This window comes from Podarcis erhardii, assembly GCF_964252035.2.
Source record: "Podarcis erhardii genome assembly, chromosome: 3".
In the NCBI taxonomy this organism is placed as follows: Eukaryota; Metazoa; Chordata; class Lepidosauria; order Squamata; family Lacertidae; genus Podarcis; species Podarcis erhardii.
The window spans coordinates 58,031,550-58,103,638 of NC_138507.1; the positions used below are offsets into that span (position 1 = coordinate 58,031,550).

The 72,089-nt window shown below is 42.5% G+C and overlaps 2 protein-coding genes across 2 annotated transcripts in view; both read left to right on the forward strand.

Moving 5' to 3' along the window:
• The first annotated feature begins 4,892 nt into the window (after positions 1-4,892).
• Positions 4,893-57,538, forward strand: RSPO3 (R-spondin 3). Its single transcript, XM_081856475.1, has 5 exons — positions 4,893-6,013; positions 29,082-29,270; positions 30,261-30,407; positions 32,887-33,084; positions 56,282-57,538. The coding sequence occupies exons 1-5, from the start codon at positions 5,917-5,919 to the stop codon at positions 56,470-56,472; spliced, it is 822 nt and encodes a 273-aa protein (XP_081712601.1). The 5' UTR covers positions 4,893-5,916; the 3' UTR covers positions 56,473-57,538.
• A 12,381-nt stretch (positions 57,539-69,919) lies between these two features.
• RNF146 (ring finger protein 146) overlaps positions 69,920-72,089 on the forward strand; it is a 15,219-nt gene continuing 13,049 nt past the window's right edge. Inside the window, exon 1 of the mRNA XM_081856222.1 lies at positions 69,920-70,277. The gene's annotated coding sequence lies outside the window, so the exon portion shown is untranslated. The remainder of the gene's footprint in view (positions 70,278-72,089) is intronic.

A 72,089-nucleotide genomic window follows, 5' to 3' on the forward strand; every position in this document is an offset into this window, starting at 1 on the left:
GTGACAACTATTTTAAATAGAACATTAAAAACAAATTTAAAACTTAGAATTACAAAAAAAAAATCACAAAAATTCTCAATATCAATTCTCATTATCAATATGCAACAAGCCTTCCCAATTACCCTCAATGAACTAGGGAATTATTTTGTTTTATTTATTATATTTATATGCCACTTACTACAAAAAGATTTCTCTGGGGGCAAATTAACTTAAAAAAAAAACACCCCACCATACTGTACCAAATTTGAAATACATCAGAAAATATTAACTATGAACTATGAATATTTTAAGATAGTGTTCAAGTTTTATTTTGCTTCTCGTTTTGGAAGAGCTTAGCAAATATTACTGCATTTCCCCTCCAATAAAATATCAGAAAGCGGGACGGGACCAAGAGTCTAGATAAAACCAAACGCATCAATTAAAATGGTTTTAAACAAAGTGTGTATTCTCCCTGAGATGGTGCAGTGAATACAGGGTATAACCCAGGCTGATGCTGAGAAGCCTTTTATGCGATCTGCCTAATAACTGGAAGCTGTGCATTAACAGCAATATAATGAATCTATGCAATGTGTCTGCATTGTGAAGCACTCTAGTGAAGGTTAGTCTGGAATACCTCATCCCTGGAGAGAATGTACTGTTTATGTAATGTTTTCCTTATGTTTCCTCAACATTCCCACCCGCTTTTAAAAAACATACTTTTAATGTTAACACTTCTCCAGCAGAGCTGTCCAACTTTGCTGTGGGTTAGTATTGAATGTATATTCCTTTAGTTTCTTCCTGTGATTGTTTATTAACACCATTCCTTCCTCTGGTTACAGCAGACATTTCAAAAGGCAAAAGAGAAAACTGCACCCCCCCCCCAAATAATGCAGACTCTGTCTGTGTATGGGTGTATTTCTGAAGTTGAAGGCTGAATTGTCTTTCATTTTTATGTCTGTGGGGCAGTTCTCATCCCATCTAGCTCAAGTATCCTGGATTTAAAAGATTTTCCCTGGATCCTTTTTCAAAGGGAACCTCCCATAGATCTTTAAATCCCCCATATTTTCTGATTCAGATATTTAACAATGCAGTGAGAAGGGGAAAACTACTCTGAAGAAGTATTTTTCAAAGGAAAGCTGCTTTATGATTTCTGGTACAATACAAGTGGTTGTAGGTATTTTCCTTCTCTTAAAATGTAGCTGTATGTTGATAATAGGTAAGAGAAAGTAGATAATGTCTCCCTCCCACAATTCCATTTTCTTACAAAAACATTCCTGTATAAATGACAGTCTTCTGCATAAAAAAGAGGTGAAAATCAGCATGACTTCTAAATAAATATGTTTGGGATTAAGGTGTGTATGTATTTGGGTAATCTTTAGGCTGAAGAAATGCAAATATCAATTATTTGCAAAGCAATCGCCTGCTGACTGTTCTGATCCTGTTGTGTTTTACAAGACTGAATCTCAGTGATGGCATGAATTTTTAATGGGCAGAAACTCTCTCCCAGATTTCTGGCACTGTTTCTGATTCACAAGGACCTGCATTTCTTTTCTTTTCTTTTTTTCTAGGAAAACAATGTTTCAGTGTATCGGGTACGGTAATAAAATCACTGGAAATTCTGTAGGAAAAAAATAAAACAGACAAGGAATATGATAATTTTTAATTTAAAATTCAGTATTCTTGGAAATGAAATGAATTAGATGGGGGCTAGCTAAACACATTTTTTCACAGTGCAGTTGACTGCAAAGGCACTGCAATGTAGCCTGTGCATTTGTGCCTTAATGCCATTAAAAGATGTACGCACATTTACATGGGAATTTCTTACATACTGAGCACATTTCCATGGGAACATTCTGCATACATTTATTTGGGAAAGGGAACAAGTCCCAGTGAACTCTGTGGGTCTTGCTGGTAAGTAAATATACATAGGATCAGGTTGCTAAGACTGTGCTCAGAACACCATATATTCCAAACATTTCATTTGATTTCAGCAGTACTACTTCTGAGTAAGTTGCTTAAGCCATAGTTAATGATCAAAGTTCATCAGCTTCATAGAAGACTTTGCATGCTATGTTGTGTGCAGTGGAGTACAGTATAGTAGATTTTATTTTTAAGGGGTACAGTGTGTTGAAACCCAAGTTCAAACTCTAATCTCAGGGTGAAGTCACTGTCTTTCAGTCCAATCTCCAATGTGGGGCTCCTGTAAGGAATTATGAATTATTTTGTACACTTGAAAACACTATACGTGTGTGTGTGTGTGTGTGTGTGTGTGTGTGTGTGTGTGTGGTTTTAGAAATTCCTGCAATGAAAACCTCACTAGGAGACCGCAGGATATTTAGGTTGACAGTAGGGCAAACATAACAGTTAATAACACAAAAAGTGTATAGGGTGGGGGAAGATCTGAATGATACTTTTCAATCAGGAACGGTGCCACAATACTGTTCTAGAACCCTAATATCACACAGCAGTAAGCTAGTTTTTTATAGTTTCATGGTACACTTTCTCACACACAATTTTAAAAGAGAAAAATGCAGAGAAAAGAAATGATGTGTGCTGGAAGCCCTGTAAGTATGCAATCCGTTATAGTTTTAAGATGATGATCAGGAAGCTGTAGCACTGCACTCCTGAAAGGACTACTGCATTTTTAAACCCTCTTCCCTCATAACCATAAGTTTTGATTAGCACTTCATTCACGTTTGAATAATTGTATTGTTTTTATACTTTCAGAGGAAAGGTGGCCATTGCCTCTTTCTCATACTTCGTTCCGGTGCAACCTGAAATCCTTTTGCACTAGGTACAACCAAAGCTACCAGTAAGTAGCCTAGCTTGGAATGTGTCCTTGATGTGTGATAATACCTCTCACATGCCAGGATGGAGAGCAATGAGTGCAGATGTAGAAATCTTTTGCACAGCTGGAATTTAGCCTCACAGCCACTGCACGGCCCAATTTTTTCTTCTGGCCCCATTCAGCAGTCACATGTGGCCCCCCAGGAGGTTATGAAAAGTTATCCTCTGTTGGAAAAAGATACCCAAATCCTGCTGTGACATATTGCAAACATAAGTTCCCCCTGGTCCTGTACCAATATACTTGGTGACGGATTAGTAGATGAACACATGATCTGCATATGGAAAGTCCAGGTAAGGCTAGGGTCAACTCTCTACCTGAAACCCTGAAGTGCTGCTGCCAGTCAGCATGCAGATAACACCAAACCAGAGGACCAGTAGTCTGATTCAGGGCACTTCCAGATGACCTGTTTAATGAGCATTCATTCTGACTTGTGTGCCAAGACATCAGATGGTGTGGGCTCCTGGATGTGCTCCTGGACTTAGTCCTGAGCCTGGATGCCCAGGTCTCTGCAGAGGCCAGGAGTGCATTTGCACAGTTATTGATTGATTGATTGATTGATTGATTGAATTTATATACCACCCTATACTCGGAGGTCTCAGGGTGTAAATGAGTACCTTGGGTCAGGGACTCAAGGTTTAGGAAGCATATATAAAAACAACAATTGCATTTAACAATATTCAAACTGCCTCTTCTCAAAGCTACTGCACCAGCTGCACCCATTTCTGGAAATGATTTGACCATAGTGACACAAATCATTCCATTTGGATTACTGTAATGTGCTCTATGTGGGGCTGCCTTTGAAAAGTGCTCAGAAGCTTCAACTGGCCCAAAGAGCCGCAGCCAGACAGTTGACCAGGGCTAGTTATGGGGAGCATATGATGCTTTTGTTCCAACAGCTCCACTGGCTACCGATCTGTTTCCAGGCACAATTCAAACTGCTGGTTATGACCTATTAAGCCCTATATGGCTTAGGTTCAAGATGAAAGACTGTATTCTCTCATTTGAACCTGTTTGGGCTCTGAGATCTTCATGGGAGGCCCTTCTCTGAGTTCTGCCACTCTCACAGGCATGCTTGGTACAGACACAGAGAGAACCTTTTCGGTGGCTGCTCCCAGACTTTGGAACTTCCCCACCCTGATAAGAAGTTAGACTAGCCTCTTCCTTGTTCTCCTTCTGCCAGCAGATGGATACCTTTTTATTCCAAAAGTAGGAACCGACTATTTTAAAGGAAAGGTCTACTGTGATGTTTTTATCATTATTATATCATTTTTAATAATTCTTATTATTGTCTATTATTATAAACAGATTATATTAGTGTTTAACTATTTTTAATGACTGTCTCTTCTATATTTTTAGCCTTTTCTATTTTATCTGTGTTTTGTCTTATCTGTAAGCCACACTGAGTCCTTTGTCTAGGGAAAAAAGTGGGATGATAATAAATATATTTAATGAGCATTTGCTAATTTGCTCTGATTTGCTAATGGGGAGACTAGAAGACAGTGCAGGTATTACCCCACACTTTTCCCAACCCAGTTTTCCCCACTTATTGGAGAAAGTCCAATCTTTGGGGGGGCAGGTTACGCAAGTCCTCCCTTTCGATTCTAACTGTGCAACATGAATCTGCCTATACTGTATGTGATTAAATCCCTCAAAAAAGTGACCGCCTGGGAGGGAGCGCCCTCAGTACAACGCAGCTTCTTATCTCTAATCATCAAAAGGGGGGGGGGGGCTGACCGACTTCTGTGAAATCTGAAATCTAGCTGCACTCGCTGTTTTGTCCTTGTTAGTTGGCCCCAAGAAATGTTTCATGAGGACACGCTCAGGCATCATGCAGACTAACTCCCCACCCCCACCCCCACCCCCGATACTGACAGAGAAAAGCGTGTGGCTCCTCGAATTGTGTGGGAAGCGAAGGCGACGGCGAGCGACGCCCCAGCATCAGCAAGAAGCGAGACTTCTGGGCGCGCTCTCGCACCCCCGCGCGCACGCGCGCTTCCCCGCTCCCGTCGCGCGCCGCGTCCCTCCCTCGGCAGCTAGAGCCAAAGCCGCCCGCCAGCGATTGGAAGTTCCTCGCCCAGGCGGCTGCGCGTCCGATTGGAGTTTTGCTTTCCACACTTCGACGCGGGCTTCAAAAATACCCCTGGACTCCCGGAGAGGGAGGAGTAAGTGGGAAGCGCTCTCTCTCGCTCGCTCGCAGGCAGAGTCCGCGAAGGCAGCGGAAAGAAGCTTTGCTCCGACTCCGGCTGTCGCCCAGCTGCGAGGGACGGTCTGAGGGGGCTGCTGCTGCTGCTGCCGTCCTTCGCCCCGCTGCCTTCCGAAGCCCTCGGCCGCTGGGAACGGAGCCGCTTCTCGCGCTCTGAGGCGCCTCACGCCTAGTGTAGCTGAGGCGGCGCTCCTACTACCCACGCCTTCCCTCAGAAAGATGCTGCTGGGCTTCGAGGCGTCTGAGGCGACAGCTCCCAGCCAGGTCCGAGGAGGGCGCGCTCAGCCCTGAAGCGGAGGGAGAGGGAGAAGCTCTGCCCCCGGCTCGCCGGCCCCACAACCACCATCACCACCAGCTGCCCGGGCTCCTTCCCCGCGCCTGCCCTTGCCCTTCTCTATGGGGTTCCTCAGCGAAGGTGAGCAGCGCCCAAGAGGAAGGCACACCTGCCCATGGAGTTTCTGACTGGGAGCGCCGACCTGTAGCCGGAGCCGGGTGGGAGCGCCCCGCGCCACGAGCAACCTTTGCCCAGCCCTCTTATTGCCCTCTTTCCCCCCCACCCCCACCCCCTCGCAACATGGTACCTGCCCTGCCATCGACCAGGCGCCTCGCTCCCGCGTTCCCGCCGTTCTCTTTCGCCGCCCTTCCGAGGAGGCTGCCCGGAGGCCACCGTCGGGGCGACTTGAAAGTGCAATAATTAAGAGCCCGCGCGCCGCCGCCAGTGACATTTGTTGGCTCGCTTGTTTGTAAACAAGAAGACGCTCGGGAGCCCTTGCCTCCCAGGCAGGTATTTCTGCCGCCCTCCCCCCTCCCTCCCTCTCCCCTCCGCCGCCTCCTCTTCCTTCCCCTCCGAAAAGGACGAGAGACGGGAACTTCTTACAGGGTTACTATGCAATTGCGACTGGTTTCTTGGGTCTTTATCACTTTGAACTTGATGGAATACGTCGGCAGCCAGCAGAACCCTTCCAGAGTCCGGCGGCAGGGAGGTAAGTGCGCCCTTTTTCCCGGGTCTCTTCTGAGGCAGGGCTGGGAAGGGGCTGGGGCTCAGGGGCTCGCTCACCTGTTGAGGATCTCTCGCTTCTCTCGTGGTGCCGGGGATGTCACGCTGAAGGGGGAAAAGGTATTTTGGTACGGCAGCAGCAGGTCTCGGGCAACCCGACCCTCTGCATATTGGCTCGCTTTAAGCCTCGGTGAACGACGCTGTTCCTTAGCCGCGCAGCGCTAAGAAGTAAGTGCCGCTGGCCTCTTCTCGATGAAGCGCCGCGCACAGGGCTGCGGAACTCAAGGAGACTTGTCTCCAAGGAACGTGGATAGGATCGCACTGCGCAGTTTTTTTTTGTTTTTTTTTTTAAAAAAAGCTTGCATAGAGGAGCAAAGGAGGATCACGCCCTTCTTGGGAAGCATTTTCCCAACCAACTTAGAAACACATCATTGATTCACTATCATAAAGATTGAACTATAGCTATTTTTCCTCATGTATTGTACGATGCATTCTACATACACGTGGTTCAGGATTAAGGAGGCATCTCGGTGTCCCTCCCTCGGTAATGCAGCAAAGGGTCGCGCAGGTTCCTTTGGGTGCCTCCTGATCTTTGCCCGGCGGTTTGAATGGGATCTGCCTCCCACATAAGTGCATAGGGGGCAAGTTGATACTGTCTTGGATGAGTGCTACTACGATGTACCTAATAAAAAAGGAAGAGTAACGTTGGCCCTAAGCATCTTTTCTCTTTCTCCCTGGTGGTTGCTCGGCTTTGTAATTTCTCTGAAATTTGGGGGTGAGAGAAGCATCCGGTGTACGCATCTCTGTAGGTAATTACGACATCATATTTTTACAATCAGAAGGCGGCAGAGAGGGCCAATCTGAAAAAGAGAAACACCAACAGAATGTTATACATCAAATAATGGTGACAATGTTCTACTAGCGAGCAGGAGTCGGCTAAAGTTAAGCACGTTGCATGCTTGCCTCGAAAGCTAAGTGCATCTGAGTTAAGTTGGACTTACAGGCCCCATTGATTTCAATAGGCGAGATGAAAGCACCGGACAGGAGCCCAGTTGAAGTTTGTGCTTCGAAAAGTGCCCCTGGATCGTGCCCCTGTTTAATTCACACGGGCATCGTCCTCGGAGGAGTTCGGAGACATCGTCGGAAGTGTGGGTGTTGGAAGCGTGGGGCTGTGGGTTGTGTGTGAGTTTCCCACCGAAGGAAGGCCAAAGCGACACTGTTTGAACCTTGGATTCCAGTAGATTGGCCTGGTCAGATAACGCAGGAGACACTGGTGAAGATTGTGGTGAATGGGGCCATTCTTTCCAGATTAGACAACACCTAGGTAGGACTTGCCCGTCAAGGGAGAAGGCAGGGCGAGTGGGTAGAGGGGTTGAATGAGATAAACCCAGATGAGCGGGTGCAAATTTGGTCTCTTCATTTCGTGCAAAGCCTACTAGGAATCTCTTTCTTCCATCGACCTCGATAGGGATCCGCCTCCCCTCCCCTATCTCCCCAAAGGCCCTTCCTAGAGAGCTGGGCGAGATGTTTCTGAGCTTCCTTTGGCGCTTTGTACTACTTGGTGAAAGGGGCTGTGTATTTCCCTCTTGCTTGACAGCTCTGCCCTGATAGGAAGAGGCCAACACACACAGCAGCCTGTTTTCATTCCGCCGCCCCCCCTCCAAAAGTACACAAGGTTATTTCCTAGGTTTTGCCCAGCCTTCCCTTTCCCCACCTTGGCACAAGTATCCCTTGAAAGCTTCCTTTGTGCATCGGCTTCTCGAAAACAAGGTCTGATTCACCGAAAGTGCCCTGGAAATATCGCTTTCGCGAGGGATCTCCCCGGGCACGCTCGTGTCCGCTTCGCCAGAATGAAAGGCTGACGACGGGACGCCCTCTTGTTGCCCCGGGGCCACGCAGCGGCTCGTTTCCTCCAGAGCTCCCCAGAGCCCCTTGAGCCCTGTGAGCTGTTGCGAGATCTGGACGTGGTTTCAGACTTGGCAAGTCGAGTTGGGGAGAGGGTACTGGGAGGCACAGCACACCTTTCAGAAAAGGAGGTGCTGAAGGTTCCTGGTTCAAACAGTGCTAAGCTAGATGGACCGATTCTCTGGTTCAGTATAAGGCAGCTTCCTCCGTAGAAGGGGGAACCTTCTTTCTCTCTTTCTCAGACAATAAGCATCTGACTAAAGACTGATCCGAGAAAGACGTTTCGGCATTTGGTTTGCTACACAGCTGGACTCCAGTAAATAGACTTATCCAGGAGAAGTAATGAAATCGTTCTGCAAGACCAAACTAGCCCCGATTCCCGCGCTCCTCTCTCATATATGAGGTGGGGCTGTGGGGCGAGCTGCTTCGCACAGACTTTAGGCTTGCACATCATGGAGCGGTGATCTGCACGCTTGTCTCCGTGGGGCACCACAGATCTAACGCGGAGGACTGGACTTTCGCTTCTCCTCCGACGCGGTGCTTACATCGGAGTCTTCGGCACGCAGATCAGCCCCATTAAGTTCAACTGGGTAGGATAGGGTTGCTGCCTCAGATAGCTGCCCCTCATTGAGTGCAGAGCGATTAAGTGTATGCCAGTGTATGCGAAATGTTCATTCATTTCGTATGTCAGGCAGCCGAAAGAGCGCGAGAGTATCTGATAATGTATTAGTTACTGAAGAAGTGTGCATGCACACGAAAGCTCATACCAAGAACTGACTTAGTTGGTCTTTAAGGTGCTACTGGAAGGAATTTTTTTGTTTTGATAATGTATTACTTACTCATGGAAAAGGAAAGCAACGCCCTGAGTTTTTCTTTTTCCTCTTCTTGGCATATGAGGATATATTGTTGTCTCTTTTAGTTCGAAAGGACTGAGGATAAATTTGTTAGATGATGATGGTGGCACGTTGTTTGGGCGTCATCTGCTCAGCCCAAGGTGGTTTGCTTTTCCAAAGCCCAAGGATCTCGCCCTCCTTCCCCCTTGCCCTGAATCTCCAGAGTTGTGAAAGGCGCGACCCCTGGCGTCCGCTGCAATAAGAGGGAGGGAGAGGGAGGGAGGGAGGGAGGGAGCGCTCTTTGCAGGTGCGGGCTCTTTTCATAGGGAGCTTGTCCCAAAGCTACGGAAAATTCAGGGATGCAGGGGTGTGGTGTGGCCGGCCGAGCTGCGAGCGCCAGTGTGTTGGTTTGACCCCCCACCCACCCACCTGGCTTCGTCCCCTACCGAAGCTTTTCCGTTGACTTCAAAGGCAACTATATCGGGCCTTAAACTTGGATTTGGAGACAATGAAACAACCTCCCCCGCACGCGCGCACACAACCAAAAAACGAGCGCGGGGATCAGATGACGATGACGAGATCAGAAGAACAGATGTTTAAACAGCACGGTAGAGAATAGCTTCTTATCGCTCTTACAAACTAATCAGGCAGTGCAAATCAGGCAGAAGATTTACTTCAAAGGCAGATACACCCCTTACTTGACTTCAGACCAGAGAGAGAGAGAGAGAGAGAGAAATATATTCAAGGAGAACCAACGGGTGCAATTTTAGAAGATGGCTGGGAAGGGGATTGCTACATCTGCCTTCTTTATGCATCTCAATGAATGGTGGGAGCCATATAAAAAGGAGCCTTGGGGCTGTAATAATATGTTGCTCATTACTCATCATGCTGCTGGTATTTTCCAAACTCCCCAGCCTCGTTGTCAATAATTAAACCCATCAATCCCAGCACATGCAAGTCCTGGAGGGGGGTGTCCAGTGCTTCTTCCTCTGCCCACAGAGCATCTGCAGCATGAGAGACAGAATGTTGTGGGGTTATTTGTTGATGGAGGAGAGGCAGGCAGCATGCTGTCTCCAAATGGGACTTAAGTAGAGGGTAAGACGTGAAGGGGACTGGTCCCTCCCCCCCCCCCCAATTCCCAACTTCAGTCCAGGAACTCGGGAAGCAGGCAAAGAACAACAGGGAATATGGGAAGGGGAAAAGTCCAATAAATTAGGAGGGAATTGGGGGTGGGGTGGGGGGTGTCCTGCTGCTTTCTGTTCACCCCTCCCATCCAACCCACCTCACCTGTGAAACGTTATGTTATGTCTGGGATCCAGACAATGAAGATTTTTTTGACATTTTCCTCCTTTGAGCCCCAGAACCTCAGGCTAAACCATAAACTGCTTTTGAAACTCTTTTAAGTTTTAGACTATAAGACTTTGACTTATGACTGAGAAAGCTAAGACAGTTAAACCACAACCAACAGAAGAACGGGGAAACTACTTCAACCACAATGCAATAAAATGGTGCTATGTGGTAAAAAAAGAACCCTCTTCTTTAGTGGGCAGCCAGTTCAAAAAGAACCTAAACATAATTGTGTCCTGTATTTGTAGGGGTTTGCAATTCTTTGGCTGTGTACACCATACATATAAAACACATTTTTCCACACCTGCCAAAGAATTCTGAGAACTCTTGTTTACAGCTCACAGAGCTACAGTTCCCAGCATCATTAACAAACTACAGCTCCCAGGATTCTTTGGGGTTTGTGCTTTAAATGCGCTCTAAATGCATAGTGTGTACACATACTATGTATAAACCAAAAATGGTCTTTCAGCATTAAGTTTTTAAAATGTTTTATAAGACATATAATGGTGAAAATAACATGCTATCAATACAACCAAACAAATATTCTTTACCACATTTCCACATATGAACCAACCTAGACCCTGTGATCATGATCTGAAGCCCTTCTTTGTGTGCCTCCTCCACAAAAGGTCTAGAGGGTGGGCCACATGAGAATGAGCCTGTTCTGTGATTCCACTTGTGGAATGCTTTCCCCAGGCAGGCTCACCTGGCACCTTCATTACATATGTTCAGGTCCCTCTTCTCCCAGGTCTTTGGATAATTAGACAATCTATTGTCTTTTAAAAGATCTATGGTCTTTTGAAGTTATTGTTTTTGTTTGTTCCTACGTTATGTATTTTTATATTGTAAACCACCCTGTAATTCTTGGATGAAGAGTGGCATAGAAAATTAATAAATAACGACAATAATGCTCATTTAATTAATCACAATGAAAAAGGGAAAATATTTGTACTCTTTCACAATACACAGATCTCCTGTGCTGTCAAACTTGCTCATAAATATAAATTGGACTTTTGAAAATTGTACTTTCAGAGAAAGAGAACAAATATTTTCTAATTTTCACTCTTTGGATCTGTCAAAATACTTTGGGGCTAAGCCTAAAGAAATTAGTAGCCTTACTGCATTGTCAATAGAGCTACTCACTCCCTTTTACCTACATCTCCTTTTCCACTGAAGTCAAACATCCATTTCAGTTATATATAACACAGTGAAAAACCATTGAAAAATATCAGCTGTATAGGTTTACATTATGAAGGACTCTGAAGGAGAGTCTGTATATGGAGAAATCACGTGTCTAAAGTTAAGTAAATACCTAGTTTGATGCAGTTAAAGCGCCAGCCAACTTCTCCTGATCCATTTTCTTAACATGTTACATGTATGCTCAAAGTAGATTCTGCCAACAAACAAACAAGCAAAATCTGTGAAACTGTTTACAATTACCAAGTAGAAATAGGAGTGCATATATATCATTTGGGAGAGAAATTGTTTGAAGTTGCGGACCCACTCACAGCGACCCCTTCCCATGGAGCAAGGCCTAAACTAAGGAAGGTGAAGAAACTGGACAAAACAACGTTCTGGGCTTTAAAAAGTTATGGGGTCAGGCGCAACAGGTTTTTATTGGCTGGGGGCAAACTAGAGTGAAGCCTGCTCCACTCTGGTCTGCTCTCAAACCATGCCCACCCAGCCTGGCTGGATTGGTCCAAATTCAAACACTGGCTGGTGGGAAAGTCTGCCCACTTAAGCAGCTGGCCAGGGGAAGCCCACAAATGCCAGCTGACTGTCCAGCAGTCACCCACCCCAGGATTGGGTAAGCAGTCATTTCTTTCCCCTCCTCTCTCTTTATGGCTATTCGCCCTTACAATCTGAAGGATGGGACAGAGGGCTATTTTGGAGAGGAAGGGAAGAAGTTCCACCTGCCTTTCATCCTATGGGATTCTGCTCATCCCATCTCCTTCACTTCTTCAATTCTTCCCTCTTCACTTCTCACCTCTCTTCTGCTACAGCCTTCCTTCTGTACAGTACCTATTTTGTTCAGCTGCTGCCACAGCCACTTCTGTTTCTAGGCACCAGGTGAAGTTATAGTAATTGTAACTAACTCCTGTTTACAGTCATACCTTGGATTGTGATCGCTGTGGGTTGCGCGTTTTCAGGTTACGGACGCACCCAACCTGGAAGTACCGGAACGGGTTACGGCACTCGCGCATGTGCAGAAGCGCTAAATCGTGCTTTGCACATGCGCAGATGCGCCAAATCGCGTCATGCACATGCACTGCGGGTTGCGAACACCACGGGTTGTGAACGTGCCTCCCACACGGATCATGTTCGCAACCCGAGGTTCCACTGTGTTTTAATCCCCGCTAACTGGCTATTTGGTATCTTAGTTCTCTGTTATTGTTATTTTGTTTAGGTTTACTTTTATGGCATTTGCATTTGTTTGCTACTTTGGAAAGAGTAAAAAAAGGGGGAGTTTTTAAAAAAAACCCTCTTCATATAACTAACTAATGTGCTAAATAATTACCACCTCCTTTCCTGATGCACATGAGAATTGCCTATGAGAACAAAGTACACACACTCAGGATGCTAGACAGTATGTCAGGACATAGTCTTCCTTCCCCAGATGCACGCAGTATGGAGATATAAGAAGGGTGTGTTCCTCCATCCACATGGCTCCCATGCTAGACCAAGAACTGGTTTCATGTATGGGAGAAATGAAGTGAGGCATCTCTGATCAGAGATGGTTTTACTCCCTGTCTCCTCCTCCTCCTGCAAGTCAGTTGTCTGACTTTTCTATCACACTCTAGTGCAGCCTTCCTCAATTTGGTGCACTCCTGGTGAAGTATGGCCCAGCCAGCATCACTGATGGTCCAAGATGGTGGGAGTTGCAATCCAGAAACATCTGGAGAGGACTAGTTTGGGGAAATCTGCTTGCTTTTGACAAAGAAGGGAATGTTGGGAAGTAGCTATAACAGATGCTTGTGTGTGCTAGGAATATAAGAAAGAACAGAATATTGGGAACTGGCTATTTAATACATGAGTGTGTGTGCGCACACACACATGTATGCTGACCTAGATACAAAGAATGGTGTCACATGGTATGGTTACATTGCTAGCAGATGTGAGCCTGGCTAGTGCCTGGTTTGGAAGCTAGGTGTCCCCATGTCTGCTGCTTAGAGTTCCATGAAGGGCAAATTTTACCTTTGCAAGGACCATTGTGGGTTTTCTTCTGAAGTAAGTTTGCTTCAAGTACTCCTTAAGGTACAGTGGTCCTAAGCCATATCATGCTTTAAAGGCCATAATCAGCACTTTGAATTGAGCCAGAAGTCCGGGCATTTGGCTCAAGACTGGCAATATGTTTTTTGAATGCCTGGCCCCGGTCGGCAACACAGCTGCAGTGTTGTGCACCAACCTAAGCTTGGGAATGATTTATTGAGTCAGCCAAATGTAAAACACATTGCTGTAATATAAGTGAAATGTCAACACGTGGATAAAAGTGACAAGGTTGTCTCTGATGAGGAAGGCTCATGGACTTGGGCTTCCCAGAACAAGCCTGTTACTAACAGCAGCTCCAAACTGTGCATGCTTCTTAAGGGATATGCAATCCCACCCAGTTCAGACTGAATTCCGCTTCCCTATTCTGATAATCTTCAGTTTATTGGCCTTTATCCAATTCACCACCCATCTCAGACACTAGTTCAGGACTTCACCTGAATAAGATAAAAATGAGTGGCAGAGTTGGCACTGCACACCAGGCCCCCCAATTTCAGAGAAATATCAAACAGCATGGGGGACAGAATAGTGTCCTGTGATGTATCCTGGGGCCCCAGGCTGGCCAGTGCTTCTACTGATCACTTTCCTCCTCCCTGTACTCCTCCTCCCATTGCTGTCTTACCTGGGCATCTTTCCATACTAATTGGCAGTGGAAGCAGTAGATCTGCAGGCTGACCACCACCACTTCTGGGTGTCTTCTTCCTCTCCACATTGCTCTTACCCAGACTGACTCTTCGTCCTAAATAGGCAGCAGCAGCAGCACTGGATCCCCAGTCCAACCACTGGTTCTGCTTACCCTTCTCTGACATTTGCGGGAATGAAGAGGAAAATGGGGAGGAAGAAGGCAGCTAAAATTCACAAAGTTTCCTGGGAAGAGGGATTGATTGTTATACCACTCTGGGAACCATAACTCTCTGAGTGAAGCAGGAGTCTTCTAACAATTCTCATCCTTAACAAATTTCACTTGCCAGGATTCTTTGAGGAAAGCTATGAATGTTTAAAGCGTTATGATACTGCTTTAAATGTATAATGCAGATGGGGCCTATGGCTGGTTACAGAATACTGTTTATACTGGTTCCAGTGTGCTCCCACTGCTGGTTTTTCAATCTCTGTTCACATAGTATTATCCAGGGGTAGGCAACCTAAGGTCCGTAGGCCAGATGCGGCCCAATCGCCTTCTCAATCCAGCCCGTGGTCGGTCCAGGAATCGGCATGTTTTTACATGAGTAGAATGTGCCCTTTTATTTAAAATGCATCTCTGGGTTATTTGTGGGGCCTGCCTGGTGTTTTTACATGAGCAGAATGTGCCCTTTTATTTAAAATGCATCTCTGGGTTATTTGTGGGGCATAGGAATTCGTTCATTCCCCCCCCCCCATATAGTCCAGCCCACCACATGGTCTGAGGGACAGTGGACCAGCCCATGGCTGAAAAAGGTTGCTGACCCCTGGTATTGTCAATGATCCAGATGTATTTTGCAGTTTTTGTGAAATACTGAGGTTTGATGCATATCCCACAAACCAGATTTGATCCCAGTTGGAAACTGTAGCCTTATTCAATTAACAGTGAAGCCCCAGTGTGTATACTTGAGACACTGACCTTTCCTTCTGGGTGTGGCTCTACATGTGTGGTGGCAGTATGGGCATGCATGCGCAGATGAAGATGGTGCCAGCAATATATCTGCTTCTGCTTAAGTTTAAATACTTTCCAACTGTTTTGTAGTGGACTTAAAGCTGTTCTCAAGAACCTGTAATATGAGGCTCTGGTTTCCTAGCTCCAAGTGTCTGCGCTTAGCTTTTCACAGGTTAGTTCCAGCAGGAGAGAAGGTAGGTGGAAGGGTGAGGACACCCACCAGGCAGTTTGCATTGGGATATCCCCACGCCATCTCCACTCAGTGGTGTGGGCAGGCTGTGGGTGATGTGGAAACATGTCAAAGCATAGGAATGCAAATGCAAATTGAAACACAATGGGGGGGAAAACACCTCATTGTGTTTTAAGATGGTAATGTGTACTCAGCCTATGGTAAGGATGTGTAGTTCTGGTAGGACTTGGATATGTTTACCTGCCTGGTATTACCCGGTAACGTCAGGCTCTGTTTTATGTTGGAGTGTTTTTGAACTGAGTCCCAATATAAATCACAAAATAGAAATGACTAGCTGATGTAGAAACACCTGCAGTGCATCCCCGGATCCTCATGCACAATTCCAACTGCAAAAAACATGGCACTTTAATGTATTTTATAGAATTTATGTTATGAGCACATCCAACAATACAACAGGATTTACTGAAGGTAACTTTGAGAACATGATATTTGATTCCTATCAGCTCTGTGGGTCAAAGAGAGGGAAACCACCCATGTTCCCTGCTGCAGGTCTCCCACAGACACGCTTAGCAACAGTAAACATTATTCCAGTGCTTCTTCTCCAAAGCTACAAATACCAGCATCTGCAAGTATTTTATGACTTTTACTACATCACCTTCTTGACATTGTCATAACTCACCCATAAACTTTCCTCCTATTCCTAAATAAGTGCTTCGAAAACTTACATACTTAGCTGAACACCAAATCAAGCCTAAAACTACTTACAAACAATTGGCTTCAGTGGGATGAATACAACAGGGGTGCAATCCTGTGCATGTATATTTGAATGTAAGTCCCATTATGTTAAATGGGCTTATTCTCAGGTAAGTGTGTTGGAATCCTAGGGAGAGGTTACTTCTTAATAAACATGCACAGAAGTGCAATGTGGAGTATATAAGAAGCAAAGAGCTGTACTATTATTTTATAATTAATATTGTATAAGACAGGGAAATATGATTGCACTACTTAAATGAAATCCACAACTGGAGTAAAAAAAGAGAGTAAAACAAAAAAGTACCGTTATTATTATTTTACTGGAGTAATGACTTTCAAGCTGCTGAGAGCAGAAAGCCCATAGGTTAAATTACTGTATAAGAATACATGTTAAGAGACTTTGTCTGGAATGAAAAATCTAAATAGGCAACAAAGGTTGGGAAAAGGAAGCACCTCAGGATTATCTTGAAATATTATTGGGCTTACCACTCCTTACGTTCTTCGCCCCAAGGCATTACACATAGAACAGACCATAAACCTTGACAAAAGTAACCTTGAACTGAAAAGATGATGACAACTAGGGATTGTTCAAACAAACATTCAACTCCTCAGTCAGAATTTTTAAAATTTCTTTTCTTCACAACTCTCAAATACCAACCACAAAGTAGTATATTGCATTATCGTCACCACCATCACCACCAGCTTGCCTTGATCCGTAATAGACTACTATCAGGGAGTGTCCAGCACTGCTTGGGAATTTAAATAACTCCCCTTTCAGAATTATGATTTTTAAATGGATTGTGTCATTTGTGAGTTTTGGGGTTATGTCTGTATATACAAACAAGCCAGGGTGCACACACATGCTACACAGGGCTCCAAACTAACCCGGAGAGCACCTGACCGAGTCCTGAATCATTTTGGTGTGTGGAGTTAAGGTGCATTTGGGGTTAATTTGGTCCACTATCTTCATTCAAAATGGCGCCTGGCACTCAAGCCATTGATGAAGACTGCTGCCTCTACCTTGGGAACTCTTGTGTCAAGTAGAGTGATGATATCTTGAGAGGCATCCAAATTGGTACAGGTGAGGATCAGCAAATTGGGCAACAATATCTTCAAAGGCATCCAAATCAGCAGAGTTTGGAACAGTCAAGCCAAAAGCCAGGTGAAGTCATGCCAAAGTTATGTTTTAGTCCACCATCTTGATTAAAAATGGTGCCCAGTGACCCAATGTCAACCATGCTTTGGTCTGCCATCTTGATTCAAAATGGCACCTGACATCCAAACATCAACAACAACCACTGAGCCCATCTCAGGAACCCTTGTGTAAAGTTTGGCAATGATATATCAAGAGGTGTCCAAACTCATAGAGAACAAATGGACAAACAGACAAACTACTTTTCAAAATATATACAGTGACCTCACTACGTGAGAGTTCAGTTCCAGGCATCCACATGCAAAGCCAAATTGTGTAAAGCTACCAGCATGCGTTTGACTAAACTGCGGGAGGCAGTGGAAGACAGAAGTGCCTGGCGTGCTCTGGTCCACAGGGTCACGAAGAGTCGGACACGGCTAAATGACTAAACAACAACAACAAAGGAAACCCTCAGAACCATGCCCCCCTCCTGTGCAACCATCCCTACCTGTCCGGAGCAAGCTTAGTCCTCTGCCTTGCTTACCAGGCCTCACACGACCTTCCCAGAGCCCAGTAGGCAAGATGTGGGGATTAAAAAGCTCTGTCCATGGTAAGTTTTCCCCACTCTCCATTTATTTATTTGGAGGCTGCAGTTGCATAAGTAAATTATGTGGAAGTGGCAGGCCCGGTGTAGTAGATAACAAAGCAGTTCCCTACCCTGAGGTGCTTTCAGACTAAAATTGACACAGGGAAACATTAGAGGAAGAGAGGGAAGTGGAGGCAGGGGTAGGCATTGGGAAGAATGTAGCTTTTTCAGTTGCACATTCTTAGACTTTGTTACAGGCTAAGTCAAAGTGGTACAGAATGGAAAGCTGGGAATTTCACCAAAGAGCACATGGAAAAGGTGAGTTTCCTTGGATATTTTATAGAAATGTGGGGCATGCGACCCCATATCTCTCCAAAATCTGCCCTGGAAGGCTCGACAGAAGAGAGCGTAGAAGCAAGGGAAAATGCTTCTATTGACAGAATGATATCCTTAGTGCTACAATTTTCTACCCATAGTTTGCAGATCTGCTTTAAGCCATGGTTTGCCAATTTGGATGTTGCAATTAACCACATCTAAGTATCGTAAACCATAATTTGGCATTTCAAGTGAAAGATATGTTCATATGTGAATAATTGTCAACCAATGGCTCCAGCGTTGTGATGACTTACATGTGTGACAGCACCATCACAAAACAAAAAATGAACAGAACTTAACCTGATTATTTTTGGGGAATGCATTCCTTTTCAGCAGAGGCAGTAATCTGTGCATTCAGCTGTGAGTTATTAAGTGTTAAGCATCTGAGTGATGAGATACCAAATGGTGTATGTGCATGTGTAAATCAGCCCCTAGTAGAGTTACCTTTTCTTTAAAATGGCATTGAAATCAAAACCAGCACTTGAAACAATGAGTATGATCTAATGAAAGTTAAGCTCTTTTAACTCTCATTGATTCTAATACGAGGGATGTAAACATGTGCTTAATACTCCCAGTGAAATTAATGTAAGTTCACTGAGCTTTATTTTGGCTGGACTGTGCCCAGCAAGAGTGTCTTGAGTGTGGAGGCGCTGCTGGACCTCTTGGTCTGCCTCTACACCAAGTGCAGCCACGACTCTCTGCTCCAGAGGGACAGGCTTGCCTTGGACTTTCTCAAGTAGGAATGGACCCTCTGATTACTATGCTGACTCAACATATCCTTTACCACTGGCGATAGGCCTGAGAGCCCCACTGCCTCCACCATGGCCCACTCACTACCTGAGGACCCCAGCTGGCACAGCATTTGGCTGAGCTGTCTTAACAACAGGCATTATGTGTGTTTTTATTTTATTCTTTAAATTCCATTTATTTCATTTCATTTGACACATTTTCCAGATTTTAAATATATACATCATACATTTCCCAAAACAAAATAATGCAGAACAAAAATCACTTCCCTCAGGACTTCCCAGTCCATTCCCTGTGTTTTAATGAACTGAACAGAATGAAATAAGACATGTGATCGTGAAGAGTGTGCACACAGACTTGACTGTGCATAGCTCTCTCTCTCTTTTTAGTTGCTATTTTGTTAACGTTGATATTGTTTTATGGATTATTGCGATGCTTGGCTTATTTTTCAGTTGCTGCTTTGTTAATGGTGTTTTAGAGATTGCAATTATTTCGTTGATGATTTGTTATTTATTTTCTATGATTCATGTTGTATTCATGATGTTCCATTCTGTAATTGTTATTTATTGTTTGTAAGCTTCTTTTAGATGATTTTGAATGGAAAGTGGCATAGAAATACAATGAATCAAAATCAAGTCAATCGGATCTGTGTTAGCGACTGATCGCAGCTTAAGGGAAAAAGCCTGTTTTATCTTGCACTTCAGCATATATTTGAATGTGCTGGAGCTTTTGGAACCGTCTAAGGTTGCTCTCCATCAAAATGACTTGAAATTGTTTAATGCTGATGCTGAAACAACAAAGGAAATACCCCAAGAGCCCGGGGGAAGCAGCTGTAGGGGCATCTGCTGTTTTCACTGTTACATGGGACTCTCCCTGACATTTTTTTTACTATTTTTTAAAGTACAATCTCTGTTTCTTATGCCATAAATATATTCCCCATGCTGTAAATAAATAGCTTGCAAGCATCATAAAGCTGATACAGAAGAATAAATCTTAACTACATAATGTCAGGTCATAAGTATAAATCTTATCTAATATGCCAGGTCAGAAGGAAAGAATACTTTCAGTGAAAAAAATAGCAAGCACCTTCCAGTAACAGAGCTCTGTGGGGTTTTTTTCTTCACTCCTCTAAAAATATGCTGCTGCCAATAAGATGATTTGAACGGTCTCATTTTAGAATTTCCAAAAGAAAAATAAACATGCGGACCAGAATTAATTTATAAAATGCTCCAAGGTTTATTTTGGCAGAACACTTTTCAGCAGTGAGATTTTTCTCTCCCCTGCTTTCTTCCAGACATGCACACATTTACTTTCCTCTACTTTTCTTATAAAATGGACAAGTTATTTAGCTGTAATATAAAAGAGCAAGACTGTGTATTCTATTTATAGCTAATACAGTGGTACCTTGGGTTAAGAACTTAATTTGTTCTGGAGGTCCGTTCTTAACCTGAAACTGTTCTTAACCTGAGGTACCACTTTAGCTAATGGGGCCTCCCACTGCCGCCGCCACACAATTTCTGTTCTCATCCTGAAGCAAAGTTCTTAACCAGAGGTACTATTTCTGGGTTAGCAGAGTCTGTAACCTGAAGTGTCTATAACCTGAATTGTCTGTAACCCAAGGTACCACTGTAGTAGAAGCCATGGTTTTTTCAACATAAGAGGGCTCTCATTTCAAATACAGTGGATTTTGTTGCAGCAGGGAACCCTACACCCTTGGTGCTTTAGCCCCAAACTTCATTACTTTCTGTGGGCCCTGCAATGGGATTCTTGCTCTCATCTTACCAAGAAGTAATTTATAAATTCATTTATTTTCCCTAAATAAATAGGAAATCATGATTTGCCATACCAAAAATATTTCTTTGCTGTTGTCCCTTGTTCTCTTTTCCATGGACAAAGCTATGCTAGGTTAATACAAATGCCTAAAACCAGTAAGCCATCTTTGAAAGACTTGGGGACAAAAGTAGTCCCTCCACCCAGTTCCCTCCTTCCTGTAAAAGGTTGGGGAGTTATAGCAGGATGCCATAAGTGAACAGCCAGCTACAAGATAGCATTGTTTCTTGGACCTGGTGGGAGATGGGATGTACCCCATTAGGACTGGGAAGAACGTGCTTTTCAGGAACCTTGTCAACATGATCAAGGAAACTTTTAAACTAAATCCTGTGAGGAATGGAGGGAAAAGCCCAGAGCTGTATACTGAGTCAAGTACTAGGAAGAAGGCAAAAAAGAAAGAAAGAAAGAAAGAAAGAAAGAAAGAAAGAAAGAAGAAAAAAGGAGGCAGTACAATGGAAGTGGGGCCTGGTAATTTTCAGGTAAATACAACAGCAGGGAATTTGGGAAGGTGCAATGGCCATGGTCTCTTACGACACAAAATATGGGAAACAAACAGGAAGGATCTGGCATCCTAACCAGGAAATTAAGGTATTACTGAGGTGCGATGAGGGGAGACTCATGATTGGAACATAGCAGCTGAAGGATATACCTTGTTCAAAGTGGGAGGGGGGACAGGGAGTCTTATTATATGTAAAGAATGTGTACACCGAGTTCAAATTCATAAATCTGAGAGTGCCTCCACTGGGATTCCGCCCCCCCCCCCCCAGTTCTTAGCAGCCCTTCCTTCCTTTCGATGGTGGGAAAAGCAAATGGAAGCTCAAAGATCTGTATGGAAGGTGACTTTGGATCCAGGAAGTCTATTTCTCTTATGACCTCTACACTTACAGATTTGAAAAGGTTATAGTAAGTAAGTGAGTGAGTAAATTTGAAACTTGATCCCAGGCTTGGCGTGCTACTTGTAAAATTACCAAAACATAGAGGCCCAATCTTAGTGGGAAGATGCCAGCCACTCCTAAATTGAAAATATTAGATAGTTTTACAAAGTATTCCTCTTGGCTCCTGTAGTTTGTATGGATCTTCCTCACTTCATTTTAAGTCATGCCTGGCTGCATTGCTTTCACAAAAATATCGCAGTTGAGTGCTGTTGTTGCTTCATAAAGGATGCAGAATTAATAGGCAAGGACTCTTTTAAAATGTTCAGGCAATGGAAAACTTTGGGCAGATTCACTGCACCTTAACAACCCTGACTGCATATATTGTACCTTGACCAAATTTGAACGGTAGCTTCTTGGTTCATGTTCTTGACTGATTACCTACCCTGTATATGTATTGACTATGTGTTGCTATCCTTGGCACTAATCTTTGCCTCACTAGTATCCTCCATCTGTATTTTTTCAGGTATTTTTTCCTACCCTTCCTCCTTTAGCTTAGATAAATTTACCCATGTTACAAATGCTTAATTCCTTGATAATACACAACATACATGCATCTTGTGTTTTGTGAGTTTATGTGTAATCTGCAGAGGAGATCATGTGCTTTAGTTAATTGGCTGTACAAATATTTCTAATTTTTTGTTTTGTGCATGTGTCACATTGTGCTACTTTGGATTATGGTCGATTGATAGTGGGACCTCATATATTTGGGGGTCAAGACCTTATTGTGTTAGAATTCCATCTCTGATTAATTGCTGGCAAATGGTGACATCTAGTGCTATGTACAGTGGTACCTCGGGTTAAGTACTTAATTCATTCTGGAGGTCCGTTCTTAACCTGAAACTGTTCTTAACCTGAAGCACCGCTTTAGCTAATGGGGCCTCCTGCTGCTGCTGTGCCGCCAGAGCACGATTTCTGTTCTCATCCTGAAGCAAAGTTCTTAACCCGAGGTACTATTTCTGGGTTAGCGGAGTCTGTAACCTGAAGCGTATGTAAGCTGAAGCGTATGTAACCCGAGGTACCACTGTATTTATTTGCCATTGGAATTAGAACAGTGATATTACCATACTTTTCTGTGTATTAGACAAGGTTTTTTTTACTCCAAAATAAAGTAAAAAATGGGGGGGAAGTCGTCTTATACATGGGTAGCGCAGAGGGGGGATGGACGATTGTTTGCATCCGTAAGCAGGATCTAGCGATTGGGTGGGTGAATGGTGTTTGCTGCAAGGGCTGCTTTGTATTGGTTGCTGCTTTGTCAATTGGGTGGGTTATTTGTTCTGGTGAATTCTAAAATGTGCTTGTCTGTCCCACATTTGCCTTTCTCAGTTCTGTGAAGGGTTTAGCATAAATAGTCTGAAGGAAGACCACTTAAAATTGATTTCTAGACTGTATTTCAATTCAATGTAGATGGCAGCAACCAGTTTACACACTCTCTCTCTCTCTCTCTCTCTCTCTCTCTCTCTCGGTTTTGGCATTTATATACTGCCAAGTTAACCATGTCCTCTGGGCACTTCACAACTTTTAAAAGCAATAAAATACAGCTGCAATAAAATAAAATAATTCCAATCAATATAAAGCCACTATGATGGTGGGTAAGATCAAGAATGATAAAAACAGCACTGAAGGGAGAAAACAAAATACCCTAGGTCAGAAACAAAAATGTTCTGGCAGAGCAACCCAGACTTTAGCCTGGCAGCAGAGGGTGTGACAGAGCTGTGTACTGCCACCATACCTGCAGTTATTGGTGCTCATGCAGGCTGGGATGGGAGTTGAAGATGGTGCAGGCAAAAGTCTGATCTGTAGCAAATGAACCCATATTGAGCCTGATGCCGTTAACTGATGGCAGTGGCACTGACTCAGGATCCAGCAGATCCTGGGCTCGCTCAGCCCATTTCCACCCCCAGAATGCTAGATTTTGGGCTTTCCATGGGCTACCATTTCCTGCCAGTAGTATTGCCCACCTGCACTCTCAGCACATGGAGTTGGGAGCTCTGCACCAACTGAGTGATTCTAGCAGAGAGTGTTGGAACTATTCTGAGCTTGGCAGATTGTGGGTTTGGACTGCAACCTAATTATTAAATGACCTGCATGAATAGAAGTGTTTTCACCTGGCACTGAAATGTCTTTATATAGGTTCTAGGCTGCCAGGCAAGCCTTTATGGAGAGAGGGCTTTATAATGGGGCACCACCACTGTAGAGGTCATTTCTCAGAACACCTTTAGTTCACTAAGGGTGGAAATTTGGAGAAAGTCCTCACCTAGTGATTGGAATTTTAAAGTCTGGACAGATTTATATAAGAGGAGGCGATCATTCAGGTATATGGGCCCCAATAAAATTAGGGCTTTAGAGGTTAATGCCAGCATTTTGAATTGCAACTGGGACTTAGGGTGCAAATGACAAAACACTGAAGTAATACACTGATAGTTGTCAATGCCCATCAATAATCTCACTACCCTGTGTTGAGCCAGACAGAGCTTCCAGGCAATTTTGAAAGGCAGCCCCACAGAGGAGTTTTTGTAGCCTACACCAACCTAGTACCTGATGGGAGTTGTAGTTCAGAACATCTGGAGGACACCAGGTTGTCGAAGACAGTTTTGCCGAATAACATTTCCACTTGTCAGGAGTGTGGTTTCAGTAATCCATACAGCTCCTTGTCTTTTTTCACGGTTAACAAAAGCAAAATAAACCATGAAAAGCTCCAGAAAACCATGCAAAATAATTCAGTTTGCATATTTTTCACAGATAAGGAGGCGCCTGGGAGGGAATTTTTTAGAGGGGATTTCTGCTAATGTGGCTTGCATAACAGTCTACAGCTGCCACATATTTTTTACTTGGTTTCCTTGTTGCAGAATTTGGGTTTCCTTGTTGCAGAATTTTGTTTTTCTGACTGCAATTTTATGCACCCTTGCCCAAGAGTAAGTCCCATTAGTGCAGAGCATTCACTGGCCTTCAGGAGACTGGGAAAATATATTGAAATCACAGTCAGTTGAGCTAAAGTCAAGATGGTAAACCATGCCTGTACTTGGACCCACCAAGTCAAACATAGCCATATATGGTGGGTCCCAGGGGCTTGCTGAAAGTTTCTTGTTTAGGTTGCCTGTCTGGGGCTTCAAAAACAAATGGGATGTCAACAAGCACCAAAAAGGCTGTAATACATGGCTGGTGAGCTGTGTTCAGTTTGGTGGGTCACAATTTGTGTAGGCATGCAATAAATTTGAGTGACTACATTAAGTCTTGTTTCTTAACAGTGCAGGCAGCGCTATAACTTCTAAGATGGAATTATGGGCTTTTTGTAGTTTATATTCTCTGGTATGGGGGAAAGGGGACTTTAAATATGCTCCTGCTGTTTTTCCCCTTGTGGTTTCTATTTCTTAAAAAACCTGTGTGACAAAAACGCTTGCCTCAAAAGGCTGTATGAGATACTTGCTACTGTAGTTGTGTAAAGCTGATGGTATGAACTGAATGATCTCTGTACTGTTTGAAAGCTGATGAGCAAATATGCAGCGTTACTAGCCAAATAGCTAAACTCAGCTTTTGGTTACATTAATACATACACAGTGACTTCTCAGTATTTCCTACAACTGCATTTTTTGGTATTGTGCAAATTATCAGTGGCAGCTGTAAAATCTGGCAAGATGCTAGGGTTAATTGTAACTATATATTTAGGCCTAAATAAAGTCTGTGGGAAAGTTCCATGCAATTTTCATTTGCATAAGGCCTATAGTTTGATTGCATAGTGGAGCCTTCCCAAACAGGAGCTTTCCATAACCTAACATTATAGTCCTGGTTCAAACCTAAGAGGAATCCATTGTTTGCCACTCTGTTACCTTAGGTGGGTACATTTCCTGTCCCGCCCCCCTCTTATTTTGGGCAGCAGAGGATGAGATCAGAATTTTCCATTTCCATTTTTAAACTTACCACAGTTCCTACACGGAAGTCACAATTTGAAGAACCATGATTTGATTAAACTCCAGTTTGTGAGAATCAGCCATGTTTAAACTGTGGCTGAACCACTACATCTGAACGAGACCAAACACTTTAGAGCATGACTGATGGGTTGTAGCTGTGCTTCCCTCTCACTGAAAAGGCATCACAGACAAGATCCGAATAATGTATTTGATCAGCTAGTTCCCTAGGCCAAAAGGCAATTTAGATGTTTTTCATGAGTAGCAGCAACTCTGCATTTCACATAACAAACTGCCTATAAACCTGGAATCTCAAAAGTAGGTTGTGATTTGTGTGTTGCCCAGTCAAAGGTTTCAATGTGTGCATGCAAGTCCACGGGACTCTTATGAATCCCAAACCATTTGTATAGGCATGAGTGACTAGATAATCATAGGAATCTGTTAGGGCAACAAAGGGTAGGTGTATTTTGCTTCGCATGTCAGAACAATTAAAGATCCCCACAATGCCATCTTGAATGTTCACATTCTTAAAGGGGTACCACCAGAAGAAGCTGGCAGTAAATAATAGGACCACCCTTGAAAACTGGATATTTTAACACAGCCGGTTTGTATGACGTGAGTTGAGCGAAAGGAATCACAGCCAGTTGCACCACCTGTCAGGAGCACAGTCCTGCCTTTGGGTGCATGTGCACAAATGGATCTCACATTTGAATAGTAGGTACGTGTAGGGAAAAACCACCAATGTTAATAGGGACAAAATGTGCAATTAATATTTTGTTCCTCCACAATGCATGGCTGGTCAGATTGTCTGAGCCTAGCCCATAGAAGTTAATAACTTCCACAGTCCTCACTGTAGTGACTTCATTATTTTATTCCATAGTCCCTTTATTATTGTAGGCTCTTTTTTCTCGCATGAAAGAAAGGTAATCATACAGTCTGCAGTCTTCAGTTATAAGAAGTATCAGATTTTATAGACCTCTTGTCTGAGTACAGGGTCAGATTGGATTGAGAGTGAAAAGTAAGTTGCCTTTGCCAGTAATAATGGTAATTATTTCTAGAAATTTCTGTTAGTGCCTTTCTTGGGGAGTATTGTTATGTCGTGCAGATTTTCCATTCAAATAAACCTCAAGGTACATTGACCCCTGTGGAATTATTTGTATTCTTTCCTGAACTGACCTATAAATATAGGAGAAACTAGATGGTATATTGGAGGAGAGGAAAAAATCTTTCATTCAATATGAAAATAATTATTATGTTTTTAATATTATATTATTATTACCATTATTTTTATTTATTTATTTATTTTAAACCAACTGGATTAAGCTCAAACCAGTTATCATTCCTGTGGCTAATCAAAGCTATTTCTATTGTGGTAAAGAAACTTAACAGACTGAATAAGTTTTGCATACTTCTCTGGTAGATTTTCTCTTGGAACATTTCTCAGCAAATTCAAGATCCCAGTTTTCATAGTGCAGGTTTAGGTGTTTGACCTGTTACTGAAGAACAGACACATTTTGCCTGATATATTATTTGGTCTTTAACATTTCGTACTCGGACTGCGGACACCTGCCCCAAAGCCACATCTGATTTAGCGCCTGATTTGGTGGTTCAGACCAGCCTGACCGAACCTGGAACAATCTGAACCTGACCCAACCCTTGGATCACGATCTGGAGAAAACAGATTGTCGGAAATCACACTTACTTGTATTGGGAAATCCAAAATGGTCACATCTTTGCAAGACTGGGAACCTGTATTAGAATCAGATATATTTAATTTTATAGCACAAGTTAAACCTGGAATACCTCCAGTTTAGTTTTTATTCCATTTGAATTACTCTACTCTTATGCTGATTGGTGTGTCACAACTCTCACCAGGCTATTTACCCACAATGCTAAATCTGGCCATGTCCCTCTTAGTGGGTTCAAAGCAGTGGTGGTGCCGGTTTGTTTAAATGGCTCCAAATTGCACCCAGTAAATTACAGACCAATAAGCATATTGTCAACCACTGGAAAACTGTATGCCATGCTGTGGTACCTCTGGATACGAACGGGATCCATTCCGGATCGCAACCCGCGTCTGTGGGTCGCAATTCGCTGCTTCCGCACATGTGTGTGACGTCATTTTGACCGTCTGCACATGCATGAACGGCGAAACCCGTTCCAGGTCACCATGGAGCGCAACCCGAAGCATATTTAACCCGAGGTATGACTGTACATTGAAATAGTATATTGCTGAAGTGGACCAATATCTTGGAAGCTGAACAAATTGCTTTTCAAAAATGCTGTTTTCAATATTAAACAGCAACGTTTGTAAGTTTAGTTTCAGTGATATTGTCTTCAGAATTGTTTAGGCTCAGAAGGACAGTGAAGAAAGTATACGTATTTGAACCTTCTCATTTTTAGGTCTCATTGGTGATGATTATGCATACATATGCAATGTGGAGAAGACAACAGGTTATTCTTATTGATTTTTCTTCTTTCATGGCTTGTGATGTTCTTCTTGGATTGGTTGAACCAAGTATTGTTTTAGAGCTGATTGCAAACTTAGTTCAAGGTTTGTTTTTAGTACATAGGCAATAACAAAAGCAAGATTGCAAAGACCAGGTGAACCAAACAATAAAATAAGTAAGCCAAAACACAACAAATTACAAAACAATTAAATTTAAAATTAAAATATTCTTAAAACAACATACAACCTTCACATCTGCATAATATTGCTTTGATTTCTCTGTTGCCAATGCAAATGAAGCTACTTTTTCTATACTGTGACTATTTTTGCTTTTCAAAATTACTCCTCTGCCAAGGAACTCTTCCGCATGTCTGTTATAAAACTCCAGCATGTTCTAGGTCACATGTTCAGTTTACATAAGGCATTGAATAGGCCTTTTGGGCTTCACCATTGCCTCAAATGAAGTAAGACTGCAATCTGAGCATCCCCATAGTTTGAGATATAGGAAAACAATAGGTAACACTGATGGTTTTAATAGTAGTATAATAATCTACTATTATTGTTCCTCTCAGTAGTAAGGTTTTGCAAAACACAGAATTCCCAAGAGCACAGTTTGGGGGAGGGGACAAACATACTGGATCAGTGGATAAAGATTAAGGCTGTATTAGTCTCTCTTTTTAAAATTTAAATATTTATTCAAAAGTTACAGTACAGCTTTGTCCACTTGCCATAATATCACAGAATGATCCAGTCCTCAATCTACTTACTTGGGAGTAAGGTCTAGTTAATTTATTGGAAGGAATATAATTTAGTAAGACTTATGAATAACATGCACATGTTCTTGAGGCTGCAATCCTACAGACACTTCCTTGAAAGTAAGCCCCATTGCGCACAACGTATTATTCCAAGTAAACATATATATGTTCGGGCCGCTGGTATATTTTGTTATTTCTCTCTCTTTTCATAAGGATTGCAGAGCTTTATTTTGCATGAGAGTGATACTATTAATCATAGTAAAGAAATAATGCCCCTTGTGAAATGTGGGGTTCCAAGCTGTAAAAACCCCAACCCCCCCCAAAAAACCCTAATGAGGTTTCAGCAGAAGATTTATGGATTACAGAGATGTCATCTAGCTAACTCCCCTTTGTTTGTTTGTGTTACTTTTCTTCTTAGTGAATCTTGATATGAGCCAAGATTGCCAAGGATGTGCAACATGTTCCCAGTTCAATGGATGCTTAACATGTAAACCTCGACTCTTTTTTTTCCTGATGAGGAGTCAAATTAGAGAGATAGGGATGTGTTTTTCATCCTGCCCCAATGGATATTATGGACAACGGTACCCAGAAAGAAATGAGTGTAAAAGTAAGTTGAAGGAAAAATTGCAGCTACTCTTTTTATGCTTTCTTGTGAACCCTTGTCATAGATATGAGCCACTATTCCAACGCTACCCAATCAGATAGTCCACTGGCAATGGGCCCCTTTGTTGTGTTGCTCTCTTCTTGACACCACCTGCTTCTCTGTCAAACCTGGGGGGGGGGCAGTGAGGCTCTCAGTGACTTACCATCCATTTACTTGGGAGTAGAGTGATGGCCAGCCAATTTCCCAGTCTCCACTAGGGAGCTCCAGTCCTTCACCTCTCCTTATCAACTTTTCACTTACAGTTAGTAATGTAACTAAGCATAACCCTCAATGTTAGAAGAAACTGATACAGCCTAGGAATCCAATTTATTCGAGTTTGGCTAAGGGAGAGAAAGCAGTGGCTATGCACAGTGAAAATAAAATGCTAAATATTGGTCTCTCCTAGGGTACAATCTGTTGGCTGGTTGTCTTGCTATTTAAAAAGTAAAATAAAATAAAGTAGCATAATATTTAAATGTTTGTTGTGTTGTTATTAATAATTATGGTAGGAATGATAAAAGTATTTTATCTAAGGCAAGCCTCATTTTAAAAGAGATGTAAAACTACTATGGTAGTATGTGGGTAATGGGTTTTGTGATGTTGCAAAGTGACAGAACCTGTTTCCTTGAACCTTGATCCTGGACAGAAAATTATACATTGGGACATAGTGTGATGAGTGTTGTTCCACAGAGGCTTAACCACTCAAAATGATTCTGTCTGGATGCACTAAGCTTTATAGCTAGCCACATTGAGAAGCAGATAGATCATGGGCCAGCCTAGTGCTATAACTGTCAGTCCTTCCAGCCAGATTCTTCTTGCAATGGGGTTGACCCAAGCATCTTCAGTTGCTGATCCCTAACAGATACAAAATCTGTCTTGCATATGGCATCACACTAACTTAAGTAGATCATGGTATACATGGAAGATAGTAATTGCTTATTTCTCGCCCTTCAGAATGTAAAGCTGACTGTGAAACCTGCTTCAATAGAAATTTCTGCACAAAGTGTAGAAATGGGTTTTACTTACACCTTGGAAAGTGCCTTGGAAACTGCCCTGACTGGCTGGAAACCAACAACCACACTATGGAGTGCAACAATATTGGTGAGTAAGCTGTCTGTCCCAAAAAGCTGTACTCAATACATCATTTCCATTTGTGGAATATAGTCTCTGTTGGTTTTTGCTTACCTGCAAAGACATGCAGTTTAAATCTTGCAAAGGGGAAATATTCACAAATAAAATGTTTGTACTTCAGAAAAGGGGTTTCTCCCCTTTGTAGACATTTGAAAGATTTTTTTTGGGGGGGGGGTGTTCTGTGGACTTATTTGTTATGATGGTTGTCATAACTTTTTCTGTGGTTGTATGAGTATGGTGGAGGCCTGCTGGTGTATGGTAGTATTCCTGCCAGCGGATCCTAGTTGAAATACAATAAACTGAGTGTTTCAAAAGCATGGTGGGATGGGATGCACTGGATCCCAAGCCAGTATTACAGACATTGATCACCAACATCAGACTTCAACAAGATCACTGTGCCAGCTTGGAACTCACAATGGGTGAAGCCTAGTTGTCCTGCCCCCTCCCTAGCTTTTCTGCTACTGCCACCATGAGCAGCTGGGCTGCAGCATTTGAGTTAAATCCTAAAATACCAATTCATTTCAAAACATAATATCACAACCCAAATAAATAATTCATTTTTTTTACAATTCTAACGGTTGTGCCATTTTTAATTCACTATATAATATATGTATATGCATATGTGGGGGGGGGACCAATGGCCCATCAGATGCTTTAATTTCATTTCACTTTGAATTTGCATACCACCTTTCTATACACAATGTGGTTTACAAGGCGGAAAAAAGCAGAATATAGAAGATCATACCTACTTATAACAATTCAGTACAAATGTTGTTGAACTCCCAACTTCCTTCAGCCTCAGCCAGCATGGCCAGTGGTCTGGCATGATGGGAAATGAGCAACATCTGGGGGAGGGTACCACATGTTCCTCACCCCTGTGTTAAAATACATAAACCAGAGTCAGGTATGACAAAACTTTCTGGCTCAGTTTATTATTACAACCAGCAACCAGTTCCTCAAAAGTGCCAAGTGCAGGAAGTGGCAATCAGATTTCTTAGACCCTGTAGTAGATGATCTGTCTCACATGCCCCACTGTGTATTATTTCCTGGTGCAGTTCTTAAAAGCAGTAACAGAGACAGGGTTGCTGTTCATTCTCTTCCCCTTTGCTCTGGATGCTCCCAGTGCTTCCATACAGTCCAAGTGTATCTATTTTTTATGTGTGCATTTATATTTTGACACATGAACTTATGTCTACATCCTCTATAAGGCATTGCAAGTGTTTAGTCAGAGATGACTGGTCACAACTTGGATCCATTCAATGGCCTCATTCTGCAAGAACCATGTTTATTTGACCAATGCCTAAATCTGTGCATAAGAAGCAATTCAGCCAATGCTGCTTTCCAAGGAAAGCCTATTCATTTAGTTAAAGCTTTTTCTTCTTAGGAGTTGTACTTACTAGATTACATGCTTAGCATATAGATTCAGGCTTTCTGTTGCAAGCAGGTGTGACTCTCACCAAATTAACAGAATCACACCTCCAAAAGCCCATGTTAATATGTCTCAAAGAGTACAGAACATATCAAGTTGTGTCTAATCACACTGATGTGCTAAAGCCATCACTATAAAGTTACCATTAGTAGTAGGACTTCTGCTGCTGAATCTTACATCTTACATTTATCTAAAATACTTGAATGATACAATACTTGTTTGGCAGCTAACTATTTACTAAGCTGTTCAAGTTGTCTCACTTAACAGCACTGAAAACCCAGTGTCATGCTAGGTGATGGTTTCCAACTGGCCCAAACAGATGATCTTGCATCAACCAATGAACTACCAGCCACAATGGCTACTACCCACAGTGCCTATGTTCTACCTCCATTGTGCAAGCCTCTGAATACTAGTTGCTGAGAATCACAGGTGGGGAGAGTGCTGTTGCGCTCAGGATCTGCTTGTGGGCTTCTCGTCGGCTTCTGGGTGACCACTGTGAGAATAGCATACTGGGGCGGATGGGCCTTTGGCTTGATCTAGCAGGGCTATCCTTATGTTAAGCTTTCTGCATCATGGAGACAAACATTACCACTTACTAATGTTTGTGGATCAGAATGCTGCTAATGGCACAGAAACAGACGAAAGTGAAAAAGTAGGCAGTGCTCCTCCATGAAATTGCCCTTAGCTTTTACACTCTGATTTGAGCAAGCACCTCATATGAAACAAACCTTTGAGAAAACATACATTCAAGATCATAAAGATTAATTTTCTGTAGACCTCTGACACACATGTAGATTAAATATGTGATGTGGAAAGTGTGAAAAGAATATATTGTGTAAGTTCTGCATAAATTTGGGGCTATTTGGCCATACATACTTGCTTTATTTATTTATTTTATTAAAGATGTGTGTGTGTGTGTGTGTGTGTGTGTGTGTGTGTGTGTAACAAAAAACTACATGTAGCGTCTCCACTTTAAATTTATAGAGGCCATACTTAATTTATGTCATATTTTTGTTGCAGTGCATTGTAAAGTTAGTGAATGGAGCCCATGGAGTCAATGCATGAAGAGAGGGAAAACGTGCGGTTTCAAAAGGGGGAATGAAACGAGGGAAAGAGAAATTTTACAACTTCCTACTACAAAGGGCAAACCATGCCCACATACAACTGAGACAAAAAAATGTATTGTGAAGAAAACGAGATGCCAGACAGGACAAACAGGTACTTGCGATCATTATTCTTTCATATTTTTGAACTGATGAATACCAATTCCTTATAAAGGCGTGATTTCATCAGAATTTTTGTTGGGACTTATTAGTACTTTGGTTTGAGAAAATCCTAAAACTTGGCATGTTGGGAATGTTGACTCATGATTTTCATTCCTTTAAACAAGGTTTGTTTAAACAAGGTATTATCCGGAAGCTGTAAGAGTCATTTATGACATTATGCCATTCCTCAGTTGTGACACTTGGAGTTAAGTCACTGTTTAAACAGTCTGGCAGAGGAAGACTAGAGAATAGCTAGATATTCTGAATGCAATATTAGCTACAGTGTTTACAAGTTGTGAGTAGCTGAATACGATGACTAACCAAGCAAGCCGTTACTCCAAGTATGGTCCAATTATGCCGGATGGCGTGGGGTGCAGGGAGGATATAAGCCGCTGCAGCAGCAGGACAGTGTCTGCCATACCCTTTCCTGATGCAGAACAGGAGGAAGAACACACACAAAAAGCACAGAACGACAACCACTATGTCCATAGGAGCACTACTTGCAACCCCCCCCCCAAAAAAAATATGGACTGGCGCATGGATGTTGCGGCAGTGTCATGGAGTGAATGTGACAACATTATGGCATTGCCTTCATGATGGCCAGATATACTGTAGATGGAAACAATTCATTCAGTCACAGGGACAGCTTGCCAGCCTCCCCTCTCCATGATGCCACAGCAACATCCCCACTCCTGCACTCCACAAGCTACACTGCTGAGTCAACAGCAGGACCCTTAGAACCCTGCAGGAAGGGGTTTGAGTCACCTTACACCACCCACATTTGAAGCTTTTCGACTGCATACCACAAAGGAAACAAAGTTGTATAGGACACAGCCTCCCTATACAGTAGATGTTTTGGATGGAGGCCTGCCTAAAGAGTTCAAAAGTCTTTCTGTATAAAGTGGGGAGAAAGAAACTTTTTGCCAGGCAGAAAACTGGGGCGTGCAAAGCCACAAACATACCCCCTGTGGGATAGCCTCCCCCAAACTCAGTGCATAGGGCATGGGGCAGGCAAACAGGTTAGATTTCAAGGCCCACCATAGGGAATGCCAAGAAGTCCCACTCAGCTTTGGCATTTCTAGCCGGCAGCAGTCATGTCAGAGACAAATGATAGGAAGCTGCCAGGACTTTGGGTCACATCACAAACTCCACAAAGAAGCACCCAACTTCTTCAGCTACAGCAGTCAACTAAGGCAGATACGTAATATGACATTCATGGAGAAATGTCTCAGCTGCAATATGACCAATACATAAACCAGGATGGCCATGGCTGCAGAAGGAGGCCTAGCCCTGTGGAACAGCTCAGATGTTACATGCAGGAGGTTCCTGGTTTAATCTGGGAGAGGAGCTCCTCCTGGAAGAGAGTTCCCAACACACAGTGTCCCAGAGAGAGTCATTTCTGTGCTAATCAAGGTGTGCTATGTGAGACAGTAGCCTAATTCATGTATAGACCAACCAGCCCTTTTGGCAACTATTGTGATCAACCCTCCCCTGCCATTTTGCCTGGTAGACTAGCCCCACTAGATAGCATGCCTAATCATTTATCACTTTCCCCTTGCCAAATAGTAGTGGCAGCCATCTATTTGTGTGTCATGAGAGGTCTAGCTGTTTGTGCCAAGGGCTCCCTTTGTATGTAAAGTGCCCTTTCTCTATGGATTCCATTGCCAGACGACTTCTTTGTGTGCTCTAAGTGTTCATGATATGTGAGGCCAGAGAGATATAGCTCCATGTCAAATGCTTTGTCATCTGAGTTATGGCCTCTGTTGGGGAGTTTATAGACAAGTCTTATGGGTTGTGATTGAGTGCATAGTTATGCCATATCCTAGATTCTGTTGTAACCCTGGGTGTAACCCTGAAATGAGTTTTATAGATGGAATTGTTGTTATCCCAACTCTGTGATCGCCTAAAGTTTCGCCATTGCTGAAAACATATTTGAGGTCTGAAGAAATATGGGATTTGGTGTAAGCATGGTTCTCTCCTGTCCTTCCCATGTATCCACCTGTTTTGGTTGCTACCCCTACTTTCCTAGGTCGTATGTAGAAAACTGTGATGTTGCTAACTATAGCCAATTGAATTGAATGCTGCATGTCCTATATAGTCGTTTGGTGTAACTCTTTTTTTCTTTAGAGTGGTGCTTTCATGAAAATATCCCTTTGTGTGTGATGTGTTTTAAAAAAAGGTGGGTTTTTTTGTCTTAGTAATTTTTAGAATTCTGTCTTGTGTTGTTTTGCATTTATTTATTTCATAAAATTTATTGTTTAAAAAACTTAAAGCAGTTTACAAAAAGAATAAAACAATAAAATTATTGGTAAAGATGGTTAAAAGCAACTATTTAAAACATTTTTTAAAAAAATCAAAATCAGGGATAAAATATGTTAAAACACACATCAACATTCTACATACAGTATATGGGGAGGTTTGCCTAAACAAAATGTCTTTAACAGGCACCCAAAAGAATACAGTGAAGGTGCCTCCCTGGTGTCAATATGTATTAATGTAGAAGACCATTAACAGCGAGCCAGGTCTCAGAAAAGTCAAAAGTTTAAGTCAGAGTGGGGACACAACCCAGCCCACAGCTATGATATAACAGAGCAGTTGTGGATCAGAAGATGGCCAGGCCTGCCAAGGGTCATTGCAACAGCTTCCACCACTCACAGTTAGTGTCGAAGGCTGTTTTATGAATGCTGGGCCATGTGGTATCTGGATCCTTGTTGTGCCTGGTTATAATAAGGGAGAAAAGGAAGAGTAATCAGCAGAACACAGTACTGTGTACTGCAGTGCTATACAGCACAGTTGATTTGTGGACCACACCCTGTAAAAGTTTTATATGCCTTCCTGTTTGTCTGATCTCTTTTCTACTAAACCAAAGTACCTTTTAGTTCTTTTTCATTGCTTTATCCTTCCTGCCCCACTTAGTGACTTGCATGCTGGAAACTGGTTTGATATGCACAATTCTAAAGGGATCCCAACAGCTCATTAATATAATGTGATTTCCAGAGGTATTCTAGATACGCTAAGGAAGTATTTGCTATTTAATGACTCCATTAACTTTCCATTGATTTTTCACTTCTAAAAATAAATGCACATTAGCAATTTTCACTTTTTGCAAATGGCCTTGGTTTCTACTGACTAGCATGTAAATTTCAAAGTTGTTTGCAAGAAACCAGTGTTACGTATTCACACATTTTATGATGTGTCTGTTCACCTGAATGAGCCAGGAATCTATTTTATGGGATATGCCTACACGTCCAATTATCAATACCCTTTTGTTAGGTACTATTGGGGAACTTTAAGAGAATATGAGATGATAAACTTCTAAAATATAATAAGCTGTAGTGAAATATTTCACTTGACATTAATGGCTATAGAATCCAGCACTTCAGGATAGTTCAGAGATGGTGTGAAAGGGTGGGCAAAAAGGGGCAGCCTAGTGCAAATGTGACTATTTTCCATTGGCCATGAGTGGTTATAGATATATAGCTGGATTGAGGTGTCAACATGCACCTGCTTCCTACATATGGTTCATCTTTTGCCCATATGTAGCCCACAGGGATTCAGTTGGAACACTTTTAATTGGAAGAGGCTTTATTCAAAGCCACAGACTTTTGAAATATCTTTGGGAAACTTTTCACATTTACTTGTCTGCCAAGGGTTCTTCATACATTGCAGATAGTTCTGGATCATATTTTAGGCCACATGCATTGTACTGGTCAGCCCTGCTAGGACTCATCCTTAACCTTATGTGAACTGAATCTGGGAGCAAAGTCTGGAACACACCCAGCCAAAGTGGAAAATCTTCAAAGGTGAACAAGATGTCTTTAATGAAAGCTTGCCTGCTATTCTTGCCTTTCCCACTGAGGAACTACAGATATATTTCCAAGCAATCCCGGGGACACAGTTTGCAAACCCACTTATCTAAGTGATCTGATGATGGAAGGCATACCCTCTGACATCTCTCTGCTGAAAATAGGGATATCCCATTCCATAATTATAATTTTATTATTTATACCCCACACATCTTACTGGTTTCCCCAGCCACTCTGGGCAGCTTCCAACTTATATAAAAGTATAATAAAACATTGAACATTAAAAAAAACCCCTTCACTATACAGGATTGCCTTCAGATGGCTCAGGGGTCAGATAACTCCATACCCTCCAACATTTCTCCAGTGAAAATAGGGATGTCCTAAGGAAAAGCAGGACAAACCGGGATGGCTTCTCTTAATCAGGGACGTCCCTGAAAAATAAGGACACTTGGAGGGTCTAGGAAGAGATTTTTTTTTTTTTAATGCCTTAAGCTATGTCAAACATCTGAATTCATATAAAGATTTCATTTGGTTTTTGAAGAGAGGAAGGCCAAAATTTTGGCCACATCTAATAGTTTTATTTATTTTTTCAGATCAGTTCATCCATCCCTAATTAGTATATGTGTCCATGTAGTGCATCCAACATATTTGTAGACCGGATCTGATAAATATGCAGTTGACTCTTGTATATACAGAGTCCAGTCGGACGTCCTGTTGGGCTTTCAATAGATTTCCTAGAACACTGTTTAGCTAAAATTCACAAAGCCATTCCTCAGTGTTAGTGTTGCTGTGGTTTTAGATGAAGACAATGTAACACAATGCCAGCAGGCTCAAAGAATTAAGCAATTAAATTCCTCTTATTTACGCCCACTCTCATACCACACAGATTCGGACATCAGTGAAATGCAATGAGTTGCAAAGAAAAGTGGGCTGCTCATTTAGCGTTCCTGTGGGACACGTTGTTGCAGAGTTCATCTCTGTTCACTTTTCTTTGTTTATGAGCAAAGATTCAATTAACATTCTGTGAAACTGCTCCAGAGAAAAACAACAGAAGCAGCATAATGCAGTTTATTAAAAGAGAAAGAGTTTTCAATTCTGTGCACATGTGCCGTGGAATGAGATGCCTTGCTCAGATGTCAGACAGACTTCTGAATAAATATCCTAACTAGGCATAGGTTAGGCTGAATATTAAAGAGGGTACAAAATAATTTACAGGCTGACATACATATGCAAAAAAGTTAAACCAGAGTACTACTGATAATAATCCAAAGCAATCAAGTCCCACTGACTTTGGCTTCAATCGAAGTATTTTGGTGTTACCACTGAACAGTCTTTTACCAACCAAAATTTATGTTGGCGGTATGATTTGAATTCATGAATTTATAGTGAGTTTCAGAAACATTCATAAATGTGTCTGAAAATTGCTGTTATATAGTTTTTAAGTATGTTTGCTGTGAGCATGCTACAATATTATTCTGGAAGCTCTTTCATTCCTACCTACCAGTATGATTACCACACTTTACCATGTGTAAGAGGAGGTGGGTTTTTTTACTCTAAAATAATGTTCAAAATCGGAGGTTGTCTTATACATGGATAGTGCTGAGGGGGGACAGGCGTTTGGTTGCAGCCGCAAGCAGGAGCTTGTCAGCAGCGATAGGGTGGGTGATTGGTGGCTGCATCAAGGGCTGCTTTGGATTGGCTGCTGATGTGGCAATTGGGTTGGTGACTTGGTGGCTGCGGCAATGGCTGCTGTGGATTGGCTGCTACTGCATCAATTGGGCGTATGCTTGCCAGCTGCTGGTTTATGGCTTCTGTGACGCGTGCAATTGGCAGCATTTGTCAGTCTGGTGAGTGATTTTTGGCACCCCCCAAAAAAGCTGAACAACTCTGGGCATCTCCCCCCATTTTCTTAAATTGGATTCCCCAAAAATAGGGGTCGTCTTATACATGAGGGCATGTTATACACGGAAAAATACGGTATGTCATGCCTGCAGGTTTGGAAATCTTTTGTAAATAAGAAATGCCTTTTCTTTTACAGAGGGTATTTTTGGCTTTTAGTATTATTTTACATTGTTTTATTATTAGTATAATCAAGGGGAACAAGTTAAGGTTACTTTTTTAAAAAGCTGAGGACTCACATAGGCGTTTTGGGAACCACTGACTAGAAACATTGCAAGAGGTTGCCCCAGGTTCAAGAAGAGAGCCTCATCAGAACCTAGGCATCTTCCTCTTGTAGTTTCCTATCAGATTCCATCACATTATAACTACGGTGGCCAGTGGCAAAAGAGGAGCACATTCATGCACCTTATATAGATTAAGTTAGAAGAAGGAATTTCAGCAGGATTCTACCCCCAGTCAGTCTCAAAGTGCCCTCTGACAGTTTACCAGGTAAATAAGGGCCTTCTGTGGGTGCCACCCTGTGAGGTGAGGTGGGTTGGTATCTGGAAGAGGACCTTCTCAGTGATGGCAACACAACTATGGTGTGCTTTCTTCAGGAAAGTATGCCTGGTGCCTACTTTGTTGTCCTTTTGGCACCAACCATTTTGCTCTGTGCTTGAGCCCCACACACATTGGCAGAGCATGCATAAGCCCATCCCATTGTGTTCCACCTTGTTCCGCCCCTGTTCCGCCCTCTTCCAAGTCCAAAAAGACCCATGCATCAGCAGCGCGTCAATTGGGCACGAGCAAAATGGTCACTGCACTCTTCTTTTAATGTAATCTGTCTTGGAAATTTCTTTGGAAGGGCAGTATAGGCATTTCTATACTTAAAGAATGTTCTGAATCGTATTCTCAGGATCAGCCTTCAGTTGTGGATTATGTGACAGTGTGTTTCTCTCTTTTGTAAATATATGCAGCCTTTATTGGGCACCTTTTACTAAACAAACAAGGGTCCATCTCTCTCTCTGCATTGAAGGATCTCAAGCAACTATGCCTGCTGCTCCTTTCTCTGCCCTTCCCTTCACAGCAGAATGTTGTACAAGGGTTCAGTATCTTTGGCAGCCTAGGCTGTTCTACTTCAAATATAGTTTTGCATGCAAGAGAGACCATGTTAGTCCCCAGCAACTCCAGAAGTGTTTGGGAAAGTCTCCTTGGCTGAACCCTCAGACAGCTGCTGCCAGACAGAGGAGACAATACCGAATTAGATGGGCTACTGATCTCAGTAGGGATAAGGTTGTTTCAACCCAAAGTGGCATAAGTTGAGTGAGTGAATAGCCAGAACTGGATATGACCCACAGCTGTCCAAGATTTTAAAACATAAAAGGGATTGTGCAAAACCTTTCATCAACACAACTCAGTTCATTTAACTAAGATGCACTTTCATTTGGCAGTATGATTTCAGCATGTTAATTATAACATCTCCATTTGGCATTTAGGGAAGATCCACATCATGCACTTGAAGTGCATTCAATGTATATTAAAAGCACAAGACATCCCCCCCACCCCCAAATCCTGGGAACTGCAGTTTACCCCTTATAGACCCACAATTCACAGGACCCTTAATAAACTACAGTTCCCAGAATTCTTTGTAGAAAATAATGAGCTTTAAATGTATGTTGGATGTGCTTCAAATGTATGCTGTGGTCCTGTCTTTATATACTTTATTTACTACTAGCACAAAATATTTTTGGCAATATTGTCTGCCACTGTTTTGCTCTAGTCCAGTATTCCCTGTATTGGAAAAGGGTGTGTGGACAGAACGCAGAATTTCCCTGGATTATTCTAGTGTGTCAGGAGTGTACAGTGCATAATGCAGCAGGAATCTTGGATGGCAAAGAGTTAGGTGCAGCTCAGAGCTACAAAGCCTCTTCCCATTCCTACGGGGTAGTAACAAAATTGTAACCTGCAGTGGAGGATAACCTGCCTCTAGTATTCAAAATATGAAACATGTGTATGGTGGAAGGCAAAGCATTTCACTCCCAGTCTACTTCTTTCCCTGTCCCCACATCAAAAAACATGCTGCCTTGAGGAACTTGGAGCAGATGCTGAGACTCTTCCAGCTGAGGCGTATCACGCCAGCATGATCCTCTAGCAACAGCATGTGAATGACACCAATGTGGTTACGGTTAATGCCCTTTCTTTGTGGTTATTCCCCAGGCTGCTGAGGCTTCAGAATTAACATGAAGCTAATTACCGTATCTCAGTGTTGACATTTTGCATACGCTGCTGGGTCATCATAACTTGGATTCTGTGACTCCAAGCTACTACTATAATTATGAAAATCCTGTGAAGGGTTTGGCTGTTTATTTTTAATGGTTTTTTTCTGCCAGCAAATCCTCTTTTATTTCCACCCCTTTCTTCCTTGCAGCAATTTCCCCCCCCTCCTAAGGTAGCACATTTCTGCTTCATTTTGAGTACTCCTGAGAGCTCACTTGCAGGCTCCCAGTTATAATCGTGTTGTGACAGATTGGCTTCAGCTATGATGACTTAAATACAACCAACAGAGGGGAAGCATGAGAGATAATCCTTACCATCCTTCTCCATTAGCATAAGCAGCTGCCTTAGGGACAAGCTAGACATGAAGTTAATTACGTGAATGTGGTTAAGGCAGGGATAGTGAATGTGGTCCCCCTCAAGATGTTGTTGGACTACAGCTCCCATCATCCTTGCCCATTAGCCATGTTGGCTGGATCTGATAGGAGACAGAGTCCGGAAACATCTGGAGGGCACCATGTTTGCTACCTCTGGGTTAAGATGCACACCTTAAAAAAGAGTAAATAGCAGTCACAGAGGGTTCTAGCAGAAGCAGAACTGTAGAGGTTGTGGAAGGAGTTTAACTCTTTTCCTCCCTCCATGTTCACCCCCGCCAAATCCCCCACAGCTGCTATTTGCATCAGGAGGGAATCTTTTTATTGGTGCCAACAGAGCCAGTACATTAGTTTGTTCACTCAAGGAGACAGTACTTTCCACATCCTTTTTATTTACCATTGGTGGCCAGTGAGGTGATTCATCAGTAACCATTCTGTGGCGACCAAGGAGTACCATGGGATTCATTTCCATGCTTTGTCATTACTGACTCATAAAAGAGATGGGACATAAATCTTTGTGTATAAGGTGCATCGCAGCACTGGGAGGTTGTGGAAGTGAAGAGGGAGGAGGCCATAGCCAAAGCCATCCGAGCACATGGTTGCTGATATGATATCCCAGCACAGATCCAGGCTGCTTCTGCCTCCACTACCACCTCCCATCTCTGAAGGTACAAGTGGGAATTCCTTTCCTCTCTTGATTGTCAGGCAGCGGCTGCAGGCATAGCAAAGCCACCTCACCAGCTGCCACTGCTTGCTACCTAAGATGCCAAGGATTGAACCTGGGACCTTCTTCATACAAAGCAGATGCTCTCTGTTGCTGAACCATGGTTCCTTCCCCAGCTAGCAGTATACTAAATGAAAAATGCCTGAGAAAATCTGCAACACAGACCATCTGTAACACAGAAAATCTGTAACACACTTGAGTCACCTGTACACAAACAGTGGATTGGGATTTGCAGTGTGCTGCAACAGGGTTTTTGTGGGGTGTAGTTAGCTAGTTTGCACAACACGATAAACCAAACCATGGCTTAGTAAGAATGCATGGGCTCCAAGAGAGAGGTTTACAGCTGCTTTCCTCCTTTTGACTGTTGTGGTTTATTGGGCTAAGCCAAGACTTGGTTTAGCATGTCCAAACTGGGACTCATGGTTAAGCTTTATCCTCACTAACCACAAACTGTAGCCAGGACCAAACCTTGACTATTGCTCATGGTTAGTGAGGTCGGAGCTTAACCACAGACTACATGTTAAGCCAAGCCATGGCTTACTTTAGCATAGCAGGCCAGCAAGAGAAATGGGCAGGAGGAGCAACGTAGCTGCAAGCTTCTCTTCAGGAGCCCACACATTCGCATCGTTTTGGTAAGCCATAGTTTGGCTTAACATGTCGTATGAACAAGGAGGATGAATACTGGAGCCCAAGTTGAAGAAAGAGCCGAATATCTCCTTTCTAGCATTTCTGTACCAGTTCTATCACACATTCTGCATCTGATCCATATATGGACAAAAGAGAATTGCCCCCGGGTCTCAGAATGGTGCTGGGCTGCTCATTGCATTAGCAGAAAGCTCACCTCTTTCTCCCCCCAGTTGTTCTCTCTGCTTCTTAACTCCTCAAACAGGCAAAGATGCAGCAGAGGGGTCACTTGGCAGCCTTCCCCCCCTCCTCTGAAGCTTGTGCTGAAAATGTGTTGGACTTAATGCAAGTAAACAACTTTATTAACCAGATTATAAATCATTTTGAAACTTTAAAGCATATGTTGAACACTCTTGTACTCTGCAACCAGAGAAAACATTTTTTAAAAGAATAAAGAATAAAGAATTGACCATATAATAGCTACTTTTTCTCAAACTGCTAAGCAAAGCAAATTAATCAATGTACACTTTTATGAACTTTTTATTATTCAGAGCTCTGCTTTCAACATTCTAAACACTGCCCTTCATCAGTGGCTGGCAGCTTATTAAATGCTGAGGGCCACGTAGGCAAAATGTAATGAGCTGGATCACTGTAGTTAATTTAAGGTGTTTTTAATTGCTAATTTACATAATTATCACATCAAATTCTAATTGATGGGTATGTTAACCTCCCCCCACACTCACCTTTGCAATACTTTTATAGTGATAAGCTTGATATTTGGAGATAGACCTAATCCTCAAGTTGTGTGAATGGTATGGGAAATAGCTGTCTTGTGGTTTAGTACATTCCTGTTAGTGGAACTGCTCATTTTCAGGTGGTTCTATTTATGTGGTTTAAATTTATACCAAACCATATGGGAAATGCTTCACTCAAGCAGCTTCTGACATGGCTTGGGACCTCAGTTCCACTCTAGTAATGTGGAAATAGAGCCTTGCAAACCAAGAAACCCCAAATGTGTAATACTGTGGACAGCATTCAAGACAGAGAAAAAATAAGAAAGGACTGCATAAGACAACTTTCAAGGGTTTCATATATTTTATTTTATTTTACTCTTATGTTTGACTGACTGCCGCATTTCAGGATTCTCATAATACACATTTTTTTTCCCCTTCAGGAGTTGATGAATGCATTAGATTTCATAAATAAGTATTTTAACCAACTTTTAGTAGTAAAAAACTAGTTGACTGATTCAGGATACTCATCTAGAAATTCACAATTCAAGGCGTGAAACTCAGATGGTAAATAGTACCACTTTCTGACACTCATATGTCTGGCAAAAGGCTTATCCACACTTCCTATTATTATTATTATTATTATTATTATTATTATTATTATTACCCCTCCCCCCACCATTCATCCAAAGGTCCCAGGGTAGGTCACAACAATTAAAACACAACATGGATATTAAAAGCACAATATTACTCAATACTGAAAAGAGTTTAAAACAACTTAAAAGTATGCCTTTGTCTCTGTTTACACAGAAGTTCACTGCTTGTTTGCAGCATCTTATCTTATTTTTTAAAAAAATTATTTGTAATTTTCATTTACTGTATTTTCCCTCTATAAGACACATCAGACCACAAGACGCACCTAGTTTTGGGAGGAGGAAAACAAGAAAAAAAAATTATGAATCTCAGTAGTCAGAACAGCAAGAGGGATCGCTGCGCAGCGAAAGCAGCAATCCCTCTTGCTGTTCTGGCTCCTGGGATAGCTGCGCAGCCTGCATTTGCTCCATGACACACACACACATTTCCCCTTACTTTTTAGGAGGGAAAAAGTGAGTATTATAGAGCAAAAAATATGGTATATACATTACAACAATTATTTTGCCAAGTTTTAACATTTTCAATTTTGACCCCCTTTCCCCTTTTTGCAGTTCTTTACATTTATTTTCGTCCTTTCCTGCATACTCTAAATTGTCTTAACTTATTCTTTTATTCACACACACACACACACACACACACACCCCACTTCCATTCTTTTCTAAAAAGTTTTTTTCTTGATTTCTTATTCTTCCAGTAAGTTTTTCCATTTCTGCATACTCCATCAGTTTCTGTATCCACTGTTAGCATCTTTTCTTCAGAAAGAATATGAACAAATGGTTATGGATATGGAGGAATATGGAAGAACAATATATTAACTATTAATTATGTTTCATCTACTTTTAGAACAATTGAGTGAGGAATAAGATTTTCTTTTTTTGGGGGGGTGGGAAGCTCTGTTGATGATCCAACGTCATGTTGATCATGCCAGGCAACTTGGCTTTAAGCCAGTTTAGTGTCACATAGAGGAGACTGCGTGGGTTTTAGTCACTTGAGGCAAAACAAAACCATACATTCGCACATCATGTTTGCACCAAGAACCAGTCTGCTCCACCAGACCCTTCCATGCACCCAGATCTCCTTCGCCTGGCATCTTTCCCAGGACTATTCTAAACAAGCAGTTCGCCCTGCTGCTGCAACAGAAACAAGCAGCTTACTTTCGCTCCCTGAATGACTGCTGTTTATCTAGAGAATACTGACACATAGTGGAAAGGCCAGGAGTTGCTCGTGGCGCCTTCTCTTCTTGGATCTGGCATTTCATCCTTTGAATGTTGAAAATATCGTGAGTGGAGGGGAAAGGAAGGGCAAGGAGGAGAAGGAGAAATAATTTATAAGTACCTCCAATAAAACACGGCCAAAGTATGCAAAACATTTTGGAAATGCCAGCCGCAGAGGAGGAAACATTTTTAAATGTAATGAAAGCAAAATTTAGTACTGTTTAATTATTTTTCCATGGAATATTTCCATGTATAGCAACGCTGTTACGATGCTGCTAACCACAGAATTCAGTAGTATTTACTTACTATTACTAGCCGGAGTCTTTATGGGCCGATTTCAAAGTGGAACAAAATCACTGGCATCTATTTCCCTCAGACAAACTATTCCAAGCATCACCTTTACCAACGTTTTTACAAAGAGAAGGCCTGCAAGGCACAGTCAGTTCCACTTATTAGGAAGTGGTCTAGAAAGTGTCCAAGTCAGCGTAGGCATTAGAAAAATGGTTACTGTTTGAGAAATGGACTGACATCAGGCCCAAAAGGGACTGGTAAATCATCATCTAGTCTAGACTCTTGCCTAATACAAACCACATTTATCAAGCTACAGTATTGTGGTAGTACGTGCAGCTAAACTAAAGCACATATTAGAGGGGGTGGGGGGAAAGACATCCAGGATTGAAGTAAATAGCAGTTTTGGTTTGGGTTTGTGTATCGTCTCGGACTGAATTAAAATGGAAGTAACTCTTCATTTTATGTGCATTTCTTTAAAAACGTGAGTTTTATGTTCCTGTGCCTATGCGCCTATAAGTGGTGAGGGACTCTGCTTCTACAGATGCACAAAAACATATTTCAAATATAAAATTATCCTTTTGAAAACATTCTTTTCAAGCAGGTGGGGTGGTGGGAGAGTGGACAGAGAATATTTTTTATTACCAGTAACGAAACAGGAACCAGTTCAGATGTGTCTAAGATGGCTACATAACCACAGCCCAAGAAAAGCAGTAGAATAATCAGCTTTGGGAGAAATGGCATACTTCTACTAGACGTATGTAATGATAGATAATGTAGTTTTTCTCAATAGACAGACTGGAGTGTGCATGTGTGTCCCTGCAGGATCTGACTAAGAAATGTGCATTCAGTTGTATGCAATACACATTTGTCTCAAGGCAGATTTAGCCCTGAGCTGGGCTGAATATTCATAATCACTCAAAACAGGAGTTTTTTTTTGGGGGGGGATATACATTGTGAAGTGTTAGAAAACTAGCAGAACAACTGGGACTGAGAAGCAGGCATCTGTAGAACTGAACAGCATTTAAGAGAAGGAAACCTTCTTTGGTACTGAAATGCAGTCACATCTCTGCTCATAAAGTTTTATTTAGATTCATCTGTTTTTCCATTGTTTTATTTAGACTCATCTATTTTTTCTATTGTGGCATATCTGCTTAGGTTAGCTGGCACTCACCTATGCATCTGTACAGGTGTATGTGTAAATAAAAGATAGATAAGGTGAGTGGATAAATTTTATATACACACACAAACACACACAAACACACACTGCCCAAAAGTTTTTGTCTATGGACATAAGTAGCCTCAGTATAAAGATATTCAGGTATATCAATGCCTTGACTTAGAATTTCTTCAGATGGTTTGCTTTCTATTTGTCATCATCTGAGGGATTCGGTTTAAAACAAAAACAGGCTTCCAGCATAAAATACAATGCTACATTCCTGAAACATGAGATGAACAACCTTTAATTTGCACAAGCTTTCATTCGCAGGAACATGAAATGGATGGCGCACCATCATTATGGACAATGTCTCTTTTTGCTTTTAAGCCAACACAAAAGGCTAAGTAAGATGCTTAAACATTTAAAGAAATCTCCTGGTGGTCTCTCCTATTCTTTCTGTCTCCCCTTCATTTCTACTGATTACATGGATTGCATGCTGTGTTCTTCAACCTCTACTTACTGTTGGCTTGGAGTATAAGGCTCCCTCTTAGCAGAACCCTTTCAAAACTCTTAAGGTCAGATTGCGGAAAAATCTCAGCTGCTGGACTTGGATCCTCTGAGCTAGTAACCATTTATAATTAATATTAATGAATGGCAGATGACAGCTGTTTATTGCTTAAGTAGAAATGTGCATTGCAAAACCAGAAGGATTTAGTTTAAACTCCAAGGAATTGACTTCATTAGTGGGACAGATGACTGGAGAAGAGAGAAATTGCCAGTGTGGGATCCAAGTGCTGGAATACCAAAATCTGTACAATGCAGTGCAATCCAGAAAAGGTGCTCTGCTTGTTCTTTATTATGAGTTCATCATACAGGGCACTGTCTGAAGAATTTACCAAAATATTCCAAGGTTTAGCTTTATTACATTTATATATTGCTGTCCACTGCGAAAAGTTCCAGAGTGATTTACAATAATAAAAATACATAAACATATTAAAAGCATCAAATCATTGATGCAGTGCATATGCCTGAGAAAACAAGAATGCATTTGGCTAAGGTCGAAACAATGAGAAAGTTGGCACCAGACTGGCCTCCTTGGCGCCATAGACAGGAACGTACAACAGAAAAGGCCCGTTCTACTGACTTACCCATGCACTGAAGAATTCAAACTTTTGCCAAAGCAGCTATAGTAATGGTAGTTTTTAATACTCAAAAGTTACCCCTGCTTTGCAGATGTGGTACACACACAGTCAGGGCAGTGATAGAAAATACAGCATTGGAATTTAGGTCTCTTGGTTTTTCAGTCCAATGCCTGATTGACTGATTTATTACATTTGTTGATTACATTTGTATCCTGCCTTCCTTCAAGAAACTCAAGATGGTGGACACTGTCCTCCCACCACGGCCACCCAATTTTATCTTTATAGCAACCCTCTAAGGTAGGTCATGCTAAAATATAGTGAATAGTCCAATATTACCCATTGCGCTTCATTGCTGAGTAGGGTTTTGAACAGGGGTTCCCTAGTCTAATACTCTAACCACTGCACTACAAAGCTCTGGTTCAATCAATCCCTTATTAACTACCCTTCAACTGAACTTGGTTCCAGTTCTGATAAAATGTTCCAGTCTCAAGAACAGACTGGCATGTCAATCAATCTGCAGTGATCATACCAATGAATCCCTCTTTGCCTGAACCTTTGGATTCTCCTACCCTGCCAAAGATCAGCCCAACTGCAGTTGAGTTCTCTTTTCATCAAATTAACCCTCAAGACCACAAACCATCAGGGGGTTGTGAATGAATTATTTATTACGATCACAGGCCAATATTATCAGACACGCAAATAAATCATATGGGGGGTTGTCATATTGCCTGGGTGACTAATTGGCCCCAGTAGTGGCTTAAAAAACACACCACACACTAGTTTTTACATCCAAATCCTCAACCACCAATGTCCTGTCCCCTCTGCCACCCAAAATAAAGCATTTTCAGATACATTTACAGTTGCATTTGTGGAATGGTTGTTTTCATGTGGGAGCTGTGATTCCCCCCCCCCCCCCCCCTGGGCATTAGTGTGAGAAGAACCAATTCAGGTTCTTGACTAAATGGTACTAGTGGAAAGAACAAAATAATTGTCTTGTTAGGTCAAGTCATAATGCTAGTCTGGCATTCTGTCTCCAGCAATGGCTAGCCAGGCTGTGTAGGAAGCTTATTAGTAGGACTTAATAAAGGTGTTGCTTGTCCCTTACATTTGTAATCTAGGGCATACTTCCTGTGAACACAAAGATTTCACTTTAGATACCATAGCTAATAGCCATTGATCATTTTATCCTTTGTGAATCTTCTTCTTCTTCTTCTTCTTCTTCTTCTTCTTCTTCTTCTTCTTCTTCTTCTTCAAAAAGGCTATATAAAGTCCAGTCATACATTGTGGTGTGATTTCTGCTTGTATAACACCACAGCGGTTACATCTGAAACTGGCAACTGTGTGATCCAGAGATCTCATGGAAGGCATTCTTCCAGGGGGTCTGTCCCTCAGAAGAGTAAGGGTACCTAACCCTCTCCCACCCTAGTAACCCAGCAACTGGGATTCAGAGACACAATGCTCCTCCTGCTCCAGACACCCTATAGCTGTAATGATTAATATCCAATGACAGCCCTATCATCCTATGAATTTTTAACCCTCCTTCAAAACCATCTAAGTTGGTTGGCAGCATTACATATTGTGCCAAGGAATCACATAGTTTATGCTTCGTGAATAAGTGTTTTAAAAAACAACAACAAACCTGTCCTAAATAGCTAATCACCAAGTGATGAACTTCCCAGCCCATAATATGCTACACAAGCAGAGTGACTTGAGATCAAATGCACTATTAAAATACGAAAATGTTAAAGAGTCATTGTGATGTTTTGGGGGTCTTGTAAGAGCACGACTGGATAACAAACTGGTAAACATATTGTTAAAAACCCCACAGCAGCGTCTATTGAATAAAATGAAGATGCAGCCTCTGTCTCCACATGAATGAATCAGAGCATTAATCCTTCACATTTTCTCTGTCTCTTTATAAACAGTTGGCTGCTAATTTCAGTTTCTGTAAAAGCTATGGCACTACAAACAGCCATAAATTCACTGCTCATTCTTTTGGGGGATTTGGAAAAGAATAAACTTGCTACATTCTTGCAAAAGTGAAACTGGATAGAACCTATATGTAGAAGTTTGTAGTTTGCATTTATATTCCCATCAGAGGAAACAACCCTAATTCACAGTATCATGATTTTTATTGCTAAGGGGCTGCTGGCACAGTGCAGAGTGAAATCAATATAGAACACGGATCTCACATGGTTTTGCTCATGTTTAAAACCAACTTCAGTTTAAGGAGCAGTAGAAAGGGGGTATACTGTGCAGGAGATTCACGCAGTTGCCAGGTTTATGAATGAAACAAATGAACAGCAGCTAGTGAGAAAATTGATGAAGCATAAATAGTTAAATACCACTTCACATATTACAGACAACTGTGGAATAGAGGGCCGTAGTGATGGCTGCTTCTCTGCACAAGATTTTAGCTCAGAAAGGATGCAACCTATTTCCTTTTTCAGTTCTGCTTTCACTCCAGGAGCTAAGGTGGAAACTCCACTCCAATACATAGGATCAAACTCATTATGTTTGAGAAATGCCAAAAAAGTATACTGACTTTTTCTCTGGTAACCAGAACAAATCTATGTAGGTTACACCATATCTTACCTTAACCATGGTACCTGGCTGCCCTTTTATTTCTGAAACTGAACATCTAAATGTTCCTGCCAACTATGCTTTGTATTCAGTTCAGCATATGCTGTCTCATTCCATCACTACACGGCAGCATTTGGTAGTCTACTACCTTTTGAAGCCTAAGCACAAACTGAATAATAATGTGAATTAATTCCACTATATCGAGTCCTGCAACAAATCCCATTAATGTCCCCAGTGATTCTCTCTGCTAGCATTTTTGGTGTCAGCCGTAGCAACCAATCGCTTCAAAGCAGTTTCGCTAAATAAGACCTACAGTTTATATACAGCTAAAGGGTAGTGATGGTTGGGGAGATTCAGAGCCCATTCAAACAGAAAAAAACCCTCTTCTCCACATCAGAGATGCGCAGATCTACATGTGCTAATGGACTCAAGGAAGTGTGGCAATTGCTTGGAGTTCTGCAATTTGATTTGATTTGATTACAGCCCCCTTCACAGGATAAAGGGGCTACAGGATTGCACCTTTTAGGCCCATTCCTGGTGTCACTTGGCTTCTTCTCTGATGCTGTCCATAGCTGGGGAAAGTTCAGAAAGAGGTATGCCTGTCAAGTGCAAGCAGGCTACCCCTGTGGGTTGGAACCCTGACTATTTAGGGCTACAGTGTATGAAGACAGCTTGCACATCTTCAGCAGACTTCCATCCTTCCCCCAGTGCATGAATAGCATGGGGTCAAAACCAGAAAGGGGTGCACCACTACAGGAATTCATTTATTTTTCAGCTATATTGTTTCATTCATCTCATAGTGACATTCTGTTGGCAGGTAATACAGTATGAAACTGAGTCAATAAATGCTCCTGGGCAGAGAAATGGAAGCTTTCAGAAACTACTCTTTCCACATATCACCATACATTTAAAGCACATAGCCTCCCCCCCACCACAAGGAATTGAGGGGGCTGTAGTTTACCCCTAACATAACTGAAATTTCTGTCACCCTTCAGGAACGACAGTTCTCAGGATTCTTCGGGGGAAGATGTGCTTTAAACATATGGTATGGCTGTGAGTGCTTATGTGGGCTAATGCTATTCAAACCTGATCTAAAAGGGTGCATTCGGTTCCCCACACTGGTTTTGCTTCTATATTTGGTATCAGGAAGTAGTTTAGAAAATATTTAACTCTCTCTGCCCCCTCTTCCTTGTAGCATATGGTTTGGCCTGAGTCGGATGGAACCATCTGTTCTACAAGTCTCTTGCTATGTTGCAGTCCATTTGCTTCTGTTCTCTGCTTGTGGTATATGGTATTCCACGTTATGTGTTAAGTGGTGGGGAGGAGAATGCAACAGGACAAATGGCAAACGGTGTGTGGATTGATTCTCTCTTGAAGCAAGGTCATTGGACTTTACAATCATCTAGCCCTGATTTTGGAACTAAGGAAATAGATGGCCAATGGCATAAGAAAAGTGTTGCACATATTTCAAATAGTGCACAATGTATTTACACATTGGTTTATTTCAGTTATTTTTAAGTGTGAGTTCAAAGAGAAGCAGTATCATTGTTCATTACAAAGTGGTCGGATTGCAAATCCTTTTAACGTGAAATCAAATTATTCCTTTGGGTGCTCTCTCCCATTGCAATATTGTTCTAGAATGAGTTCAGATTATCTGCCAGGATAGAAGCATCTGTCTCTTATCATGTATAACTTTTCCTGATTATTTCTCAAAGGGCAGACTAAACATGCAGTTCTGACATAATACAGCATCAGATCTGTGTTTCTGGTTTGCTCAAATGCCTCCACTAGCTGAACTAAAATCTCAAAAAAAGAAAAGAGCAATAGCTGTGACCTCAGGCAAATCTAATGGGAGAGGTTAGAGTGCTGGAAGACCAATAACAAACATCACACTCACCTTATGTGGAAATGCTGCTGCTGAATGCATACCTGTAGCTTTTTCAGAACAATTCAAACTGTGTACCACCTGTTCAGTTCCTGTCCTAAGTGGTGGGAATTACTACAAAACTTTGTTGGTTATTCTCTTCATGGTATGTCTGAAACAAGATTGTCAGATCATGTTGAATGTGTAAAGTCATTTGCAGCTCCCTTGCCTAGCATTAAATTAGCATTGGAAGACTTCCTAGGACTAAATTTGACGGCCCAAACGAGAAATGAATTCCATGGAGATTTAATATGTGACATCTTTTGCTTGTGTGTTACTGCCAGTCATGTGGTACAACATATTAGCTGGCATTGATATATGCAACAAAGTCATCCAAGATAAGAGATGCCACACTGGATATTGAAGTAGCAAACATAGAAACTCTCTTCACAGAGCTGACAAAACTTCAAAACAACTGGAAATGCCTGTTGAATGAAGCCAAACTGGTTGCATCAGACTTAAATACAGAAATAAAACTCTCCCATAGATGTGATGGAGTCAGGCTCAAGAGGGCAAGGGTGCATAATGACAGCACACCAACTGCTAACGTGGAGGAAATGAATGGCATAGATGATATTCCAGAAGAGGCCTGCTTCAGGAAGTGTGTGTTTTACATTTTGGTAGCAGGATTAACTGTCCGCTTCAATGCTTTTAGGCACTTAGCAGAAAATTTTGATTTCTTATAGAAATATTTCACCATGTCCAAAAGCGATGTGGAGAGGAAAGCCTTATCTTTATCAGAACAATATCCTGCTGACCTTAATGGTGAAGATTTTGGAAAGGAAATGCAACATTTACCCACAGTATATAAAGCAAATTTTGTAAACGCACAGTTAAAGCCATTAGATCTGTTGAACTTGTTAACAGACTACAAAGTACAGATTTTCAAATGTTTGTGTTAGTTTAAGAATACTATTAACAATAGTAAGCAACAGTAGCTTCTGGAGGGAGGTCATTTAGCAAACTTCAGCTAATTAAAAAATATTTAAGGTCCACAGTGTCTCAGGAACATCTTGTGGATTTGGCCAGGCTAAGTATTGAATCAAACATTGCCAGAGCAAGTAATTTCCATGCTGTCATTCAAAATTTTTCACAAAAAGGCCAGGAAATATCTTTTTAAAAAGTAAATATTAAGTTTATCTGCCCTTTTAAAAACTAATATGAATACTTTTGCATTGCAATGTAAAATGATGTTCTGATGTGAATTCTTTCTCCTTATCTGCATTACAGCATAAACAAAGTTATTCAAATCAAATTTGCTTTATTATCTCTGATCTTCCTTGATTTTATTTATATTTGTCTAAATTTATTGTGGAAGGAGTATACTAGCATAAGGCCTTAAATGCAGAAAATTGACAGAGCTCCCCTCTCCACTCCTTTCTCCTCTTCCATATCCCTTTTGACCTTACAGGCTGCAGCTCATGGCCTAAAGCTGTAATGGATAAAAACAGAACGACTAAGAGGCCATGTATGCTTCATAAATTGTGTTTGTGCAAATAATCTGGCTGCAAGGATGCTTTGCCATAAGGTGGGCCAATGGAATACCCTGTTGCTGCTCAAACCTCTCTCTTTAAGTGATACGGCTGTGTGCTTGAGCCCAAGGGAAGAGTGGAAGTGTGTGGCTGCTGACAGACAGCATGATGTAGTGCTTGGACTAGGACCAAGGGAGGCCTGAATTCAAATCCCCATTTGGCCATGAAACTCACCTGGGTGACCTTGGGCCAGACTCTCACTCGCTCAGCCTAACCTAAAAATGTCATTAGTAATAATAACTTGGAAGCCACATGTTCTAATGCCAGCATCCATAAAGCTCTTCATTCTGCTTCCAGTGCCAGCGAGACTGTGCTAGTAGATAATTTCATCCCAGCCTATAACCAGGGTAAAGCTTCTTGGAGGTTGGGGGCAGGCTTGGCCTTTACTCTCTTCCTTTAGAAATGGCACAAGTCGTTGAGTACCTGAAATACTGGGGAATCGTGCTGTTCCTTGAATGAATTTAAAAAAGGCTGGCAAATGAAAATGCAATCACTTTCGTGCTGGATGGGAGCCTTGGGAGAAGGGGTCCTTAAAATTATGTTTTTGGCAGACATCTGTGGAGTTCAGTCTGAGTGTATTTGAAAGTTGGCCCTTCTCCAAAAAATTGGTCATGCTTCTTGGAAATGAGAAAGGAGCTAGGAATTTACGTAACGTTGCATTAATGGACTATAGGTGACTTGAAGTTGACCCAGGAGTAAACAAAAATTGCATCAGTGGTTTTGGAGACACTGGCTCTTCCAGAGCATTTTCCCAATCGGGGATTGTTAATTGGAGTTATATATCTGTATGCTTTCCTTTTTAAGCCATATTGAATTGATTTATGGAAAGAGGCAACAAAAGCACTGCTAGCTGGGTGCACCTTAACAAAGCTTTCCCCACATAGCCTTGCACTATTGACATTGTCCTCCTACCATGGTGGACTTGCAGGCTAGTAATTCCAGGTGGGACAAGCTCATGGAGCTTTAAATTATACACCTTTCACTTTATTGGGTCCCCTACCGCCTTTGCATTCCATGCATAATTCAGTGTGCAAGGTTCAGCAGGTGAAAGAGTAGACTTCATTTATACAAACATTCAGCACATTCTTGCAATTGTTAATAAGAATCTGCATCTCTGGTTCACAGTTTTTGATTACAATTCTCACTCTTGTTTCTTTCTGTGGGTTAAGCCGTAATACCACAGCACATTGGACTGGGAGTAATTCCCATTGAAGTCAATGGGGCCTGCTTCTGAAAAGTCAAATACAGGGTTGCACTGTTAGTTGTTTTATATTGACATTTCTGCAGCTGAATACCACAGCTGACTGTGTGAGTGATATCTTCTTGTATCCTCTCAGTGTGGTAAACCAGATTGATTCACAATGTGGTTGAAAGAAAAAGAACATATATAATGTATACACCCAGGATAATAGTGCTCTTCACTCTCCTTCCTGTTTTAACCCCAGACTTCTGCACAAGAGGATGAGTTTTTTTCTTTTCATATTGGAAAGAATCCTATTCTCTCTGAACAGACTGCAAAAGATGGGTTCAGAAAGCTCAATGGTGCCCCTTAGTGGAGTTTTATTGCTACTTCACCTAAACCAATGCAGTTTGTGACATTCAGAACTACAGGAATTGTTCGTTATCCATCCTTAATTGTTGCATTACAAATAATACTTCCAACACTGAAATCCAACTTAGTTTCATTTACATATTTCTTTCCCCACATATTTGTAGATGCAGGTGTCTCAAACCTACAAATGGGCACACACTTTTGAAATCCAGTTGCCACCAGCTGATTTATATTTCTTCCTAGCAGAATATATACAAATACTTTATGGAAAATATATTGCTATAGAACATTACTAATGGTTAAAATGTATGCAGCAAAGCCATGTTACTTATATTGAATTCTAGCACATTGCCATTTATTATGTCTAATTTATTTTTACTGATATGGCGGCTGCAGGCTATAGAATAACTCCTATTGAAGAGCAACTGGAGCAATCCTAGAAGGAATTTTTTACAAGAATGATTACCAAAATGTCTATGAAGTGTGAAATACTTAAAAAAGAAATGGGTGCATTTTGTGTATTGGAGTAATGTGTCATGATTAAGACAAGAGTTTGAAGTGGTGTGTGCTTCCAGTTACTGTTCACATGTGTAGAAATGCAGAGTTAAAGGGTGGGGGAGGGAATAACAACAACCTCTGAAGAAAAGTGAATATACGTTTTAAGGAACGGTCTTGTTGCTTTTTGCTGTAGGAAGAAGAAGCAGAGAGGAAAGAAGAAAAAACCAAAAGACAGAAGAAAACAAGGAAAACAGGCAGGAAAACAGTGGCCGAGAATCTAGGAGACAAAACCGAGAACGGGACAACAAAAGTAAAACACAGTTGAAGAAAAGAAGAGCACAGGATAAACAGCAGAAACCAGTAGCCACCAGCACTGTACACTAAATCGCCTTTACACCACTGTTTAAGACTTTTGCTGCTGCTATTTCCACCAGTTCTCTGAGGCTGGTGCTCCCCAATTAAGCCACAAATGGACAATATTTCCAGTTACTCTTAAATCTTAAATGACATTCCAAATAATTCCTATTATATTCTTCATGCAGTCATAGTTTATTCAAGAGACTGACATGAGCCAAGATTCTTTTTAAGTAAAAGAAAAACCCTTTAAATGGGATACTTTCAAACTGTTATATTATATGCTTCCATGCATCTCTAAGAGGCAATTTAAAAGTTTTGTATATAATTATCAATATGGTATAAGGTATAGCAATATATTGAATGACATCTGCGGGGGGAAAGTCTTTTTCCTTTGTAAAATATTTTTTCAATCTATTGTTTATGAAGCAAGAGATATCTAAGTAAAATATACAGTATCCCTTTGTGCATAATTATATATGCTACATAAGAGTCTGGAGAAAGAGGAAATCTGTTAAGAGGTGTTGGGAATCTAAGCTTTGATGCTGCACATTCTTATCAGAACTCAGATACCTGGTGGTTCCCTGGTTTTCATCCCAGACTCATATGAGAAACTCCCGGCTGAACAGTTACAGGGCTCTGAAAGCCAAGGGGGTAAAGTAGGGGAGGCAGAAGCCACATTAGACACACCAGAGACTCTTTTTCTGAAGAACAAGCAATAGCGCTTAGCTATACAGCGCTCCTATCCGCAGGACAGCACAATAGTTTCTGGTCTAAACCATGATTATACAAGGTGTGCCGTTCTATCCTTCTTCTTTTTTTTGTAACTCTGTGTAACTTAAATCAGCATTTCAAACCTTCCAGTGACTGACACACCATATTTGTAGGAAAACAAATGAACGAACAAAACACGGAGCGAATAAAGAACAGAGAAGACAGACCACGTAAATATAATGTCATTTTGCACTGTTGATTTTTTCCCCTTTCATTTTTTTTTTTTTAAAATAAACACCTATCACACAATCTGCTTTGTAAACAGAGAAAAAGATGTTCTTTAGAAATGTGCTATCTAATAAACTAAGGCCACTTTACTGAATCATGTATATTTGTGAGTGGAATACATGAAAATTCATTAGAAAAAGAATACTTCCAGACAAAGGTCTTTAAGGGTGACAAGCATCCTTATTCAAGATAGATTGTGAACTAACCAGCTGTTTGGGGAGATGTGCAGGGGGAAGTTGCTAGCAGCACAAGACAACTTTCAAACCAGCCCTGCAGCTGTGCCTCGAACAGGCTCCTGATCTGTAGTAATTAGCAGGCAAAGCTTTTGACAGCATGGAGGTTAATGTCGCTACCTGCTAATTCCTGCAGATCAAATTGCTTTTAAAGGCATAGCTAGAGGTGCAGTTCATAAGTGGGCGACTCTAGCACAAACTAAGAGTCCAATCCTTCCTGTACACAGTCTGGTGTAACGGGGGTGTTTGCACAGTACAGTTTACATTACAGTGGTACCTCTAGTTACGAACTTAATTTGTAACCAGAGGTCTGTTCTTAACCTGAAACCGTTCTTAACCTGAGGGGCGCTTTCGCTAATGGGGCCTCCTGCTGCCGCCGCTGTGAGATTTCTGTTCTCATCCTGGGGCAAAGTTCTTACCCCGAGGTACTACTTTTGGGTTAGCGGAGTCTAACCCGAAGTGTTTGTAACCCAAGGTGTTTGTATCCCGAGGTATCACGGTATTCACAAAAACAACAAGCACAGGAGAAAAACTGTTTCCCTCACTTGCTGTGATTCAAAATATGATTTAAGTGACCTTTGGGTGGTGGTGGGGAACCTGAAGTAAGGCTGCCACAAACTGGAAAAATCAGTTTTAGCATTTGTTTCACAGAAAGCTGAGCAGATGCTACACCTTAACTCTAGTTCCACATTGTGAGGGGCAGCTGTATATTCATTTGTCATCTAGAGCAAAATCGGAACTTTGACGAAGGGCCCTCTCTACCCAGATTGGTTTGTGTGTGTGTTCTGCAAAATATCATTGAAGCAATCATGCTGCATTAGTGATACACTTATGCTAGACTGCCCACACATCAATCTACTTCACTAGTTGTTCAGAGATGCTCCCTCAATGTTAGTGCATTATTGCCATCTCGAGGGGCACTCATGTTCTATAGTGCAACAAAAGTGGGATGAAAAACAAATAAATAAAATATTTTTATTTATAAATAAATAAAAGATTTTAGCAAAAAGTTATGGGATGTGCCCTGATCAGAAATTAAACAGTATTCATTCTTTAAAAAATTACAGTACTGAAAACGGTATAATATATATCTGCTCCAATGCTGTCCATATTCACATCTTTTTCTTTCTCAATTTTAGCAAAACATTTGCCCCTCTCTCGGGTAGGTCAGCATAGCCTCTAAAACAAAGGTCAGCAACCTAAGGCCCATGAGCCAGAAGCGGCCCATGAGGGTCGCTTAACTGGCCCATGAGCAGCCCCTGAACCGAGCTGCCTGCCCGCCCGGCGAGGCCCCGCCCACTGCACTAAACCAGCGCAGTGCAGTGCAGGAACTCTCTTCCATGGCTCCACAAATCGTTTCTGTGCATGCCCAGTTGCCGGAAATCACGTCTGCACATGTCCGCAGTGCCGGAAATCGCTTCTGTGCATGCCCAGACGCTGAAAATGGCTTTTTCGGCGTCTAGGCATGCGCAGAAGCGGTTTCCGGTGCCGCGGACATGTGCAGGCGCGATTTCCAGCATCGCTCTGAGGCCCACAGAGGATCTCCACGGGAGTGATCCAGCCCATGCCCAGTAAGCCTTGCCAACCCCTGCTTTAAAACCACCAGCTCTGCAGAACCGTATAACAAGACAGGTCATTACTGACATTGAGTGAACTCAGTATGAAAACAAATATTTGGCCTTCTCCTGCCCTCTGCCCCTAAAATGGGAGCTTAATCAAGTGGGCATAGAAATGACTATACAGTTGCTCACGTCCATACTTCTCTTTAAGTATGTGATTTATGCTGCTCACATTTGTAGTGGTAGGTAGGTGAAGAAGTAGTCACTTCTGTGTGAAGCTATAATGAGTAACATTAACAATTTTTGAAATAAAGTGCAAAAACATGCCAATGTCGACTGTCACATTGTCATTGCCCCTGGCTGCCAGCTCTCCTCACTGCATTTGTTAATTAAGCAGTAAGATATAACAGAAGGTGGAACACTGCTGATTAATGCATGCCTGGGGAGCGTAGAAAAAATCCTGTTATCATGAAGCTGGTGTCACCCAAAGAGTTCATCATTCTGCACCTCAGAATAGCACCATCTGGAGTGCCTGTGCTTTGAACATGGACATAGAGTCTTTTATTATATTCATAGGATGCCAATAAGAAGAACAATTATTACTAACAATGGACAGATCATCCTATTTCCATTCCAGGTCAGCTTCCTATGTGTTCAATTATAGGTCTGTTCTGCTGACCCATATCTGTGGATTTATTTATTTTTTAAATGAAGCACTATTTTGTATGCATTCTTTCCCTAAAACATCATGCATTTCTCCATGCTTTTCCATGTATGTTCCCTTAATATACACATTTTTGTGCAGATTTTTGAACCTAAACTGCGCTGCAAAAATTGGAGAAGTGAGAAATCCGATGCAGATTGGAAACTCGGCTAATAATGAGTCCAGTTCACTTTAAAATATGGACTGAACAAAATCTCCATCTCTATTATGGTCTCCTGTTTCAACTGGAAAATGTCACTTTTCATAGGACTTAGCAAGTGTTTATCAATGTTAGACATGATTATGGCAGCTGTTGTAACTAATTGGAATGGCCTGTTTGTGTAAGCAGTGCAATGCATGAGCTTAGATGCTAGTGGATCTCAACTGTGGGCAGGTAAAGTGGCTGGTATCTATCTCTAGTTCTGAAATACTACAAAAATGATCAGGGCCATCATAAGCATATCCGGTGCCGTGGTGCAAAGATCCCTCCGGCGACCTTTTTTAAGGGGGGGGGGTGACAAAGTTGTTGACCTTTTTTAGGAAAGGTTCCCCAGAACCTTTGTTGACCTTTTTTTAGGGAGCTGATACCACGCTTACACATTATCTCTGCTTGGGAAAAGAAAACAAGAAACATAAACAAAGAACCAGTAAACAGTTAGGATGCAGCTTTGCAGCTTAACTGTATCAGAAAGGCACCAAGCCAATTTGGTTGCCAATAAATATTCCTGCAGACATTTCAGAGATCATGGTCTTTCCAACTAGTGGCTTTGTTAATTGTCTTACTTTAAATGTTGTGATGATCCTATGACCTTTTAAAATGTGGTTTTGGGGAGTGGGGGTTATTGGGGTTGTTGTCTTTATTTTGATTATGTATTTTGTGGTTTTATATTTTGATTTTATTCAGTGAAGCGCCCCTAGACCTTGGGGTATAGGGAGGTATGTAAATTCAATTAATAATAATAATAATAATCCCACTTCCCACCATCCACATGCCCCTTTTTGTCCCTTTACAATGATATGTTTTGCACCAGCTTTCTTTCAGCTGGCATAAATAGATAAAAATGGAAGTCGGGGGGGGGGTAGCAGTGAGAGAAGAGAGACAGACATTCCCTCCCATATCCTATGCCTTCCTGCAGCACTACTCAGAAGTAAATCTGACTCTGTATACTATGGGGCTTACTCTCAGGTGCATTTACATAGGATTATCCTTGCTGTATAAATTATACCTTTATACTGCTTTTAATTATCACCTGCCCCAGGAAGGTGACCTTTGCAAAATGAAATCGCAAGGCTGGGCTGCAAGATCAGAAATACCGAATATAAAAGTGGTAGGCAAGGGGTGAAGGGTGGAGACAGACGGCTGGTGACGCACAAACTACCGATGCTTCATCCAGCCCACATCATAGAAACGGCTCCCCCCGCTTTAAATTTCATGGTGGGGGGGGGGAGAGCAGGGGACCCTTATCAGCCGCACTCAATAGAAATCATAACCATAGGTAAAGGTAAAGGGACCCTGACCATTAGGTCCAGTTGTGGCCGGCTCTGGGGTTGCGGTGCTCATCTCGCTTTATTGGCCGAGGGAGCCAGCATACAGCTTCTGGGTCATGTGGGCAGCATGACTAAGCCACTTCTGGCGAACCAGAGCAGCGGACAGAAATGCTGTTTACCTTCCTGCTGGAGCGGTACCTATTTATCTACTTGCACTTTGACATGCTTTCGAACTGCTAGGTTGGAAGAAGCTGAGACCGAACAACAGGAGCTCACCCCGTGGTGGGGATTCGAACCGCCGAACTTCTGATCGGCAAGTCCTAGGCTCTGTGGTTTAACCCACAGTGCCACCACATACCCAACTATTAAAACTCTCTCTTGCCAAGCGGCACATTGGGGGCAGGCGCAGCGGCGGAGGAAGCCTCTCGGCAACACCCACAGAGCGGGGCACACACATGGCGCCCATAGGGATGGCGTGCGTGGCACAGCAGAGGGTGCGATCGGCGGTGATCCCCACCCAGGCAAGAGGAGCTGCCCAGGAGGCAGCAAAGGGGGACGTGGGGCTGGAAGGGATGCAGTCCTTGGCTCCCCCTCACCCACAGCCACCTACGTCTCGTCCTTCTCCTCCTCCTTTCAGGGCAGGGCAGGGACTTGGAGCCTTGCTGGAAGCCTGAGGAAGCCGGACAAAACCTCTCTCAGCATGAGGAAGCCACTGAGTGGGCCCCTTGACAGCCCAACGCCAATCCCAGGCGTGCAGGGAGGAGCCGGGTGGCCACCTCAGTGCCTCGCTTGGCCCTGAACTCACGCAGAGCCCACAGCAAAAGAGCCCACTCAGCGCCCTTGGGAGCCCAGCGCTGTGCACCACTAGAGACAACGATTAAGACGTCCCTGCAGATGATTGTGGGGGAGGCAGGATGATGTAATTATTCATGAAGTCAGATACACATCCATGCCTCTGTACAGATGCCAAGCATACTGAAACAATCCCAGGTTAATATGGAGATACAGATAACCTAATCAACCAATTGCAAATTCTCCATGTGAGCATTTTCGAATCAAATGAGCTCAGTCCTCCAGGGAAATCCAGTTCTGGTAGGTTTTAACAAAAAAGATACACCTCTAAATTACAATTCTCAAGGCAAATTTCATCGCTGAGGTCATGCTGAACTATCATCCAGTGATCCAAATTAGTGTCAAGTATTTTTCTTAGTTATGTAGCAACCTCAGTATATATGGCACTTTGCTGAATATCATAAGCAAAAAAACAATGGTCCCAAGAAGCTTACAATCTAAATTTTGACAAAGATAAAGGTAAGGTAAAGGTACCCCTGCCCGTACGGGCCAGTCTTGCCAGACTCTAGGGTTGTGCGCTCATCTCACTCTATAGGCCGGGAGCCAGCGCTGTCCGCAGACACTTCTGGGTCACGTGGCCAGCGTGACAAGCTGCATCTGGCAAGCCAGCGCAGCACACGGAACGCCGTTTACCTTCCTGCTAGTAAGTGGTCCCTATTTATCTACTTGCACCCAGGGGTGCTTTCGAACTGCTAGGTTGGCAGGCACTGGGACCGAGCAACAGGAGCGCACCCCGCCGCGGGGATTCGAACTGCCGACCTGATGATCGGCAAGTCCTAGATGCTGAGGCTTTTACCCACAGCGCCACCCGCGTCCCCTTGACAAAGATAGAGGAACAAAAAGGGAGGTAAAGAAAGGGGGGTATTCAGAGAGACCAGAGTATCAAAGGAAGATTGGGGATGGGGTATAAAAGCAACAGGCATAGTTACATCAGATAAAGTGGAAACAAAAGACTTCTAAGTATCGTATTTTTCGCTCCATAAGACGTACTTTTTTCCTCTTTAAATTTTTGGGGAAATGTCTGTGCGTCTTATGGAGCGAATGTGTGATCCCTGGGGCTGGGGTGGGGGAGGGCAGGGGTTTCCCTTGTCAGCCCCGACCTGCTCTTTGGGGCTGTGGGTGGGGGAAAGCCGGGCTTCCCCCACCGCCAGCCCCACAAGCTCAGGGAGCAGCGGGAAGGCTGCACGCAGCCTTTCTGCTGCCCTCCGACCTGCTTTTTGGGGCTGGGGGTGGGGAAAACCTGAGCTCCTGAACAGCTCTGGGGTAGCCCATGAAGCCTCCGCAGGGCAGCGGGGAGCCTTCATCCCGCCACCCTGGGGAGGCTTCGCGCGGCTATCACTGGCTTTTGCGGGAGGTGGGGGAAGGGACAGAGTGAGGCTCTCTCACTTCTCCCACCTCCTGCAAAAGCTCCCAAGAACCGCATATTTTTTTTCTTGAATTCCCCCCTCCCAAAAAAAAGTAGGTGTGCCTTATGGTCAGGTGCGCCTTAAGGAATGAAAAATATGGTAACTTACAAATGGAAGTCGATTAGAATAAAAGGTTGATTCGCATGTTAATTCCTATGTAGCAATTTTATCACATCATTTACACATGGGGAGTTGTTGGTGTGAGCCAGCAGTCCCTTGAAATACTGTGTTGCAGTTCTTTGACATCCCTAGTCAGAAGTGACCCTTCTCCCGTGAGCACTAAGACTGGTCCATTCACCATGGTTTGAAGGTTGTTGCTTTACTAATTTATCTCAACTGCAGAAGTTGCAGAAGCCAAAAGCAACCTGGGTTGTTAAGTAAACTAAGGTTCATAGTAAACATGGTTGGCCTTCATGAGTAGCATTCTGTGTCCTCTAGCATGTGGTTCAAGTGTTTGGAGGTGCGCACTATCATCATCACCATTATTTATTTTATTAGTTTATTGAATTTATATACCGCCCTATACCTGGAGGTCTCAGGGCAGTTCACAGAACAAAATCAATATATTACTAATTATTATTAATAGCCTACCCTTCAACCTAAGGTCCCACAGCAAGGGAAAACTTAAAATACATTAAAAACCAGTTGAAAACAAATTACAGTCACAAGAAAAGACAGTGTCCTAAAAGTATACATTTAAAGTGTCAAAGGCCAGGGTAAAGAGGTACATGATGGAGACAGGATTCTGCTGTGGCTTTGTGCCCTTGGAACACTACCTTAATCATCATCGGTCATTATTATGCTGACTTAGCATACAAATAGGCTAGGAATATAAGGCAAAATGGATGCGCCCCACCAGAGAATTAGCTAATTGACAGTGGTCCATTCCTGTCAATGCCAAGTATGAATTATTTATGATATATTAATTTGCTATAGTAAATGCAGAGGGGGGAGGAATCCTAATTAAGGTTTGGTGTCCCATTGTGTGACATATTGCATATGCATGGATGCACCCTAATTAGTCCCACTGATGTCAGCACAGCAAAGAGATAGAGGGCTTGAGTTCTCCCTGAAAGACACTCTCAGGAGCAGCCACAGATGTTTTTCATTTTTAATTATAACCCTTATAACTGGCAAAACATCATCGTCATGGTTACATGCCACACTATTATTTTATAAACAAGAGCCACTGGAATGTTCAGCAAGTGGAGCAGCCGAAACAGCTTGGGATTCTTACTGTATAATATAATAGTGATTCATTAAAAGAAAAGCTCAGGTGCTTTGCCGTGTTGCTCCTTGCTAACATGCTTTGATTGCCCCTCCTGCCCAACCTACCATGGCTCTCATGTCACCAGAGAGATGCAAAGTGTTAACTAGCACTCCAGAGACTGAAACTCTGATATTTCCAGACAGAACTTCAGTGTTAATTTTGATAAATGAAAGATTCCTGTCAGTTCTTTTCAGAAACACACAGATTTCTTTGAAGAATGCAAACAGGATTTTTTTTTTTTTACAGTTGAATAAGCTTGCCTGTCTATCTACGCTATCTATCTATCTATCTATCTATCTATCTATCTATCTATCTATCTATCATCTATCATCTATCATCTATCTATATCTATCTATCTATCATCTATCTATCTATCTATCTATCTATCTATCTATCTATCTATCTATCTATCATCATCATCTATCATCTATCTATATCTATCATCTATCTATCTATCTATCATCTATCTATCATCTATCTATCATCTATCATCTATCTATCATCTATCTATCTATCTATCTATCTATCTATCTATCTATCATCTATCTATCTATCATCTATCTATCTATCTATCATCTGTCATCATCTATCATTGTATCATGTCTTTGAAGCCTCCAGCCCCTAAGCCACAGTTGGCAAAAGACATGATACCAATACAGAAACAACTGTTTGCCATGCTTATTGATAAATAGGGCAGGGATGGAAAACATTATTAGTCTTCCCATAGAATCTCAGAAAAGCCCCCACTCCAAGCTTTCTATCAACCCTGTGGTCTTGATCAGAGGCCCTTCTCTGATGAAGGTGTGGAGGGTGGCCACACAAGAACAGGCCTTTTCAATGTTCTCCCCAGGGAGACACACCTGGAACCTTCCTTGTAGGTCTTTGGGTGCCCTCAGGCCTTTCATAGAATCATAGAATTGTAGAGTTGGAAGGGCAATCTAGTCCAACACCCTCCAGTGCAGGAATCTCAACTAAAGCATCCATGACTGATCCAAGCACCTTGGTCCACGTCCTTGAGCCTTACTAACTGAAACTCATCCAACATAATAGGACTAGACAGTGCTCTGGACACCTCTTGAGATTCATCTGCCATAGCAGTGGAGTCAAGGTCGTGGCATATGCAAGTGACCATCCTTATATGTCCCTTGCATCTGCGGAGGGGGAAAGGTGCCAAAAGCCTAAATCTCAACAGGAAGTGGCCTGACCATGACAAGGGGTTGATGTCAATATAACCCATTTTCAGATCACCCTCTTCCTGCCCAGTTGAGGGGAAAAAATTCCAGAGTGGGGCTAGCCAGTGGCATGCATTTGGCCGGTGACAACTTGAGATAGCCCCATGATCATCATGGCAACCATGAAGTTCTGAGCCATCCAAGAGCCAGTCGCCTCAGCATGGATGTTGAAGTCCCTTAAAACCAGTAGTCTGGGAGTCCTCAACATCATTTCCTACACCAGCTCCTTCAGCGCAGGCAGGGAGATTGCTGGGCAGCAAGGCAGAATCAGCAGAATCTCTAATCTGTCCAATTGCCAAATGCCAGGAACACACACTCTAGATTTACCCCACCCCTCTGCCAATCAACTGAAAAATGGAATAAATTGAGAACTCTCATTGTGATTTGGAAACCTCACTGTGAACTGACTTTAAGGTCAGTTACAGAGTGTTCTAGAAGCATGAAATCGGGACACTTCATAGCTGACTGGAAAGTGGTCATACTGAAAAGAAACTTCAGAGTGAAATTTGAAAAACAGTAATTAAAAGGTTCAATGTGAATCAATTTTTTAAAAATCACCCTACATGTGTTAATTGTCTTAACAACAAGTTTTTTTCCCGTGTGAATGGCCTCTGCTAATAATATAATTATCACTGACTGTAGTTTCTGCCTTTCATTCCCTCTGACTTCACTGTTTACAGTCCCAACTAAACCTAACTGTCTCTGTGTGTGTACAGTGGTACCTCGGGTTACGAACTTAATTCGTTCCAGAGTTCCATTCTTAACCCTTAAGAATTTAACTGTTCTTAACCCAAGGTGCACTTTTACTAATGGGGCCTGATGCCACCGCTGTACAATTTCCCTTCTCATCCTGGGGCAAAGTTTGCAACCCAGAGCAACTACTTCCAGGTTAGCGGAGTTTGTAACCTGAAGTGTTTGTAACCTGAAGCGTTTGTAACCTGAGATACCACTGTACTTGCGGCTCAGGGCAATATTTCATGCATATTATGTATATGGAAGTTTTTAATGTCTGGTGTCTTACTGTGTTTTAATATGTTGGAAGCTGCCCAGAGTGGCTGGGGAAACCCAGTCAGATGGGTGACATATGATGATGATGATGATTTCTACCAGTACAGTTTGCTTATTGCTATTTTGTTAGTTAAGTACTGTGTGACTACAATTACATTTGCTTTATAATACAGAATTTAAAGCACGAATTTTAATGAAATCTTCTCAGAGTTCTTTTTAGAAATATAATGCTTTTCTACTTTGCATTTATTAATGAAGAACATTTAAAAGACAATGCTGCTATTGTCTTTAGACTAAAGAGCGGAAGTAAGTTTGGTAGAGGGTTTATGTTTGTTATCCTTATGTTAGCTTTTAAATATTCATTATCTTAACAGCACAACCATATCTTCTACTGAGAGTTGGATGATTGGGACATGATCACATTCAAGTCCCCTTGTCTTGGCATAACACGGGTAATTGCCAGCTTGTGCACTGAGTCAAAAGCTGTGCTGTTCCAGCAGAAGACAATTACACATGTAACTATGGCAGCTGAACCATGAGGCGCAAGGGGAAATATGGGCATGTAGGCCTGAAAGAACAGATGCTAGCTTATTTAGCATTTCAAGGTTGGAGCTGTCTCTTGTGCATCCATGTTCTAACAATGGAATACAAGAACACACCAAGGTTCCATCAAGCCTAACAGCCTGCATCCAACATGACCAATCAGACATATTTACAAGATGGAGTAAGTCATATTTTGTGTGTTTAAAGCATCAGGTAATCACACACACAATAAGTATGATTAAGACTACAGTGCTGAAAATATGGCAATGCCAGTGAAATACAGTGGTACCTTGGTTCTCAAACATAATCCATTCCAGAAGTCCATTCGACTTCCGTAACGTTCGAAAACCAAGGCAGGGCTTCTGATTGGTGCAGGCACATCAGAAACAGTAGCCAACAGCCGCATCGGATGTTTGGCTTCTGAAAAACATTCGAAAACCAGAACACTTCCGGGTTTTTGGCGTTTGGGAGTTGAAATGTTCAAGTACCAAGGCATTCAAGAATCAAGGTTCCACTGTACCATAAAAGTAGTGTTGGGCTTGGGCATGTCTACATTATGAAGCCGTTTCCAGAGGAGTAGCTGCATTGGGCTACAATCCTCATCCCAGTTACCTGGGAGCAAACACCACTGAACTCAATGGGACTTAGTCTTACAGCAAAAACAACAAAAAGTATTGTGTGGAACTTTTTTTCTTACTATTTTTTTTATACAGTGGTACCTCTGGTTACATACGCTTCAGGTTACATATGCTTCAGGTTACAGACTCCGCTAACCCAGAAATAGTACCTCGGGTTAAGAAATTTGCTTCAGGATGAGAACAGAAATCGTGTTCTGGCGGTGCAGCAGCAGTGGGAGTCCCCATTAGCTAAAGTGGTGCTTCAGGTTAAGAACAGTTTCAGGTTAAGAACGGACCTCCAGAACGAATTAAGTACTTAACCCGAGGTGCCACTGTACTATTTAACAATTTTTACTATGGAACAAGTTTTCACGGACTGCAGTGTCTGCTTCACCAAATGCATGAGGTGTAATCCTCAGTTGCAGGAATGTAACATAGTTGCAAGGGTGCAGGGAGTTCTTTGCAGTGGGGGGGGGAGTGAAAATGCAAAAAGGATAGTGACGGTTTAATTAGAGAATGTATGCAAAATAAGCACAGTAGCTATTTACAACAGCACATTTTGGGAAAAGAGACAGTGCTGAGCTGACACAGAATGTGCTGGATGTCATCTGGCCTTGATGCCATCTTGTGACAGGACTAATGATCCAGATGGGTGGGGTATAAATAATAAGAATAATGATGACGATGATGCCTCCCCCCCCCCCCCATCAGCCTGGGTACTGGTGTAGTAAAAAGCTTTCTCCCCTCTCCCATATTTTCTGCCCTGACTGGTGGGGCTATGGATGCTGTGAGGGGGCTATGCTGCTCTGCCCCACTGCTGCTAACCAGGAGTTATGGTTGCATCCTTGGAGTTTAACTTCTCCTTGGAGTTTAACTTATGGATGAATTGCAAATGTACAGTTTCAGGCTGGAGTCTCCCAGTGGCATTCCTTTGTTCCTATTTTCAGGTAGGTAGCTGTGTTGCTCTGACGCAGTCAAAATAGATTTTTAAAAATCTTCAGATACAGTACACTGAAACGGAAGTCACCAGACGGGGTGATTGACTCAATTGACTGCGTCAGACCAACACAGCAACCTACCTGAATCTATATACCATATCCATTGAGTCCATCGCCCATCTCCTACTACCCTTCTGAGTAATACCCCTCCCCACCCTCCCACTATATAGAAGGGTCTGGTGACTTCTGTTTCAGTGTATCTGAAGAAGTGTGCAGGCACACGAAAGCTTATACCCAGAACAAACTTAGTTGGTCTCTAAAGTGCTACTGGACAATTTTTTTATTTATATTTATTTATTTCGACTTTGTTCCTATTGTGATTGTTACTGTTATTATTATTATTACAGCGTGACCTGGCGGACTGAAATGTTCCCCTACTGGCTTAGGGTTATATTGCCACTGATTTCTCCTGCCAGGCTTGAGGCTCTAGCGAAACCCTCTATCACCTGCCACACAACACAGCTGCCATCCTGGGGCTCCTACACACGCTGTATATACAGAGCCCGGTGACCGTCCTACTTCCTCACCCGCTCACTCCCTTGCCTCATCCGCAAGAGGCGCTAGAGCGCCCACACCATCCCCCGAGCCCCATCCCTCCCTTTCCGTTCCGGCCGCGCATCTCAGCCTTGGCTCCTCCCACCTCCGGCGCCACTTCTACGCCCCTCCCTCCTTGCGTGCTGACGTCTCGGGAGCTCGAGCGCCTGCTCGCTGCCCCTCACGCGGAGGGAGGGGCGGCGGCGGCGGCGAGCAGTCTCTAATCGCCAGGCAGAGAGAGAGAGAGAAAGGCAGACGACGGCCGGCAGGAGGAGGAGGAGGAAGAGGAGGAGGCGGGGGCAGAGCGGCGACGGCAACTACGCTGCTTCTTCGGCTTCAACCGCCTGCGGAGGGATCAGGCGCAGCGGGGAGGCGACTCCCGTGAGGGAGGTGAGTGCGCGAGTGAACGCTGCGCTTCGGGGGATGATGGAGGAGTCGGCGCTGGGGTGGCGGAGGCGGCTCTATTGTGTCCGGGGCCTTCTTCGCTCGCTCCCCCCCCCCCAGCGCCAAATCCCCGCCTCTCCGCGGCCGCTTCGCTTCTTCCGGGCAGCGGCAGACCCGAACAAAGGCCCCGTGTCGTCGTCGTCCGCGCGCCCCGAGTGCACGAGCCGGCCTCTTTTTTGGGGGGGGGGAGGAGGAGGAGGTTCGCTCGCCAGCCCTCCCTCTGGGTCACCTCTTGGCTCCGGCCTCTCGTCTCCGCCTCCCCTCAGATAGTCACTTGTTTGGGGAGCCATTAGCTCCCTCCCTCCAGCCCCCGACACGCGCAGCCACACGGGGGATATGCGTGGGGTATCCTCCTCCTCCTCCTTTTTTAATAGTGTTATGGGGAGGGGGGGGGTGTTTCTCTGCCTGACCATCCTTGCTGTCAACTGCGCATTTATTTCCTAGAGATGTTTTTCTTCCTCTCTCATACATAGCCTCAGTCGCTGCTGCTGCTGCTGCTGCTGTTTTTCCTGGAGGTGGGGGGAAGCGTAAAACAAAAAACAAAAACCAACTCCCTCCTCCAGGCAGAATATTTAGGGAAAGGCTGTCGTACTTGATACCCGTAAACAACAACAACAACAACAACAACAATAATGTGCAATGACAACTTCTTGTTGTCATTGGGCCGATTGTTGTTTACTGTGGAAAGCTCTCTTCCAGGATTTTAAGTACTGGTTGGTGGAAAGAGATATTGTTCCACTTGTCCTTTTCCTCTCAAATGAACAGTGGGGGGTGTATGAAAAACACACACACTGCCCTGGCTCTCCCGTTGCTGCGCCACCTTTGAGGGGAGGGGACTAGAACAAAGAGCCACATGATACCATCGTTTGATACAATTGACAGCAGCTGATATTCAGGAACTGTCATTGTGAGGGGTAAAATAATCCGTATAAATATGATATTGTTATCATATCAACTACAGAGAGCAGCTGTAGTTGAAAAGCAGTACACAAATGCTTTTAAATGACCGTGTCATTTGTATGCTTTTAATTTTACCTTTTTTAAAAAAAATGTTTTTCAGTTAAAAGAGAAAATGAGATGCTTAGCTAAACATAAGTATTTGGCCATGGGGCCTATTGGTAATTGTTTCTAGTTTGAAAGGACTGCAGTTGGAAAACTTTAAATTTAAGTACTGTAGTAGCTGCTGCCCAGGGTATTAAAATCTAACCTTGTTTCCGCATTTTTGTCACAACCACATTTTTTTTTTTTAAATTGAGATCAAATGAAGCTAGCTCAATTTGAAATAGTTCAAAATATGTAATTTTCAGGTAACATAGCCACAGCTTTTGGAACAAGAGGTTTGAAGTTTTAAAAAAGTGAAATGATACAGTTTGCTGGACAAATTACTTAGGCCATAGCTGTTTTAATGTTGATGGATGTAATTGGAGGTGTACTCATTGACAATGTGAGTGTGTAAAGGTGCTTCATAAGTCCTAGAAGTATTAAACACTAAATGAAAAGAGGACTATCCTGGCCTGGAAATCATTGGATGTGATTCATTGTAGCCCATAAGAGATGACGGAAAACATCAGAGGTGCCCTGATTCAGGTAACTGTAGATACAGTATGCTGCTTAAGGTCCATTGCTGCCCTTTGTACTGCACTCAACACAGCTCAGTTGAATGCAGTAATGCATGTTAGCCCACAGGTGCTGGCCCATAACTAGATTTGTACCATTTCACCCTTCATCTTTTGCACCTCAGAACAGTAGACATGCAAG

What these genes read in the sequence shown, in the direction of transcription:
- RSPO3 (XM_081856475.1), top strand. Translation starts at nt 5,917, where the DNA reads ATGCAATTGCGACTGGTTTCTTGGGTCTTTATCACTTTGAACTTGATG. An exon ending in CAGAGTCCGGCGGCAGGGAG is followed by an intron (nt 6,014 to 29,081) that starts GTAAGTGCGCCC and finishes TTTTCTTCTTAG; the next exon opens with TGAATCTTGATATGAGCCAA. An exon ending in TATGGAGTGCAACAATATTG is followed by an intron (nt 30,408 to 32,886) that starts GTGAGTAAGCTG and finishes TTTTTGTTGCAG; the next exon opens with TGCATTGTAAAGTTAGTGAA.